The sequence below is a fragment of the Melanostigma gelatinosum genome, assembly GCF_949748355.1.
Source record: "Melanostigma gelatinosum genome assembly, chromosome: 17".
NCBI lineage: Eukaryota > Metazoa > Chordata > Actinopteri > Perciformes > Zoarcidae > Melanostigma > Melanostigma gelatinosum.
In genome coordinates this window covers 17,557,832-17,629,920 of record NC_136650.1, presented here as the reverse complement: position 1 = coordinate 17,629,920, position 72,089 = coordinate 17,557,832, and the positions used below count along the sequence as shown (strand labels likewise).

The 72,089-nt window shown below is 41.6% G+C and overlaps 4 protein-coding genes across 7 annotated transcripts in view; 3 read left to right on the top strand and 1 right to left on the bottom strand.

Annotated features, from left to right (window-relative positions):
* Nucleotides 1-901, top strand: part of hivep3a (HIVEP zinc finger 3a) — a gene marked incomplete at its 5' end in the record, with an annotated part of 11,135 nt that extends 10,234 nt beyond the window's left edge. The window contains one exon of the mRNA XM_079287701.1: nt 1-901. This exon is cut by the window's left edge and continues 202 nt beyond it. Coding sequence (XP_079143827.1) covers nt 1-341 — 341 coding nt within the window. The 3' untranslated portion in view covers nt 342-901.
* A 6,118-nt stretch (nt 902-7,019) lies between these two features.
* Nucleotides 7,020-9,090, top strand: edn2 (endothelin 2; the record flags this gene model as incomplete). Its single annotated transcript, XM_079288028.1, has 5 exons — nt 7,020-7,153; nt 7,779-7,932; nt 8,101-8,217; nt 8,793-8,876; nt 8,991-9,090. Exons 1-5 carry the CDS (start codon nt 7,084-7,086, stop codon nt 9,088-9,090), a joined length of 525 nt encoding a protein of 174 aa, XP_079144154.1. The 5' UTR covers nt 7,020-7,083.
* Nucleotides 9,091-25,004: 15,914 nt separating this feature from the next.
* phactr4a (phosphatase and actin regulator 4a) lies at nt 25,005-49,293 on the top strand. Of its 4 annotated transcripts, none has more exons than XM_079287995.1 (15): nt 25,005-25,333; nt 31,286-31,330; nt 37,972-38,142; nt 38,231-38,311; nt 38,418-39,566; nt 40,183-40,551; nt 42,197-42,328; nt 42,810-43,386; nt 44,330-44,556; nt 45,154-45,319; nt 45,593-45,648; nt 47,147-47,208; nt 47,314-47,451; nt 47,864-47,940; nt 48,118-49,293. In XM_079287995.1, exons 2-15 carry the CDS (start codon nt 31,318-31,320, stop codon nt 48,131-48,133), a joined length of 3,234 nt encoding a protein of 1,077 aa, XP_079144121.1. In that variant the 5' UTR covers nt 25,005-25,333; nt 31,286-31,317; the 3' UTR covers nt 48,134-49,293. The 4 variants fall into 4 exon arrangements, with proteins under 4 accessions (XP_079144121.1, XP_079144122.1, XP_079144120.1 ...); XM_079287996.1 differs by lacking the exon at nt 25,005-25,333 and adding an exon at nt 26,128-26,210; XM_079287994.1 differs by lacking the exons at nt 25,005-25,333; nt 31,286-31,330 and adding an exon at nt 33,653-33,910.
* Nucleotides 49,294-69,351: 20,058 nt separating this feature from the next.
* oprd1a (opioid receptor, delta 1a) overlaps nt 69,352-72,089 on the bottom strand; it is a gene marked incomplete at both ends in the record, with an annotated part of 8,473 nt that continues 5,735 nt past the window's right edge. The window contains 2 exons of the mRNA XM_079287982.1: nt 69,352-69,881; nt 71,067-71,422. Of these exons, the coding sequence (XP_079144108.1) occupies nt 69,352-69,881; nt 71,067-71,422 (886 nt within the window). The remainder of the gene's footprint in view (nt 69,882-71,066; nt 71,423-72,089) is intronic.

The following is a 72,089-nucleotide window of genomic DNA, read 5'->3' as shown; positions in this document are numbered from 1 at the left end:
CCACGGCAGGCCCCGCCGGGAGATCCTGGAAGCTAAGTGACGCTCCGAAGGGGAGGTTTCCTCCGCTGCGGCGCCAGGATACTCTCAAAGAGACGCCGCCCAGCAGCCGAGCCGGCCCGCCGGACCCCGAGGCGTTGGGGGGAACGTCCGGGAGCGGCCGACCGGACGCTTCATTGCACAGAAACAGTCGAGGATGCTGCGGCGTCCAGCAGCCGTCCAGTGCCGGGACAGAGGCGGGGCATCCGGAGGTCGTCGCAGACGCACACGTTACAGAGGTGTGCGTTTACCCCGAGTCCACCCAAGGCCAAAAAAAGGCTCCTTCCTCCCAGACACAACTCTGATAGGAGCGAGAGTCTGAAGGGACAGTGCAAAAGACCGAGAACCAGAGCCTGTTGCTAAAACACGGCACTGGCTCGGAGGCCGAGGGCAAAAAGGCAAGAGCACTTCAGCACCGCTTCTGAATGACGCTGTTATGTAATTATATGAATAACATATATAGACACTATGTTAGATATGCAGTATGTTTTGTAAATCTTTTTTTACCCTCTTGTTTGATGTCATCGGTGTTAATTTATTTATGTGCTATTATGCAAATTCTGTACTATATGCAAAAGCAGCTGGAATGAAAATAGACAAAGTTTGAATCAGTTTCCCTATTAACCCCTTTGACAGCTCTACTATACTATTGCTGTGTTAATGTACTGTATTACCAAAATGGACATGGAAAGGTACCACAAATATTTATTCACCCCGACCAGTATTTTGAAGTGCAATTTTATGTCGAGATTGTGGTTTTGAAATGTCATTCTTAAAAGGCTGTGATTATTATTTTGTCCGTTTTTAGTTGTTGTTGTTGTTGTTTTTGTTCAAAGAAGCAGGGTTACGATCACCTCCTTTTCTAATGTCTTCAGGAAAAGAAGTTTCAGATGAAGACATTTGGAGTGCACTGACAAATAATTTGATATCCAGAGGAAACCTGTTTCGCGTACATGGTAGCTACGGTACAGTTCTTTTCATAAAACAGATACGTGTATTTTTGTGTTGTTGCTTTTATAAATGATACAATCACTCTGTCATGTTCATGTTTACCATTAAACTTCTCATTTTTACAGATTTATATTAAAACTGTGTTCCACGTGTGGGTTTTTTTCAATCATTTCTTCCTCTTTTTAAAATGTCATTATTCAATGTGAGCAACACAGAGTTACAGTTGTTGTGCAAATAACACCAAAACTCTTTTTGGGTTAAACTGACCCTTTAAAGAGCTTAAAAATAAAAAAGCCTGATTTTGTTTTCCTGAAAGCTGCAGATACTGAATGTGGCGCCTCCCTGTGGCTGTGGTAGGATTGTACTTGATGTTGAAATTCCACCTCTTAGAATGGAAACACCTTTACGGAAAATCAATTTGGCAGCCTGCCTTGATTTATTCAACTATTAATTTTAATTGTGTGGCGCTTTACTGTGTCATTCTTTCCTCTCCTTGTGCTGATTTGGCCGTGAAGGCAGCTCGCCTTTGTTTCCCAGAGCTGAAGGTGTCACATGTGACCACTGGGTGGCAGTGGAAAGCAACTTTAAGTCCATCTGCGCTCACGCTGCCTGTGTGCTGGAAGGGATGACGTCACACACTGAAGGTATCGGACCAATCACCCAGCAGATAACAGACATACAGCAGCAATAATCCGATACTTTCACATTTATATTTCTAAGGAGAGACACTGTAGGAAAAAACGTTGTTTTTTCATGATCTGGTCAATTTTGAGATTCTGGATTGTTCAGCATGTATAACATGTCTTCTTTCAGACTAATGGAAAGAACATCCAACATACACATTAAGGTGTTTATTACTACTTTGTCTGTTTGCGTCGGCAGATTTCTCCTAAATTCTAAATTCACCAAAAGTGCCTCATTTGCATAATTAAACATACAATCTCAGATAACTTGTTACACAAAATATATGATGTATATATATATAATGTAAAAAAAAATCATGGTGGGAGTTTCATGGTGATGTTCATTCGTTAGTTTTTTACCCGATTCTCCTGTAGTGTCATGCAATGTGCAGAGCCGTTTTCTCTAAATAAGTTTTTGCTCAGACTGAGGCAGAAATCTACACTTCAGTGCTACATTCAATACAAACGTTCCAGTTTGATTCCTATCTATTTTCTGAAGGTTTTTACAGAGGGGTCTGTTCATGAATCCTTCACAGCCTGATTAATAGAACATTTTATTTTTAACCAAAATAGATTTGTGTGGCTGTTGACAGTATTATGTCAATAAAATGAAACAATCATTTTGAACCTGGCTTTATCCAATGTTCAGCTTTTTGTTTGCACAAATGTATGCAAATCGGCCCATATTTTAATAGATAATGCCTAATTTACATATTTAAACCACTTGTAGTACAAATAAATGAGATCCTTAACTTTAACCCTATCATGGGTGTCACCTTAAAGTCTCTCGGGAATTTTTTATTGTTCTTTTTTTATTGTTCACTTATTGTTTTATGATAATTCCTTCCTCCCACAGCACTCTACAAACAGCTGTCAAGATTCACTTTTTCCTGAGCTTTTGACCGTGGGCCATGGTCTTCGATAAATGGAGGGAACCTGCACAGTCGTCATCATCACAACACTGAAATTACATATTTAGGTCACATGGTGGTCGTATATGAAGGGGGTCATAACCCCTGACACCTGAGCAAGCTCTATTCATCGAAGAAGGCCATGGAATACAACTGAAAGCCAGTAAGTGGACCCTGAGTTTATTTTATTACAGATATTTTTTTCCCCCCGAAGTTCAAGATTATGCTCATTTACATTGTTTAATTCAATCTGTTAGCTGGATTAATATAGAACATGAATGGTGCAAGTCTTAGTCAGCTCTGTGAAGAAACATGTCGCATGACTCAGAGCTTCCATCGGCTTTGTTCATCTTTTAATTGGTCTCACTGGTATCATAACCGACAGATGACTGGCCGTTGCACACAGGTGTAGCAGACACCCTCATCACTCATGTCACTGACACTGAAACCGCCTCAAAGTTTAGTTTTGTACTTTCGGTCTTTGTAGGTGATGCTGCTATCAAAGCCTCCATCCACTCATACGTGGGGACATACTCTTCACCTCACTCATATCAGGGTTGTGTCTCTTTGTGTGTGTGAGTCACTCTTCCATGCTTCCTGTCTTTCTTTTAATGTCACATTCCTGATGGTGGTAGTGTGGTGTTTTTAAAAAAGATGTCCTTCTACTTTTACGAAAGTAGACTATACCTTTATTTACGAGTATTGAACTTTGCATTTCAAGTTGCATCCATTACAAAAATTCCTTGATAAACTGTTGTGAGAAGGGAACAAAAGAAGAAGAAGGGATTCAACAACCCCTGCGTTACCTAGCACCGTAGCTTTGACTCGCCCTATGAAGTGTGTAAAACTGTGCCGGTTCTCCCTTTTCTTTCATATTTGCGCTGATGGGCTGTACATGTTGTGGATGGATTTTGTTATACGTCACTGTTTGTCTGTCTTGGTCGTGTTTTATTCTAATGTTGGCCGCTGTATATTTTTTCCAACTCGGTTGCCTAGTTATGGCGGTCTAAGCTACATAACATGAACATGGCCAGTTTACACCGACAACGCCGTCACATTTGCTTCTTCGAAATACCAAGTAATATTTCACACAATCGGCCCCCATTTTTAGACAGAGGTGCACAACAACAGGCTTCTCATTCATGTCACCACTGGCTTTGCCGACCGATATGATGAATGTAGCTGGAAGATATTATCAGCTGTAGTTAGCAAGTCACGCACATTTTTCTGAATGTAAACTAACCCACAAATTGTAGCCATAGCTATCTTATGATATGTTAACTCTTAGCCTTTGAAGTAACGCTGGTTTAGTTTACCTCTGACGGCAGTAGGCTGGTTAGCTAGACATGCTAAGTAGCTAACATAAGAGCACATAAACACTTTGCTCTGCACTGAGACCTGATATTATGTTGTTCACACTTTTTTATTCAAACTTTTTCCCTGTATCCTGAATGAGAGGACTTCTTTGTGTGTTATTGTGTCACATCTCACACGTTTAACCTCCATACTAGAGGAATTTCGAATGATTCAGCGATCACGGTTCCGCTATTTGTTTATCATCGCGTCGCCTCACATTCCTCAGCAGCAGCCGGAAGTTGGAAATAGATAACAGCTCATTTTATTACGCCGCGACTGCCGTGGCGACATTTTCCTTTGCTGCCTTGTCTGGTGAAAGCAGCAGAGGAAGGGGACAGATTGAGCCCATTCCTCCAGTCTGCACCGCTGGACAAATATTTGCTCGAGATGAGTATTGTTCTTCTTCACTGAAACAAATAGTTGGGCAAATGCCAGTCCATCTGCGTTCTGACATCCTTTTGTCATTTCCCCCTTCCCCACCGCTTAACCCCTATAAACTATGACCGCACACACATTTCTAGGTTTCATGTGTTTTTTCCTGTTTCTGTTTCTGTCCCTTTCTATCTTCCGCATTCCTGCTGGAGCTGTGACGTATAATCCCTCAACATTTGCAAAATTTTCCATCTTTGAGAACAATTGTAGTCCTTTCTGTTTCTTATTGTTTTTTTGGCGTGGCTTCTATTTCGGGTTGGACTTAAACCCATGAACGTAAAGAGTTTGTGAAACATATTTATACTTAAATACCTGAAAAATGACCCATTGAAAACTCCCCAAAATGTCTGGACTTCCAGAGAAAATATATGAATGAATTGACTCTCCTGTTTGGAACCGATTGGTCTTTGTTCTTTGATTTCCCAAAACTTATTGTTGTCATACAATATTTATACAGGAAATACTAATACTAGGTTAATGTAAACTGACAGAGAGAATGTGTGTGAGTTTTTTGCACTATATACGTTGTGGTATGTGTGTGTGTGTGTGTGTGTGTGTGTGGGTGGGTTACAGAAAGCTGATGTGGCAGCCGGCTGCGTATCTCTTTATGACGGTCAAAGCATGTTACACGCTTAGATATGGTTTGTGTGACAGCAGAGGGGCGAGTGGGACGACTGTGCCATGACCTCACCTTCATTTCCTGGGGGGGGGGGGGGGGGGGGGGGTGCTGACAGCTCTCCTTGTCTTCGTCATCCTCATATCAGCTCGCGTGGCACAATGCGAGCCCTCCGTCTGTTTCAACTGCCGCTGCTCATCTCGTCCTCTGCCGCCTCCAGCCTCATCCGATTCCTGCATGCCAAAACGCCTCTGGAAAAAAAAAAAGGAAAGAAAAACACAGTCATGGGCTTACATAACCTCCTGTCTTAACCGTCGTCTGCTGCCTGACTTCTTAATAGAAGTTGTCTCATTATTCTGCAAGACAGACTCCAGTCTGCTGCTTCAACAAATAATACTGTTGATCAAGAGAGGCAGCTTTCAGATTTCTTGGTTTCACATTTACCAATTCACAAGCTGTCCATAGCTGTTTCTATTACAGTATCATGTAGTTGCAAGCAGAGACTTTTGTATTGTACTTTTTGCATTAAATGTTCATTCATGTATTTATTTGAACATGTGTATAAACAGTTCATTTACATGTTTACACGGTGGGGATTTGTTCATGTGTGTTTTGTTCATCGATCAAGACGTATGATTACACCTGTATGTTATAAATCATTTATTATACACAAGTTACTTCAGACGAGACGCTATAACTGTTGACCAATACATTAATAAACACTTAAAAATGTCTTATATCTGCTTACAACTCATCGGTTGTTGGAGATTCATTTAGTGTTGTCAGCCTGAGAAATTCAAACTTTTTTTTTTTTTGTTGGAGAAATCTATGCGGTGTGATTTTACTCGGCAGTCTGAGAGTCGACTTACGGTTCGAACACCTGATCACACCACAGTGCCTCAAAAAAGATGCACAACTGTTGTGAAATATGTGTTGCAGCTTTGTCATCATGTATAAGTGTTTGCAAACTACTTCCAAAGTGTCAGTTGGCGACGTCATTAGAGCTCTGTCGCTCATGCATTCTCACTAAATGAATTGATTTTGCTGCTAAATGTTGTTGTTTTAAATGCTGCTGTTGCCAGACTTCTGCTCTTTTTCCTATTCATTTATTTTCCTCTTTTTCCATATTACCTCTTTCTGTTTTCTTTCCTTCCACACGTTTGTCTCACATTCTTTTGTTTTCCTCTCTTCACCCTCACACTATATCTACTGTCAGTTTGAAACTCACACTGACACTAAACCCAACTTTGACGTCATACTACTTACGTAACTATTGTTGTTGCTGCACTCAAATTCAGCTGTTAGTTGTCTTGGATGTTTGTCTTGGTTTGTTCATCTTATCCTCTATGTACAAATCAGTGGTGCAATGCAACTAAGTACATTTACTCAAGCACTGTAAGTCCAATGTTGAGGTACTTTTATTTTTCTTTTACTATTTCCAATTTGATGTTAGTTTATACTTTTAATTCACAACACTTTGGAAGCCAATGTTGTATTTTTTCATTCAATACTTGAATGAAATCAACTAATAATTGAAGATATTCTGTATTGTAATTGATTAAACTACCAGCAGTATTCTTGAGTCGTTAAAATTAGCTCCACCTTTATTAGATGCAGTATTATAGATGCTAACACATTAATGTATTACAAACTTTAATTCAGTGTTATTGCCAGGAATGGAATACAACAGCTAAAACTCTAAACACAAGCAAAACACTCAACACTCCAATTCAACTGAAGTACACTGAACTTCTGGCTCTTTACTCCACGGTCTACTACCTGTAAATCCAACATGTTTTCACTGCACTTCTTGGCCTTTTGGGGGCGCTGACGGGACTGTTTGTTGAGGTCACTGCTGGAATGCGAGGAGGGCAGGTGGAGTGTGTTGTTGTGTAACAACACTGCTCTGAGGTAGGAGGGCCATCATGATATCACCCGCAGGGGGTGTATAAGTAGATGTCCTGGCAAGCAAGTGAACACAAAGCACCTGTTGCAGCTCCTCAGCCTCGACACAGTCAACTGTGAAGACTCGCCTACACCTCCTGGAGTGTGTCAACCGACTGCTGCTGCGTTCACACACCAGAACATCAGACACAGGATGAGGACGATGGCTTCTTTCACGTGCAAGACGCTGACTTTATTCTTCATCTGCATGGCTCTGCAAGAGAGTAAGTCACTTTTATTTGGTTTGTGGACTTCTAGATTATTTTTCTTTTAAATATTGTAGATTGTAATGTATATATTTTCTTTCGTTATCAATCATTTTTTGGGCCGCATGTAATTCATTGTCACTTCTTTCTTGGCTGGTTTGGAGAGAGGTTTTAGGGTTTGAGTATTTCCAAACGAAGCAATGTTATAAGAAATAGTAAAAACAGCGCAAATTAGTTGAGCAAATGAAGAAGATGCTGTGACACAAACTACAGCCTTTGACTCTTTGCCGGTAACCACAGAAAGTAAAATGCAAGAGCTGTGTTCAATTTTCCAGGGAATATTTACCTTCAATAAGTAGCCCCGCTTTTATCAAAAACATATCGCATTGCTGCCACAGGATTATTGACACCACCACTAGCTACAGGGATGTTTGACTTGGATTAAGTTCCTTGATTTTGAATACAGTAAATATGTTCCACCATTAATCACAACCTCATTTGTTTAGCCGCACAAGAGGGTGTTAACCCGCCGAGTGGATTTCTCTGTGTTTACATGTGATAGCCACAAACTGCATGCTGCAGTGTCACACTGCAAAGGATTAGTTGGCGCTTTTTAATCTCGGGCTTCTTTGTGTTTTTCTAGGTTGTGGACTCCCCTTATCAGAGCGGGCAGAGCTGCCAGCTCAGGCTCCACACCAACACCGCGTCAGGACCAAACGCTGCTCCTGTAACAGCTGGGATGATAAAGAATGCATCTACTTCTGCCACCTGGATATTATCTGGGTCAACACGCCGAGGTGAGGCATCAGAGCACTTCAGACACACTCATTTGTTGCTAGACTGGGATATGGAGTAAACCCTTCTAATCCTAGCCCCATCAGCACTCAGTGACAATTTTGGAGCTAATTCCAGATCCCACATGTTTTCTCCAACACTGTCCTAATATGTTTCGTTTTCCTTTCCAGTAAGCTCCTTCCTTATGGCCTCGGAAGTCCCCTGTCTCGTCGCCGGCGCCGTTCAGCTGAGCGATGCGAATGCCTCAACACAGCCGACGAAACCTGCTCCGGTTTCTGCCATGAAAGGTAACCGCCCTTCCCTACCTTCTTTTATTCTACCTGGACCGACAACAAAGCAAGACTGTCCCATCCCCGTACAGCCTTCTTTGGATACTCGATAGCATCAAAGTTGATGTAGAAGATGAGTCACAGTGGAGGCAAAAGGATTCAGTGTGTGATAATCTTACCACAGCATAGGGGTGGTAGTCATAGCGCAAAGAATGGCCCGCATTTCCTTTGAGGCCTTGAAAGAAATCACAAAGGTTTATTAGAAATGCTGCTATTTTTAGAACGTTTAGCTTTCTGCTTTTGTTTCGTCTTTGAGTTATTGCCTTCATGAAACCACCAGTATGGATTAGTCACCGTCTCTAGATGTTATGCTCGGTGGTGTTTTGGACGGGCGCGCCCTGCATTCTTGCCCATAAGGCATCTTGAGATATATTCGTTTTGGAATTCCAAGGAAATTGCTTACTGGACCTTGAACTTCTTTTGATTCAATAATAATGCCCGAAAACATCCTGAGTTTGTAGGGGTTTAATTCCCATAGGCATTGGGAGGGTTACATGTCCTTGTTTTAATGCTGTTGTTGTATCTCTCCACAGCTCAAAGAATCCAAGGACGAATGTCATGGGCCCATTGGTGGAGTCTGCAAGCACAATCAGCAACAAATTGCTGGAATCTTTCAGGTACGTGAAGAGGGATTTAAAGATGAATTTTAGATCCATAATGTGCTTTGTTGATGGTCTTTTATAGGACATATGAAGCTGACCTGTTTTTCTCTTGTTCTTTTTTTTTTGCAGATCTGTGGTCAAGTCCAACACTGCGATCGCAAAAGAGGTTCTGTCATCAAACAAGAACCCGGGTGGAGTAAACAGACTGAGCAGCAGAACAAGGAGGTAGAGGACTGAGCCAACACCAGAAGCGGTTCAACCTCCATGGATTCAACCTCCATGGGCCGGAGACTTCTCCAGCTACCTTCAATGCCAGCATCAGGGTTTTGAAACCCTGTCAAGAGTCTTACCAACTCCGGGAATGTGAAGGTGGAAGGATGGAAGGGAAAAGAGGCAGCGGATCAAGCATCCGATCAACAAAACAGAGCTTCGGAGGACTGGCAGCTCACCGAGACAGAAGCCCTACCGCAAGAACAATGCTGGGTGGAGACATCTAGAGTTATTTCTTGAACTCTCTTTGAACCTTTTTGAACATAAAAACAGATGCCAAGAAAAGGTCCATTAAAGCCAAGGACTTGGAAGCCGGCGTCTGTCCTTTTGGGGAATCACATCAAGAACGTTTACAATGACTAATCAGTTGCTGATCCAGGGTTCTTTTGTTTTTATGAGCACGCCTGTGACTCGTCTGATGGGGCAGGTTTAAATCCACAACTCACTGAGGATTGTAGGATCACGACGTATTCCAAAGTCATATCATCTCTGTATTTAGTTTGGAATTTTTTGTCAATGTTTACTCTTGTGTCCTTGCTATTAATGCTTTATATTCCTCTGTATCAGAGCTGGAATCTGCTGCTCTACCTGGTGTTGAGGGCAAATAAGCAAATAGATTTTTACTTCTCAGGCAGTACTTGAAAATGGCAGCTTGTTCAGTCTTGGCACACACGGCCTCAGTGAAATGAAGGTCATCTCTTTGGGATTTATCTCACCAACAATTAGCTTTGTGTACAAGGTCTATTGTAAGCTCCTACACACACACATATTCAGTCAACGTTCTACTAGCATAACAACAACATTAGCTCTATTGTGTTGGCCCAAGTGTTTATTGCATATAGCTCCAGTTTAATGTTTTGATTTAAGATAAGCCAGAAGGTTTCAATGGCTTGCAGCTTGCCAAAAAATGCAACGGTTGTTTTTCTCCCCAGACAAATGTTCACTTAATTCCTCTGTAATTAGCCACTGGGAAACAATGACTCTCGACTTGTGTTATGCACATCAAAAGCTATTTGTCGGTGGCCTGCATTTTTTCTGTGCCATAAATCCATTCACTCCATCCGCCGTTTTTTTGATTGTAGTCAACTCACAGACACATGGAAACATACACCTTCTTTGTACCTGAAAATATCCATCCTCAAATGTCTCAATGCTGTATGTATATGATGGACAGTTTACCACCTTAGACATTTACTGTTAAATGCTGAATTGTAAATAGAATTTATTTATTCTCTAACTTATTCAGAGATGTATTTATATTTGTATGAATGACGCACTGAATTTTATATGACAAAAATAAAGAAAACGCAAAAGAAATTCTGCAGCAGAATGGTGATTTTATTATTTGACTTTGAGAATGAATTGCTGTGTCACTCACCCGATCTTCAGCTACAAATGGCACGTTCCAGCAAATACTTTGAATTATTTGGGCTTATACTGAATTTCTTCTATGAACATAGATGCTGACACTGTACACTAAATATCAATTTATCTGTTCAATAAACATCGACCCTAATTGTGAAGAACTTCATTCTTGCTGGACTTCTCTGGGTGTAACACCATTGAACATTAGTCTAAAAGGAAACAGATTGGATTTAAAAAAGGTCCAATATTGTCTTCACCTGCAGCAGAAGATTTCAGTGTAGAAATTATATCCAAACCTTTTCCTCATCTGTCATCCAGTAAGACATTGAAAATGAAGAACATTAGCTTTTTAGATCATTGAAGACCAGTTGTTTTAAATTATCGAAATTATTTCAGCAAAGCCAGTAAATCCTATAACCTAGTGATGTATAAAAAATCTTCTCAAGAGCTGGTTAATAGATGTCTATACCTTTATTCAATGTTGGTTGAGGTTTTAATCAAGTTGTTAAGTTATTAATCATGAACAGAAGTCCTGATGGACACCTAAAAGCCCCCACACTGTAAAGATTCACATCTGATGTGTTTGGTTCAATGGAAACACACTCTGCAGCAGACTACACAACCGCACCAAGACCTCTTGAAAGCTACAGTCTCAGACTTGGTGCATTTGTGGTCTGATAATCCATATTAAATCCATGAGTGCGGGGATTGTCCCTGATCAATCAGAAAGTGAACATCAGATTGAACTGCAGTGTGATGTATCCTACTTTCACAGCTCATTAAAGAGGGTAACTGCTGTATATTTCAACCGTAAACCTATTTTAGGGAAAAATATGCTGACGGCAGCCGCCAAACGGGCTGCAATGTAATCAAGCAATTCCGCACCGTCAATTTACTTTGACTAAAAGTGGACCAGATCAAGCGAAAGCTGAAAAACGTTTTATCCTTTTCATCATGCTGTCTGTGGCAACATTATGGAAGTGGCAAAAACAAGCACTTTCCGTGGTCGTACATTGACTCAACAGAATTACACCCAACCGATTACACCGCAGCTCATTTGAGAGCTTCGGGCCAGTTTAGCAGCTGCCGACTGAAGCGCTCTTGCTCAATAATAAACCAATTTCAAATAAAGTTGTCCCCATTAGCCACCTAGACACAAACACATCCATCCATTAAAACGAGCGTGATCCCACATTACTACCCCTTCTGCAACACTGGTCTACAACACGGCTCTTTTCTCTGTTGCGGCTGAGCGGTCACACAAACACATCAGCTGCCTGCTTGCTAACAGCTAACATACAGTTGGTGCATTGGCATTTTGGGGTGAATTGACAAAAAATGGTCCAGCTGTCAAATTTTCCCAAATGACCAGAGATGAAGATGTGCTTCTGTATCTGTGTGAACGCACCTTTAAAGCCGGTCACCAAAATCCGATGGCCCCCATGTGGGTCCTGATGATGCGCTGATGATGCAGGATCCAATCAATCTGTGTGGTACAGGTGTGAAGGCACCCTACAGTGTTGCTTTGTTGACGTGGTTATGTCGTCAAATAGCATTGGGAACTGGCTAACGGCTTCTTTTTTTTTTTTTAGATGGAATGGAACAGAGTGAAACAAAAACATATGATTGGTTGACACTTCAAGGCGTTATTGGAGTTCTGAAGAAAGCTGAGAGAAGCTCAAACATCAAAGATTGTTGGCCATGGCCGCCTTGTGCATACTCAACGCTGTTCAAGCCTTCACTTCAGCCTCACTGTGCTCCAGGTGTATCAACTTTGAAGTCGTGCTCCACGTTTAACAATAGGACAGGCAGCCAGTTGACATGCTGAAGTATGTGGCTACTACACATAGGACTCTTTTTAACGTGCTGTGCTTCTCTCTCCATGGTGTTGAGTCTGTCCCCTTGTTGCTCCATGCACTGATGTTTACTTTAGATAGGCTGTTCTGCAAGAGGGACGTGAGCGCAGCGAGTGTTTGTTGTCGAGGATGTCGGAGACTTCCATTTATCTATAGGACGTTACAGGTCAAGTGTTTAAGGAATGACAGATAATAACAATAAATGGGGAATTAGCACCATTCAAAGTCGGTCACGGGTTAATATGACGGTTTCTTTGCATGTATTTTACGTGCAGTGCAACTGGCTTGTGTTGTTGTAAGACGAGGAGTGGAGGTGTTCAAGGATAAGTGATAATACGCACCTGTCTCTCTGTTGCTCAATCTATTGACGTTCTAGTTATGTACCCTGACGTCAGTACGAACTCAGACATCCCAGTGGTGTGAAAAAGCTGACTAAGAATGAAAACAGGATGCTTTTTCTGCATTCCTCCCAAATTCCTTGAGCGCAGGAGAGAACCCGGGAGGGGAAAAGAAACAAAGGGAAAAACAGGAGCATGTCTGCTGTTTGCTCAGGGAACTGATACGGGCTGGACGGGGGATTGAGATTGCAACCTTAATCACGCTGTTGTCATAACACTTGTTGCATTGTTTTGTTTTGTTTGAGTCCTTATTCCATGTTGTTGCCCCCATGGTTCTCCCTGACATGCTGGCCGGCAGTCAATCATGATTGTGCGATTATAATTGTCTCACTGGGCTGCAGCCTGTCGTTTTTTGCATACACACATTTAGGGTTAGGGAATTCTATTTAATTAAAAAAACTTGATTTAGACACTGTACGGGAATGACTGTGGTGGGGAGCTTGATTTACTTGTGATGAAGTGCAGCTAAGGCTAATGGGAATGTCATTAGCTTCGCAGATATTCGGTCTGCAAGAAACTATTATGGCCCAAAACATTCACAGCGGAGAGTCAGTTCAAGTTGGGAACAATTTGTGCTTTCTTTGAAAGACTTCAGAGAACATTGACATTCTTACGAAGGAAACTCTTCAATGTCGCGCAAGGCCACAGTTGTGTGTCTTGTTTGCACTTTTAAATCGACCAAAGGTGAGTTGACTGTGGCGGTACACGCTGTCTCCCTGCTCAGAAGGGACCAAACTCCTCTCGGAATGCAGGACAGGAACGGGATTGGCAGAGGGTGGCTTCGTATTTAATACTCCACACCAGCGACGTCATGCATTTGTGTTTGGGTATCCGAAGCAACAGGACATCGGTTGACTCGTCAGTCGGTAATGTAGTCTACACAGACGATGTCCCAAAAAGGAAGCTGTTTTGCATTTCCAGCTGCAAATGCAGACAAACACGTGGAAGTCATGTGATGAGAATTTTTACCCCACGTCACGTGTATTTATATAAGTTCCGTGATCATCACCAATGTGCAAAATAAACTAAATAAACAAAGAAAAAATATTCACACTCTCCGAATTTATGGCAAACATAGCAAAAGGTTTAAAACTTTAATTGACAATTAACTTACATTTGTTTTGCTTGTGATGCGTACAAGGAGGAGCAAATTACTTTTGGTGGAGATAACATCTAAAAACAAAATCCTGAAACTGTGACAGGATTGGTGTCCTCTGCATGTAGCAAATGACAGCTTTACAATCCATTGTGCACACCAGAACCATCATTTACTACCATTCAAATCCTTTTTTTTAATGAAATCCTGCAAGGAAATGCTGAAATATGAATTTGAAGTGTTAAAAAGTTAGGAAAGAGCTTCATCTCCTTTCTCAAAACAGACTACCTCTCCCTCAGAACTAAGGGGAGGTCAGATCACTGGCATCCTCACGAGGATTAGGTGTTAGAACTTTCTGTATTGCTAATAAAAGATTACGAAATGGTTTTTGACATTGTCTGCACACAATGAAACGTTGTGGCACATCAACTGTTTTTGTGTTTTCACTTGTACTTGTGCAGTTCCAGTCCAAACTGGTTGCGATTACAGTAAAAGCCGGCGTCGGTACATTCCTGCTCTTCCTGGTTTTGTTTGCTGGGACCCTAGTGGCTTCGGGGACAGACTGGGGACAGACTGGCCCTATCAGCACCCGCCGGTCCGAAACATGCCCGCTGATACCAAAACATGAAGTCTAGTCATAACCAAACAGCCAGGACCAGCAGGAAGGAAGCAGGCTTGGTCAGGGAGAGAAGGAGACGCTGTTTCGCTGCATCAATGGGTAACTTTCTATCGTTTCAAATGTCAAGTGTCACAACTTCAAAGAACTCGCTCACAGTCCAGAGCATAAACAGGGACAAAGATGTTTTGAATAGCTGGCATTCCTGGATGCTTCCTCACCGAGCTCAAAGGTGAGCCTCATTAAGGAACACAGAGACCATAATCACTCAAAGACAAAAGTCTTCAACAGTATATGCAGTGGTGGGAAATATCCTGTCTGTAATCTTGCAGAAATGGCCCCCGGACCGCCAGACATTCCTTCTCCTGCTTTAAACAGACATCTGTATTTTTTTAATACTCACTGGCGTGCCTGTACTGGACGACATTCTTCACATTATAGTCTCGATAGTCATCTTCATCTGTATGCGGGCACACGTACGCCAGACATACAGTATCTCTGTAAACAGCCACTGTCCTCTGTGCGACACTGCAGATCCAAATCTTAATTTGCCATTCAGACACCTGACGATGTTCATCTGCAACCAGACGTTGTAAACATGTAACAATTAACTTTCGCGTTTATCGAACAAGCATGTCGAATATTGAACATCAAAGTATTTTGTGTCCCTCTGGAGACACAAAAGGCTTCCTCTTCAATGGTAACTGTTATACATTCATAGCGGAGGCAATTTTTGAGCTGGGTGTTAAAGGACAATGTCCATACAGTGCACAATTGAGGTGACGTATAGTCAGAGTTGTAAAATAAAGTTTTGCAACTTTTTTATGATACTTTTCTTGAAAGGTTGACAGTAGAAGGTCATGGTGGATTATAAATAGGAGTATAATGACTTTCAAAGGCCTCAGCTGAACACCCATTCCATGCATGGCTGAATGTACGTGAGTTTTGGAAAGCTGTGACAGCTCACACTGAGTTTCAGCCTCCTCGGCCTGAATGATGAAGCTCATGTTGGGAACAATTATTGAAACAACAACTGCTTTCTTTGAAAGACTTCAAAGAACATTGTAATTCTCACCAAGAACACTCTCCCCAGGCAGGCAAGGCCACAGCTGTGTGGTTTTGTTTTACACTTTTATTTCTTTTTTAGACCAAAGGTGGGTTGAGTGTGGCGTTGCATTAGCATGTGCAGAGGGTGGTTTAATATTTAATACACCACACCAGCGACCTCATGCATTTGTGTTGGGTATTCAAAACAACAGGACATCGGTTGACTCATGACTTGGTCATGTCATCTACACGGACAATCTCCACAAATGGTAACTGTTTTGCTCCTCCACCTGCAGAGAAACACGCGGAAGTCATGCAATGAGAATTCCTACCCTCATTCCTCTCCACGTGGGGGTTTCCACTCAGTTGTTTATTAACTGCTTCCTCACCTATTTACCATTAGAGGGTCATTCATCTTCTGCAACCTCCCACACTTTCCAGCCAGAGGGACTGAGAGCCAGTGAGCAGTGGATCCAATGTGATGCAGTGTATCCGTCTATGAGTCATCCTGAAACGGGCAACAGGCATCCCGTCCTTGTTTGATTTTCTGGAGAAGCTCACACTCCTGCGGACCCTCCGCAGAGACTTTCGGCTCACACCTCATCCAACAAAGCAGTGCTTTTTGTTTGCCCAGTGGATGAGATGAACCTTCTCGCCATTCCCCAGAAGACAAGCTCTTTGTTATCACACACTAAAGTACAAAGTATCACCTTCTCAGAAAGTCAAATAGAAGTGAGTGTTAAAAATAGCTGCGACGGCCAGAGATGGGAATTGTTTTTTAGTTCAAGTGAACTATTTTGCCTGCTGATTCTTATCATCCTGACAGCTCCGCTTAAGGTGTAACCAAGTAAGAATGGGGTTTTCTGTGTACGTCATACCTGCTTTTAATGAAGTTATCGTCACTGTCTGTGAGGAATGCTGTTTAAAAGGCGATGAACCATGGGTGACATCATTCCTGACACATGAATGTATCATCAAAGAGATATGCTAATACTCTAATGATAATAAGAAACGGGAGAATTAGCTGATTAACTGCTGTTCTGGCTTAGGGTATGTCGGTAAAAGTGAGTCAATGCAGGTGGTGTGAAGTTTTTTTCCCCCTCATTTGATTGGCATGTAATACAAACCCAACACCTTCTCATTCCAACTCGGCAGAATGGTTCACAGATACATTTTCATTTTTAAGAAATGCTCAGTAATTTCCTAAAACAGCTGGTCACTACAGTTCAACAAGTGTAAAAGAAGTACATCTGTGAGGAAATATTTCAGCTGCAGATTAATTCAGATTAATTCAGGAAGACAATTGCATTTTGTGAAACTGCATGAGAACACTATCATCACTGTATGAAGCTAAATAGACTTTATTGTCAAAGCTGACGAGAGCCGAGACGAAACATAAAGGCATGTCATCATTTCTAGTTTCCAGTTTGACTATTTTTAGTTGCAAACTGTTCAAGGCAACTGTCAAACTGAAACAAATCTGCTGTACTGCAACTCTTTTTCAAGGACGTCTTTTTAAACCTAAATCAAAAAACAAACAAACAAACCCCAAAAAAAAGTGATTTAGGAAAAACAAAAAAAGTCACTAAAGTAGAAGAAATAGGAAGGGTAAGTGAAGCAGTATCGCTTTTAAAATAAAATGCACAGAACATGTCTGAAATGTTGAATTGTATAGTTTCATAGACTGAGACTGGAAGATCAATCTCAATGGTGGCTGTACTTTAAATATGAAGCTGGAGCCAAGATGGATACTAGAAGCAGCAAACCTGACTTTGTGTCAACTTTGTTTGGTCAGTACATTGTAATTTCAGGGAGAGATACGTGTTGGAGTTATTATTGTGCTGCAGGAATGAGTCCTGAAACCCAGAAATAAGTTCCCTCTGCCTAAAATCAATGAGTTTCTATAAATGGGTTTTTGATTAGATGTCTGAAATAAAGTCAGGCATAAGATATCTTAAAAAAAAACAATTATACAATACAAAATCTGTCAACAGTGGATTTTGTAAAAGGTGGCTATATAAGACTTCAAAACGTCATCTTGTCAAATCCGCCTTTCGCTTGGTGGTGGTGCCGTGAAGTCTAACTTTTCCTTTTTACTGCTGCCGAATGTATTTACTCCGCAAATCATGAAAATGGTGGTGATTTGTTAAGGTTATCTTGCTGAAGAAAACGTGTAAGTATCATAAAATGTGTTTGCCACAGAGTTTATGTTCTGTTCTGTTCTGTGTCCAGTATTCGTCTCCGTCCTGATTGGATTCTTCTTTTTGAATTTTAACATACACTTGATCCACACATGTGGGGGGTAAAGCCATTACAATGACCTTGTTCACAAAGGAATGTTTAATTCCAAATGGGTAAATTCCATCTCAGTCCTAGACACTACTAACATGTCATTGTTGCACATGTTTGGGAAAAGTGATCTAAAGCCCTGCTTGGGAATGTTTATCCTCCTCTAAACACCACAGACACGAGCTCAAACCTCCATCGTATCAATCTATGCTCTCACAGATTCCATAACTTCAGACCCCTTTGTTTAATTTTCTAGCCTAAATATATCTGACATTTTGCAGATCTTTGTGTAACTAATTATAGTCTGAGGAATCTCCCTTCAAAACAAAGACCCTTTCCCCGAGCAACCATTTTATCAAGTTTCCGTGATGCTCCTGCTCCTCTGGGTGTACACCCATCCTTATCTGTATATCGAGCGAAGACGCCCAAAGGGGGATGGCTTTTCATTCATGATGACAGGAGAGGGCGGGGCGGCACTGGATCCAGCTGCGGATCGCAATCACAGTTAACTTGCTAGCTGGCCAGGCTAGCACTAGTCTGTCTCCTGCAGATTATCTCTGTTCTTGTTTACTGGCACTTTGTTCACCTTTGTGCACCAATTTGTTCAATAAAAAGTTATTAGAGAGGGAAAATAAAGCTTTCGGGACAAAAAGTTCACGTTAAGATGTGCTGGACCGTCGACTTCTGTCTCATAACTGTCTGTGAACTATTTCTCTGTTGTGGAGCAGTGAATTCAACCAATTACAGCTAACAAGCCACGATGGCTTCCTCCACAGGTCAGCACTCTCAAAACTGCTTGCTGTGGGGTCAATGGCACAAATGTGCAGGTCAAAGTTCACCAAAGTTGAGCTCAAGAAGAAAATATTTGGATTTACTTTGTCCCCGCAAGAGAATCCACCAACTGCTGCAATTCAATTGAAATGAATAAATATTGCTGGTAAATGTCATCATTTGAAATGCTGGTGACTGACACAGTGTGAAGCCTAATGTGTCCTTCAGTCAGCTATAGCATCAACAGGTCTCCAGTAGTACACATGTTTCAGACGCTTTTCTAATCCAATCAGAGCACATCATTGAAAATATGGAATTTTGGGACCTTAATTAAAATGTGAAGCCGATTAGCTGACTGGGTTTTGCTTGCAGAGGTTGTCTTAAAGAGACAGTGTGGAGGATTTGGCGGCATCTAGCGGTGTGGTTGCAGATTGCAACCAACGGAATAGCCCTTTGGTCACTCCTCCCTTTGTGAGACTGTAACGTGAGCTGCCGAGTGCGAAACCACAGTTTCGCCGTTTGCGTGACTGTGGCCTTCAGGTAACGTAAAAACACAAAAGGCTCTCACTATAGAAATTGATTTGTCTATTCTGGGCCACTGTAGAAACGTGACTGTGCAAGAGGACCCGCTCCCAATGTAGATAAGAACTCATTCTAAGCAAAAACACAACGATTCTTCGTTTCAGGTGATTATACACATGATGTAGAGAACGACGCAGCCTGATGAGACAATAATTAATGTCCAAAATGACAAAATAATGTTTCTTTGAATGGGTGATGTAGTTGACAGTAACTTAACTCAGTTATTCTACCTTTTATCAATGATATAAATCTTTTTGACACTAATATTATTCATAGGGAATGTATAGTCAATTCTGTGCTGGACTGAAAACAAGTTCAGGGAGTCTCCCTGAACCCTATCCCTCCCATCTAGACAAGGAGAGGAGAGGTAATCAATCAATGAATCAATAAACATTTGGGTCATTATATCAGCCTACTGTACGTTATGTGGGGTCTGGCTCTTAAACACTTAATGCAGGTTGTTCTGCCGCTGGTGCTCCATTTTTAATTGGTGTTTTATTTTGCTTCATAATGGTAACTGTGGCTTCTCCAGATCTTTCTTCTGGCATCACAGCAATAACAGCCCTTGCATGTTATGTGTGACACAGCAATTCTCCTTGTGACTGATGCTATAATGCACACACTTATAAAAAACTGTTGTTGGCTCTTGTGTCTGAGAGCCCATGAACAGACGATGTGTCATCACTGAAAGACAGACTTTGTTGAGTCCTGGAAGAAAACTTTACCTGTGAGATGTGACCTTTTTGTTGAATTTGTTACGATACGGCTTTTGTACTTTTCACACGACTTCCAGTCTTATGAAGGCATGTTTCATCCTCCAGAAACCACCTCTGTTTTTGAGTCAAAATGACGTACTCGTTCCACACTCAAAGAAATGTGAGCAAAGATTACAAATGTCATGTTGAAACCAATCATAATACACACCAATAAATAACATTTAGCCATGCACACTTGCTATGTCTTTGATTGGAATTACAGGCCTGAAATCCTCAATATATTATCTTGGAGGAAGTAGTATTCAGACCATTTACTTTAGCAGAATGTCATATTCTAAAAACCCTAAGTCTTGCATTGAAAATCACCAACCCGACTTTTGTAGCAGATCAATTGGAGCTCATTGTAACTGCTTTACATAGAAATGCATCATGTTTTAAAGAATCATTACATGTATTTCTGCTGCAACAACCCAATTATTCAAGCATTGTCTTATCTTATTCGTTCCACTTCACTTGCCTTGACGCTTGCTCATTGTATGGCTCAGACCAAACATCCATTGACGCAGTAACATTGGGAGCATATTGGGGCCTAATTTGCAGGCGACTGATGTGGAATTTGCTATATTGGATAATTGCATTATTAGTTAATTTGGTGCAACTTGTAATGAACGTGTGTGGTGATTGATAGGCCAGCGGTGTTCCGCCGTTCATTGGAAGCTGTCACGGATTGATGTTGTCGTAACTTTCTAAAGGCCAGTGATGAGGGTTATAATCATGAGTCACCCACACTCTGTTTTTCAGGATTGCTTGGCATTGGCTTATCTAGTGTTTGAGTGAAACCATGATACGGCAGTGTATAATCAGCCTCTGTGTCCACAGTGATGAGCCTATTGTTTTCCAGTCCGTTTCCTGCAGGGTGACAGAAGGAAAGTGTAGGCGGCTCTATTATCAGGACAGCGGTTTTACCCTTGCTACCAAATATAACCCACATTTGTCTTTTTGCTGTGTCACTTTTTCCACCTTTATATCAGGGTTATGAGTTGTAAGCTGTTATTCTTGAGAACGAGTCTCTGATAACAGGAAAACAATTGAAAGGATGTATAGCCTCGGTCTAGTATTATATACAAGAATGTAAATTGCACATCACCATTATTTGGGAGTTTGTGATTAACTTCACTAAAATGTCTTATAGTGTGCACTGTACTAATGGCAAGTATGCATCTGTTACATGATGATGAATTAATGTTAAGTTGATGTGCAGCATGTGTTACCATTCTCCAGGATGGATGGAAATTCATGGAAAAACTTTTGTTCAGAATTCATCCACAGACAGTTCTAGGTTTTGCCAACAGGGGGTGCCAAAACGTTTAACAAAGTATTTTAGCATCTACTTGACTTAACATGTAAGAGTAGGCTGCTACTATAATACTGCTACGGTATACTAGATAGAACAGGTATTAAGAGACAGATGGGCATGACTAAAAATACAATAGACATGTTTAGAAGTACATTTAGCCAAGTACTGAGCTTTAGTACAACTTTGAGGTACTTTAAGCCTACTTCAGCATATTCCTTTTAAGCTACTTGTGAATGAAAGTCATGACAAGTAAATATTTAAAATTTAGGTTTGGATGTTTTTTCTTCTTCTCCACAACATGCTGCAGTCCAGTAAGTCTGAAAGTCATGAAGGTGTGATGGCCCTTCAAAATGCAAAGTAAGGAAATAAGATGTTGAGCTCTGTGGCTCCAGTTGCGATTATCAGTGTGCAGACTGCAGACCATGAAGCCTATTTAGCACAGCTATTTTATCCAGACCTGCTTGTAACTAGGGAAGAAAATGCAGACTTGACCTTTATTGCAAACATTACATTTAGGAATATCTGATTAATTATTTTTGCGGAGAGCAGCATAAAACTCATATCAGATATCTATTAATGTATCAAGTAGTTGAGTGAATTGAGCAGATATTAATCAGAACCTTTTCCGTCTTATTCATCCATTGGTCATTAAGTCAGACCACATTTTTCACACAGGAAAAGGGCAGCTAAAAAAGAGACAGGACAAAAGCTGTAATATAATTACGCTGACTAATTATAGATTTGAAGACGTGGGTGTAGCTAACACACAGCACATCTATTGTGCGGACTCTATTCAACATGGTCAGACTATCCAGCATATTTATAGTTTGGCTTTTCAGGGTTCAGAGACTCAGGTTTCCTCTGTTTGTTCACTGTTTCTAAGTTTAATATGAGTGATGAATCTGCCTTGTGGAAAAACACAAGAAAAAGGAGGAGATGTACAACATGTTCAAGAACTAGTGTTTCTGTGACTAGTACCATATCCACAGGGAATTATACTGTATGGCCAGTCAGTAGCAGGTTTGGGGCTATGATCCTAATCACTGAAATACTATAAATCTTGTTTTGTTTAAATCATGTTTTCACAGCTTCGGTCCTGATCCGTCATTTCTTAAATGTGCGTGGATGAATTCCTTGACTTTTTTGTCAATTATTAGTTTCCAAAAAAAAAAAAGTTTAGCTGAGGATTGATAAGACAACATGACTGGAGCGCACTGATTGAGTTGCAGCCTTTTAATAGTGCAAACACACCAACATTTTAACACCACTCTGTCTTCATCACAGTCAACAATGACAATCGGCAAACACAAATACAGTCAACCCAAAACAGAAGCACACTTGTCATTGGATAATGGGTTGAGCAGGATTTAATAACAATGTATAAAACCTGTTAGGAAGGTCTTTATAGAGTGTCAACAGAGAAAAGTATCAATCATAATCATCAATAATAATCAATAATCATGAAGCTTTTGGAAAATGATATGGCCATGAAAAGAAAATGAATCTAGAAAGTTTGAAAGAGGATTTGAGGGTGCACTCTGGCACATAAAGGCTTAACAGCTCAGCCCGAACATTGAATGGTGTGTAAGTGATGAGTAGCATCTTAAAAGGAGTTCAAGAACTCTTTTGATAACGTGTGATAGAATTTATGTGATTAAAAGGCAATGATGGGGTGAAATAAGTTCATTACATTTGATGTATAATTGCCACTTTTAATGGATAAACCTAACAATACAGGCATATACATGTTCAGAACTGTATCACCTCCTCTTTCACTTGAATGATATTACCCCAGCATTTGAACAATAAAAGATATGTCCCAGTGTCGTAAACCTCCAGCCTCAGCCAGTGACCCGGCAAAAACACTTTGAATCATTAAAAGAGTTACTATAATTAAATGCAGTAAGAGGGTGGGGAACCCTGTCTGGGGCAGTAAAACTATAGACTGGGTCCACCTAAAGGTCACTGGTTTGCTTTTGTGTGACTTTTCTCTCATACACAACAGTTCCCTTAATGGAGGGCTGTTAAACAGAGTGTTCAGCAGAAAAAACAACAACTCCAGACTGGGAATGGCTATGGCAGCTATTCTCACAGCAGCCAGCGCTGTGTGGTGTGTGTACTTCATAATACCAGGCAAACAAAGGGCACATACACATTTTTGCGGAATTACATGAATTGAACTGCTTCAGTATCAGTCTCAGCATCAATGCCTTGTTCTTGGATGAATGCAAACATTAGAGGAATGCCCTTTTCTTCTTTGTTTGACTTTGATTAAGGAATGTCAATCTAACAGCTAATAATGAAAAAAAAAAAACTGTGGTTGGAATTAGTCCTGGGATTAGATAAATGGCTTTGTTAAGATGATCCGTGGATTGTTTGTTTCCAGAGTTGTTCATTTACTGTATTCACTCTACACACTGTCACTCAGTGGCAGAGTCTTTGTCAGCCCAGTAGATGGCAGACAAATCTCTGCCTCTGATCTGTGCTCACACCACGTAGTTCAACAAATGGCCAGAAGATATCACAGTATTCTAACTTTTGATTGTTGTGCCTTCTGCAGAGAAAAATCTCCACCAATAACGTGTTCAGGTAAACTGGGACAGCTGGTGAGATAAAATGGGACAGTTTTGGTTTTAAGTCAAACAGTCAATAAAATGCCACATCCTACAACCATTTTTACTGTCATACCCATGTTGTTTTAGCTTTATGGTCCACGCCTTTTACCAAAAAAAGAAAATGATGCCACACAAGGACCAGAGATTTTTGCCCCTAGTTATCTCAGATCAATCACAACTATTGTTCATGTAATGGACATTCGTAGCAATAACACGTTTGGTGATTGGCTGCTACTATTTAAAGAGCTCAATGTGTAAAACCATATTTGTCACATTTTAACTGATGTCCAAATAATAATACTTGACTTCACTCAAATCTTGATATCTTTGTATTACAAATGAACTTGTTAAAGACAATGCCTCGATGCAAGACCACACATTTTTCTCAAACGAAACATTCAAATGATATAATCAAGTGAGCTTGCCCCCTCTCAGTTGATTGTGTCTCACGTTGTGGAACTGCCTGACGATAATCACCACGACTGTCTTTTCTTACCTGACCTGCAGCATCACTGCTCCTCCATCACGCATAAAGTAGGTTATTAATATACATAACAACATTCCCTATAATACAGTAATATAATAAATGTTTAATGTGATTATTTTTATACAATACAGTATAATACGGTACTTTCCGTATTTAGGATTATTCTCCAGTTAGTCTAGTATGATTCATTTTTCTAAATCGGCCTAATTTAAACTTAACTTGGGTATTATTATTATTTATTAATAATTAGGATGTTCTTGCCATGTTTACCGTTATGTGTTGCTAATTGTATCCAGTCAAATTCGGTAATCTGTTAAAATGCTCTTCATCTACTAATTTAGTGGTGGTAAATCCACTCACATGCTTTAATGCACATATTCATTTGAATCAGTTGTGCTGATAATATACAATCTCTTTCTTTAAAACGTCTTAACTTGTAAAAGTCCATCACGAACGGTTCCGCTGCAACTCTATACGCGACTAGCTTCCGGGAACTACCGTGAGGCTCCATGAGCATGAGCCGCCATTGCTGTAAATAAATAAAGGCCCATGGAGTGACTGGAGATTACGTGACTCTCATTAAACGGCTCTGGGTTTACTCTCTAGGTGGGGGAAGCGACAGCTACTCTGCTAAGAAGTGCGCATGCGCAACATTATTTATTCTCCCCACAGAGTTAACATGCAACACCGTTTGACAGCAAAGTATTAACAAACATTTAAATACAACATTTAGGCGGCTCTCTAGACATTGTTGTATTGAATTCAGTCGATGCGTGTGTGCTTTATCTTGTCGCCCGCTTACGGAAAGTTACTTTTTGTGACTTTATTTGGGTCAAAAGGTAACGTTAGTTAAGCTGGTTCCGCCTTTGCTTTCTTCTCCCTGTGATGGACAACAGCAGCGACAAGTGTCAGAAGTAATCAAGGACGAGATACAGGAAAAACAAATTACGTCTCCTGCCTTTTTTCTGGATACACTTCCACATAAATCAACAGATTACAAAGAAAAGGTGAGTAGCCTCTATGCGCCATAATACACCCGTCTGTTTTAATGAAGTATGAGCTAATTCACGTTAGCTAACAAGGCTAATGCTAGAGTACCTGTTGCTGGCTCTGACTTACTTTAGCTAGAGGATTAGCATTATGGCAGTGCTCTTTGTGATGCGTCTCTATCGTTAGCTCGCAAATCTAGTGTGGGTCGGGCAATTAGAAGGGGCATAGTATACACAGGGACACCGAAAAAAGCAGTGTAAATAACTATATTCAGACTGTGTTGCAGTGAAGTTATAGTCTTTAACTTTTCCCAATTTAGCATACCGCTACCTGTAACCTTAACGTTACCTGTCTGGTGTTAGCTGGATGTACACGTGACTTTAGATAGTCTGAATGGCTTATCATAGTGGACGTTTTTCAAGTCCCTTAACAGCTGTGTGAATGTTAAGCCCCATTTAATTTATTTGTGTTTTGTAATTCTCCTAACTTGTGTCACCGAGTCCTCCGACCTTTTTTGAATGGCGGCTGTAGCTTTTATACATTACAATGGCTTCAGGTGTGAATTATTTGGCTTGCAAAGGGAAGCAACTTGTCTCCATGTGAAAGCTTCCCCTGCATTCCATTCACAGGCCCGTCTACTTGTCCCAACAAGCACCAAAGTGCTGTTAGTACCGACCGAAACTGGTAATACGCCCTATAGGACACCACATGACTCTTTTTGACAAAGAGGAGCTGCAGCTTTAGTCAGTGTATTTGTTCTAGATAGGTGGCATTGTTATCGGGTCAGCCATGTTATTGTGCTTTGTATACGGATAGTGGAATGTTGCATCCGAGAAGGGACAACACCTCGACGAGGTGTTTTGTAAATCTTTGTCTCAATCTAGATGCTGAAAGGTGGGTAACAATTTTGCAATGCGGTTGTGAAGTTGATGGGGCATGTTGGCATTGATTTTCAGAGAAATAGTCACCTACCATGGCTCATATAGAGTGGTCCCGTGTGACGTCACAGTTTAGCTGTCGGCCATGTTGGAGTACACACAAAGCCACTGGCATCCACGGCTGAGTCGCATGGTGGTGAACTTTTGTGCTGTCTTTGGTTGTGGCAGCAGAGCTGATAGAGACAAGAAATCATTCTTTCGTTTGCCAGCGGTCATTACACATCAAGGAAATGACATGAAGGAGCTATCCAAGCGACGTCGGATGAAGTTAGGGATTAGTTTAAAGTTAATTCCTACGCACACAATGACATGCATGTACAATGTACACAAACACACGTGTCTGTTTGCACTGAGTAAACATTGAATATTGCTAAATATCGGACCAGATCTGTATATATTTACCCTTCCAATGACGAGATGAGAATTGTCGACGACCGTTGCTTTGACGTCTCGGACCCATCCACTGACAAACTGATTATAAGTGGCGAGCCCTTTGTAGCACTCCAACTCGTCTTTTGTGTAAGGACTGGGGGGTGTTCACGAGATACGCGTAGATGTTGGCGTAGTTTGCAATAACACCATGTATGTATGGCAGCTATCAAACCTGTTGGAAGCCATGTTTTACCTCGGCAGAATAGATAAGTGCTTCTATTTAATTCATCTGTTAGTGAGGCTATCTCAGAAACTTTTAATACAAAATGTTTTTTTGTAAAGGTAGGCTTTTTGCCAAGATATAAGTTTCTACCCAGGAATGATTTCTTAACATTATAGGATAGGAGTCATTCATCATTTGTGCAAAAAAAGATATACTTCTGGAACTTTTCCCACGTTAGACGATACCTAACCGCACTCTGCAGACTTGGAAGAAGTATGCCCTGATTTCTAGGACATTTTGAGATGGGGAACAAACTATAAAAGTGTCTATATTTGGTAAAAACAAGCTGCTATGGTGGGTACAGTAGGAATCAATAGAGAATGGATGTGCTCAGATGTTGTTCATTTGTTTGAGCATTTCGATCTTGTGGATCTGTGTGGGACTTATGTAATCAGACGCCATTATCAGCTGGCTGTCAATAGTGAGTCATTGACATCCAAGCAAACTCCAGCTTGGTTCTCCATGTAGTGATTGCCAAGTCAGCAGAATGAGCGAGGCCCGATGGCTGATTGTACTGCGCTCTGCAGTGCTCCATTCTCTTTTCTCCAATGAACTGGGAGATCTTAATGTGCTAATTGGGAGCTTACAGTGAACAAATATGATTGTGTAAAATGAATGAATGCAGTGCAGTGCAAACAGAGTACATCTGACTTTTAAATGCTAACTTTTCAAAAGCGTTGTGTCAGCTAGAATATGAAATACCTCTAAAGTGCATCATTGAGCAATCTCAAGTTATTATTGCTTTGCTCAGGCAACATGATTGGTTGTACTGTGGCTGTGCAGTGTGCTTTGATTTATTAGAGTGAGTTACTCCCTGCTTACCAATGTCCTCTTTTACCCACGATTTTATTCTCAAAGCATTGTCTGAAGAAATATGCTCTTATTTAAAAAAAAATAACAAAAGAAAATCTTACCCTTTTCTCACAATCATCAGATTACTTCCTTAATAAAAGATCATTCATTATTGTTGAAAGTAAAAATAAGGGTGTTTTAAGATAAATGCATTTAGAAACTGAAATTAAGCTTTGTTCTTGCATGATTACTAAATATACAAAAGTCTTTAGCAATATAATACCTCATAGTCCGCCTAGCATTATGATGCAAACATGCACAACATAATGGCCAGCATCTTGTTCAGTGTCACTTTGTAGTTTGTGTTTTGTTCTGTTATTTGACATCGTCTTGACATTTTAAAGCAAACGCTAATGCTCTTGCTCTACGGGCACATTGTAACGGAACATCCGGGTAATTTCTACTCGGAAGTCAAACCATTTTTGCTTCATGCGCCACTGAACAACTTTCACAGAAACGACAGGAGCCGGCCTCCAACACCGTATCCAGCTCTCTTTATTCATCCTTGAAAAGGACAGACACTTGACTTAAAATACTGAAATATCAGCTGTTCCTGATCCTATTGCCAAACCTGAAAATCTGGAAGCCATTTTGCCTCCTGTTCTTAAAATTGTACTCCCGTGTTGTCTACTTCTGAGAGATCCCATGTGGGCACGGTTCACAAAAGGTGGGGAAGCAATTGCTTGATATGGGACAAAAGATAACATCCCATCTCCTGCTCAACCTTTTGGATGCTGTGTGAAATAACGACGAGACTGTGTGAACCTGTGTGGGTTTGTACATGTTCACGCGGTACTCAGCTGCTCTAGTTTACTGGCTTGTATGCACACAAAGCTGTTCACATTAACCTCACCTCTGTGTTTGCGTTGCTGCATCGGCTAGTTGTTGTCTGGGTCCGGTGCTCCAGGAGGATATTCGAGAACAGAATTGGGTTGCAGTGGTGCTGAACTTTATCTAGTGAATTATTTGTGAGTTTAAGGATGTATCGGCTTCTCTCTCTTTACGAGCATGTTGCTAGCAATCAATAATAAATGGAGAAAATTAAATTTGAAATGGTAATAAACTAAATCTAGTAGGGCTACCGCTGTTGATTAGCTGATATAGTATGAGTAAGTTATGCCATAGAAATCCAGATTTGTTCATCATGCAACTGCAGTTCCAGCAGTTTTTCTCTTACATGTGACCTGTTGGCTACTTGTATGTATTTTTTTGACTTCATCATCTGCTCTATAGATGATTATTCCTGTGGACGTTTCAGGGAAAACCTGAGGCTAATATTTAGCAGTGACATACACACAGGAGTAGTGGATACTAGCCTCTTAATGGATCTTTTTGAGTGGAGTTCAGTACTGACGTGTAGTCTTGCTTGCAGCTGTGTACACTGTACACCGAGACTTGTCAAACCAGTTGGACTGAACCAATGCTGACCAGGCAGAGGGTTGTCTGCTCCTGAGAAGGCTGAAACTAGCTGCTGCCAGTCGCAGTTTCCTCTTTTAGTTTCCATGTGAGGTAATGAGGAAGGAAGTCGACAATTTGTCCTCCTGTTATAGTTCCTCCTTGTATATTTTACAGGTGTGCCGTAATGACTTTGCTGTTTTCCTGCTGGAACCAGAAATCAAAGCCAAATCTCACGGATAGCGTTTATGGGTTTTTTATCGACGATCGATGATCTTCAGTAGAAGTAAGTTGGTGTAACAAGACAGCCTTTTATAATATTGTCTTATTGCACTTGTATTTCATCACAACTACCTTTTTTTTCCAGCTGAATTCACAGAGAAGCAGCACTTTATCAATCCTTAAGAAGTTGGCCTAGTCCAGCTGATAAGAAGGTGGAATACTAGCCAGGCTACATGCTGCCTTTTCTGCTGCAGTGTACACATTGTGCAGCCTGTTCAGTCACACAGGCTTTCAAGGGACTTTTGACATTCCAAAGTGCAGCCTGATACTGCTGTTAGGACCATCCCCTGTTTGTGCGTGATCGAGCCGCACCTACTGATTTTGACCAATCACAGGCTGAATCACAGGCCATCATTTGAAAAGTTGCTGGGAGAGTCGACACAGATCGTCTTAATTTTTTGTCAATGTCTGTTTCCTATCTGTGCGTGTAATCCTGATCTTGACCCTATGATCATTCCCCTCTTTCTTAAAGCAACAGGACATTCAAATTGTGACTTTGTAACTAAATAGTGTCGTGTGTTGTTGCCATCAGTTCCTTTTTTAAAAGTCATTTAATTGCTTCCCTGCTATTAATCATCTTTATTTCCCATTTGAAGGCAGATGGTTCTGAACTGTGGGGAAATGTTTCATCCCAGACTTGAGAGTTTGGACAGTACTACTCTTCTTTGATGTGTGATTGACAGATCATTGATCAGCTAGTTAAATGATTTGCTGACCGCTGCTGAAGAAAGCAAGGACCATGACAGTAGAAACCCGGCTGAAGCTAATTAGGTTAAGTCTAGTTTTAGAAGTGCTTAACTTTGAAACTTACACCTCGCCTTAAAATGTGTTTTGGGTGATCGGATGCAATAGGATCGTGCTTGACCACATGAAAGTATTGGTGTTTGTGGAGACTTGTATTAATACCAGGTGTAAATGTGAAAAGGTTAAATCGTATCTAGATATAATCTGGGGACGAGACAAAATTGTAAAGGGGTTCATACATTAAGCACAAATATTTCTCATAGTAACTCATACAATACATTTAAACCTTCTTTATGCAACAGACTTACCTGAAAATAAGGTTTATGAAGTAAGCCTGGCTTAACAGCCGTCAGGTGAGCTTTTCAAATGAACTAACTGAGCATCGAGACGTAGCTCCACATATTTCACTGTTCTAGTGGAAGCTTTGGGCAGATGTGATGTCAAACAGCTTGTTGGCATCACTTAATTAGCAGGTCTCTCTGCCACACACCACAAACACACACACACACACACACACTGAGCTCGTTTTGCTCGTCATTGGTTTGACATGTTACGGTAATTTGCATTATTTAGTTGCAACAAGCATCGTGGTTTATGGACTTCAATAAAAAAAACAGGTTTCATTTTAGTTACGTACTCAGCACTTTGATGTATTTTCAGTCTTTTTAGATGATTCTTTTATGCGATTGTGTAATTAGTTTGCTTAATAGTCTCGCAGTTTTCACAATTGATTTCCAGTCAGAGTGAGTTAATTAGAGCACTATTTTGTCTTTGGCTAACACAACAGAGCTTTGTTCAGCTTCCCCATTAACTGCAGAGAACATCCAATCTGTTGAAGTGCCCTGAGAGCCTTTCACTGACTTACTGACTAATAATTTAAATCTTTAAAGTCTTCAATGATCGGAATAACTTCAGTTAAGTTTCTATAAAGTTTAACTTTAATATCGGCTGCTCTTGAATTCCGTCGTCCCCGAACCACTCAAACTTTATTTTTGATGAGAGTATCTTTCATTCCAGTTCTTGTGATGTACGAGCTGTGAATTAAGATTGTTTTCACTTGTTGATAATCTGTTAAAAAAAACCGTTTTGTTCATTTGTTTCAGAAGCTGCTGACTGCTGAGCTTTGGACACTGTGATGGAAAATCCTGGTAAGAAAATGTATAATTTGTAGGTTTAACACTGTAAGCATGTCATACTTTTTTGTATTTAATTGTGCTTTATAGCATACATATGTCAGCAGATTAAAAACATATACAAATAATCTGAGTAATTTTTACTTAAAGATATAAAACAGACCTCAGTATAATTTGAGTTTAAAACTGTAGTTTAAACTGGTGTTATCTCAACGATACTATCATGATGACAGAAAGTGGTGAGTCAACAAACCCAGTGCTGGGTTATGAAGTTGGCTGTTAAGGGGCGGGCCCTGTCACGCATTGTTCTGTTGACACTGCCGCTATCTGATTGGCTCCCGCCCAGAGGACACACCTGTAGGTTAGCAGAGCTGACGGGTTCTCTCGCTGTCACTCGTGGCCTTGTGTCTATTTCACCTCTGTCCTCGATCACTGACGGACCTCAACATACCATCGTATACACTCCTTTAGCGCAGAGGAGCTTCTTTCCCATTGGCTGGACAGTTGCAGTGTATTTGCTAGTGGGGATATACCTAAAGATGGCTGTTCAGTCTGAATGTATTCGTGAGTAAACCTGCTTTTTATCTGATGTTAAATGCTGAGGATTTATATTTCACGTCATGTAAACTGTGATGTTCTTTTTTTTTTTTTTTACACTGATAAATTTGTCTCTGCTGAAATATTAGTTGTAAAATGATTGACAGTATTGAAATTAAATGGTCAGTTATTCCTCTGCTCCATTGAAATGCCAACACGGGACAGGGCACAGCTCCCTTTATAGGCTGCTGGGCCAGATAAAGACAGCTTGATCTACTCATCCCTGCCTGGTCTTGTGTCCGAGTATTAAAGATGTGGACGTATTAAAGATATACGTCCTCCATGGCCTTTTTCCTTAAAGTGATACCATGGCTGTTTGGCAACAACGCTTCACATGTCCTTGTAATTTGATCTGAAAGGGCGGAGTTATCTAAGCGTGTTTGCTTGTGTTCAAGTCATATTAGTATTTGAATGTTTTGGGGTTGTTACGATGACACATTATGATAGTATTTGTGTGAATCATGCTCTCATGTTCAGAGTGGATTGTTTACAAGCCTGGAAAAAAAAACCGAAAACGTGTTTGTCTCCATCTGCTGCTGAGTGACATGATGGGTGATAATTTAGAAGATGTCGTAGTTTGTGATCCTTCTCTGTTTACTCATGGTTTCCTGGATTGTTGTCCTGATTACGGTCCTTTTACTAAAAGGCTGACTTGTTGTCCTGCATTCCTCACATATTTGTGTCAGGAGTTGTGCTCACATGCTGTACCTTGAGTGGGTGACACAGTGAGCAACGGTGATGTAACATTTCATTATGGATTTAATTTAGTTATAGCTCATATCGCTCCCTACCAAACCTCTTTAAACTAAAACATTTCAATCTATTACATCCTAATGTACTACCAGTAGTATACTTTTTAAGGAATTATATTAATCTTATACCCCCGTCATCAACATGTTATTACGCTGGCTTGTCCAGGCAATTCAGGCAGATTCTCAGAAGGCTAACATCCTTATTCCTGTTTCCATTTGTATCTCGAACATGCAGGGAGGACCTCCTCTTCCTCCCACACACTGATTACATATAACCTGATCACACGGTGCTCTAATAGAAATGTTCAGACACAGGCTGCGTGTGTGATATGTGTGTGATATTAAGGCCTCTAGTTCAGGCCTTGTGTCTGCTCAGGTTGTTAGTATTTGTTTGGCACTTTAAGATACTCTTAGATGTGTTTCAGAAAGATTGAGAGACAGTGTGTGACACTAAGGAGCAGATGTTTTAATAAAAACATTCATACCCATATCGGGAAATATATCTGTAGTTGTAAAACTGAGTTGCTACTATCGACTAGAAGTGTCATTGGTTCGCACATGCGTTTCATAGTTTGAAAGGACAAACCCTGGAGAGTCATTAGACACCACCGCCGTGTCACTTCCTCTTCTCCGGCTTCGAGCTCCGCCTCGGCTCGGCTCACCTTCCACTTCTCGAGTTACCTCACCCTGCGGAGTCCGCCCTTCGCCCTTCAGGGAGTCGTGTTTTGTTTGTCAGCCTATGAACCGGTGCTAGCAGGGGGCGCCCACCACATTGCAAATCCCTCGAGGCTCGATGGCTCGGCTGGCCAAAAGCTCAATGCTCAAAAATCTACTCTCTGGAATGAAAGGCATCTGCCGGATTACCTTATTGACGTACCTTATTCATGAAGTCAGCGCTCCAAGAAAGGGAGGGACCTAGGAACTTAGAGTGTGTTTGTGTTTTAAAGGGAAAGAAGGAGGGAGGAAGCAGAGGGGGGGAGACCAAATCAGGCTGAAGGGTGGGGGAGAGCAAGACTGTAGAGACAAGGGAGAGACTAAACGAACACAAGTGAGCAGTCGAGGCGGTCTTGAGTTACAGGAGCTCTATGTCTTGTTTGAGGAGAGCGAGGTGGCGTTAGGTTTTCCTCTCCTGCCTCTGGCCTCGGGAGAGGCAGGGCCCGGCAGGCCAGCGGGGACGGGAGCCGTAGCATGGGACACAGTGCTAGCAGTGAGACTGTGGCCCAGCAACCAGCCCAACACGACGCGGGTGAGTCGAAGGACCAGAAAGCTCGGCACTGAATGGTTTTGCCGTGAACATGTTGACTGGGTTTTTTTACATGGGTAAACAGCCGGGCGTGTTTGCGTGTGTTCACAGTGGAAACGGCAACAAGAGGATACTGCGTTCAGGTGTTTTGCAGCGTAGAGAGAAACTAGAAGGCGGCAGGCTCAGACGGGTATAGAAGAATGTGTGCAGATGGAATGTGGTGATTGTGAAACGTTCAAACCACACAAACATCTCTCTGTCTGCACCCGGCGCTCCTCCTCACTGTGGACCCTTTTTCTGAAAAAGACAAGATTTGGGGCTACAAGGCACCAGCTCTCCCCCATGAGGATCTGGCTGCTGCTGTTGTTTCTATTCAAATGACTTGTCTTCTCAAGTCATATTGTAGTCTACAGGTGTAAAGAGAACCCTGAAGTCCCTCTTTCAGAACCTGTTTTTGCTGTCAAAATGCGGATCCTCTTTCAAGCGCTATTTGCACACCTACGAATTCTCCTTAATAACACAGTTTGCAGCTGTTGGAATCGAGTAACTGAGTAACACATGCCCCCTCCTGTCCGTTGCCGCTATTCTGCATAACATCACAGCCTGTAATGTGCTGACACTGAGCTGTTGATCGCGTCCTGCTGTTAGTTAAGAGGAGCCGTTGACTTGTAATTCGTCGGAGCAATATTTGCTTTATATTTTACTGCAGGGCTTCTGTTCAAACACTTCTCGACACTCTTGCCTGACTGAAACGAGTAACATGAGAACATCCTCTTTGCTGAGTATTTGCTCTCCATGCAGAGTGTATTTTTGCCTCGGGTGAACTATAAATGTCATGTGACTGGCATGAGTCATAATGGACGGCTTGACCAGAGGACTTGAAGGTATTGAATCAGAGCTTTTTGTTCGTAGACTGGCTGAACATTCACAGAAGCCTACATGTTGTCACTAGTCTCAGGTTTTGATGAAACAAGCCTCCCCGTTTAGAATCACTTCATAGACTCATGCCTATCAGTGTTTGGTCCGAGCATTGTACGATGTTTCTCTCCGCTTGGCTTTCACCTCCTCTGTTCGGGGTCGTTGCCTTTTTTAAATTCTCCGGTGGTTCTGTGGAAAGCAGCCGTCTCAGATTGTCATGCTCCAAAGTACGGGGTCACCACATCACACTTTGCTTCTGTCACTGCCACACCACCACTCCCAGTTTAACAGCCGCTGGTGTCGGGGTCAGAAATAGCTGCGAGGGCCAGAACGCTGCACAGAGTTCACTGACCTCCCATATGCCCGCATTTCAGCATAACACATACATGAAAGGACCTGCTTCACCTCACACGGTGGTTAGATACAACTAAACTAACATTGCTGCAACAGTGGGTCATACATGGTTAAATACCAGTTAACCAGCACTTGGCTGTGTGACTGAACTGTGGGTGTATCATGGCAAAATCTGTCTGAACAGTCTCAACTCATGAAGATACATGTGTGCCAAACAAACATTTATGCATCGACACAGAAAAGCAGTGCGCACACATTGGAGGTAATGAACAGGGATGTTCTTAGAGTAAAGAATATCAAACAAGTTTGACGTACAACCTAATCCGACCTGCTTTTTCTGAAGCTTTGATGTTTTTATCGGTAGTGGGAAGACAAAGGGCCAATTAAAAAGAAGGTCAAGGCCGAAGAGTACGGATCTTTCTGTCCTGCCGTGTGATACGAGATACAGTGTAGCCGCGCAATAGTTTGGAAATGCCTCGTGTCATGTTTGCACTACAAGTTGTAGTCTGGCCTGTTGGTTACTGTGTTGTGCTCCAGCCGTGCACCCATTGCTGTGGTAGCAGAGTCGAACTGAACAGGTTTACACCGACGACGAGTACAGATGATCATGGTCAGCAGTTGATAAAAGCATCCTATGTGAATCAGTCGCAGCATTATACTTTAAATACAGGTTGTGTCACAGAGAAGTATACTTGATAATCTGTCGGGGAGGTACTGGACCACATCAGGTTCTGTTTTTGGTTTGATTTGTTTGTCCGCAAGATAATGGAAAAACTACTGGCCTGATTTTCATGAAACTGGGTGAAGCATGGGTCACAAAAGAATCCATAAAATTGTGTGCAGATCTAAATCAGGGAGCGGGCACACAAATCATGTTTCACTTCTGTTAAAATTGTGAGGGTATGGCCTTGGCAGAGGTCTGCTCTCTGAGTGTATTCATTCATTTCAAACCGCTGTCACAATAAACTAAAATGTGTAAATGTCTGGTAATCATGTAAGCAGAGCTTTTCCTCTTCGTGGGTTGTTTGGGATTCCTCCTCCTGCTCTCTATTTATATCTTCACTCTCCTCCTCCATCTCTGCCCAAATCACATTACCTGGCAATGCAGCTGAGATCCTGCGAGAAGATAATGTCATATCGCCCCAAAACCCCACTATCTGCCAATATATCTTGATTACACGGGACATGAATGAGATGAAAGTTATAGCTAAACAGAGCCTAACCCAGACGTTTATTATTGAAAGGGCTGTAGCCCACATATTACAAGCAGATCAGATTTGTCAGAGATCGAAGAAGGAATGGTAAAAGATGCCTTAGCTACAACGAGCTGGTCAGATGAAGCGCTGCAGGAAAGGAGTTTACTGCAATCTGGATGAGATCACACTCTTCTTATTCTATCCGACATGAAAACATTATTAGTTATTAGTTTATCTAAACTGTATGGAAACTGCCAGCTACAGAAAATAAAAAACCTTGGACATGTGCACTGACACTTCTTCTGTTCCCGATTGAACAAATTCTAGTAAGCGATTAATAAATCCCGTGTTACTCATTAACACCTCCTGCTGTCCCTTTAGCTCTCCTCCCTGACTCGTGATACATTTATCTCCGAAAAAACTCACCTCCAGGTTTTTATAGAGATTGTAAAAGCTAATAATTCATGTTCAATACCTCTAGTGAAACATGTGTGTGACAACCCTGTAGCATTTAATACCAGTCAGTGTGTGGTGAGACAGGTTAGCCCGTCCTCTGTTTGTTCAGCTGAAATCAGTCAGTTATGGTGTTGCTGGAAAGAAACTGGATCCCAGTTTTCACCTTGTTTTTCATCATTCCTCATATCTTGCCTCTATCAACCCAATTTGTCTCCGCTGTTGTACGTGTTGGTTGACCCCATTCATTCTATGAACCACGACTTACACGTCTGACTGTGATCACTGTTGTAATGTTAGGGTAAGGAATTGACTGACTGTTTTTGATATTTTAATTATGTTTTTTCAAGTGCCAATAGCTGATATTTAATCATTTAATTTTATAGTTTGTTTTCCAAAAGAAGTCCACCTTACAATAGCGTCACCAGACAAATGCAGAAGATGTTTCCTGGTCCTTTCTAAACCCATCGCTACTGTGTCAGAAATCCTATTAATTCACACTCTGTGGCAGCTTCGAGCTGAGCCCTGGCCTATGTCTGGACATGCATACCTGGTCAGGAATCTAAAATGTGTCTGTTACAGCCACCAGAGAGGGACTGTTTAGTTGTTATGTTGGATGATTGTCTCTGGAAGCTAAAAATTAGGGTTTCTACTACATGAGGTTTGGCCTGTACATCAGCCAGTCATCATAGCATCATATCTGACTGATGTGTTGGAAATTATGACAGTTGTTTATAAACTAGAACTGTCGTGTTCGCTATCCTCGCAGGCCACCGGCAATTACGTGTCATCCGGATGTGGGCATTTAGTGAGACTGCAGATTAAGTTCCACTGTGCCCAATTTGTAATAGACGCTTGCCAAGAATTCTGTGGTAAGCCTGACTAATATCAACATAACTGGGACGTATCAGTTATATTCACATGAACGCAATGAACTGGTCTGTTGAAAAAAACATGACTATTACATTTGTAATGAGCAGTAAATGCTGAAGTGTATTATTATTGTTATTATTATTATTATGATTATTATTGCAATGTTGTTCAGTCACAGCTCTTTGAATCTGTAGCTGATGTGTGACTGTTGGTGTGTATTGATCTCTTTATGTTTTGCATCTTTAAAATAATCCTGTCGTGTTCATGCAGACGATGAGGTCGACCTGCAACACAGCACAACAGGGGGTGAGGAAGGAAACTCTGTTGGGGGATCGCCTCCAACCAAACGTAAAGGCAAGTTCTCCAAAATGGGGAATATCTTCAAGCCCTGGAAATGGAGAAAGAAAAAGCCAAGTGAAAAGTTTTCTGAAACATCGATAGGTATGCTGGATGCAAGGGCTTCTTATTTCCCTCTGGTATGTGTGTTACATTATGCTGATTTCTTTGTCTATTTTATTTCTTTTTTCAGTCTTGGAAAGAAGAATTTCTGTTAGAAAAAGTCGCCAGGAGTTGATTGCCAGAGGGGTTTTAAAGGACATCCCAGAAAATGGTAGGTCAAGCTTTACTTGTTCTTGTTGAGGAATATTCTGCAGATGAATTGGCTCCATTTTTGATGACACTAACTGTATTTCCCTACTTGTGTTTTCATGGGACAGAGAGCAATGATGTTAACCACTCCAAAGCCCCACCAGTGAAAAATGGGCACCCTGTGCCAATGGACATGGACAGGATGTCTGAACCAGGGGTGCGAGTGTCTCGAGGGGAATCTGACATGAAGGGGAACACCCTCAGGCCGCCCCAAGGAGATGAACGTCGAAGCAGAGCGCCGTCCGACGCCTCCCGGAGTAACCGGGCACCTCTGGACGTGGACTCTCACGCGCGGCTCGCTGTGGACGTGGACAAACGAAGCCGCCTTCCATCAGATGTCGACAAGAGAGGAGCATCGTTACCCCGAGGACCTCCACAGGACGATAGGTACCGCAGAGAAGAGAGGCGAGACGGCAAGGAGGATCGGGAGGACAGAGGAAGGAAGAACAGGGAAGACGTGGAAAGAAGGGAGGGGGGAGTTGACCGCAGAGAGAGGCGAGACTGGAAAGACGAAAGAACAGAGAGAGACAATAGGGAAAGGAAGGACCGCGACGAGAGGGAAAGGAAGGACCGCGACGAGAGGGAAAGGAAGGACCGCGACGAGAGGGAAAGGAAGGATCGCGACGAGAGGGAAAGGAAGGATCGCGACGAGAGGGAAAGGAAGGATCGCGACGAGAGGGAAAGGAAGGATCGCGACGAGAGGGAAAGGAAGGATCGAGACGAGAGGGAAAGGAAGGATCGCGACGAGAGGGAGCACAGAGATCGCGACGAGAAGGAACGCAGGGAGCGCGATGATAGAGAAAGGAGGGACGACAGGGACAAAGATAAGGATCGGCGGCTTGAGAGGGAAAGGAGAGAGAACAGAGACGACAGAAAAGATGACAGAGAACTAGAAGACAGGGAGAGGAAAGACGTGCGAGGCGAAAGAGACGACAGGGAGAGGAGAGATGACCGAGACAGGCGAGAAGACAGAGATAATGACTGGGCCAAGAGGAATGAAAGAGAGCGACGAGATGAGAAGGAGCGGAGAGAAAAGCCAGAGCGGCCCATGGATGACCTGCGGTCTATCGTCAGGCCCGTCTCTGCGATGGACTTGCGGCCTTCTCTACTGAAGACGTCCTCAGAGGACAACAAGAGAACTCGTCCAGCCTCGGAGGCTGACAGGAGGACGACCCTGCCCAGATACAACCAGGCGACAGAGTTCAGAGACCGCTCGGGTAAGATCTCTCTCTTGTTTTAATTACACTAGCTAACCTTGTTCCAACCTGTGACATTCAACTCTTATGTTAAAATAGCCCAAACTCTTTATTGTACTCCACATTGTCCATGTGTCAGTTGACGAAGCAGTTCTGTCTTGTTTGTACTTGTTTTTATTGTGTCAGGTTGACGTGTAAGCGAAAATACTGACTTACTATTTCCCAGGAAGTAGTCCGTGAATGTTTTGCTATGATGAAATACCAACATGTGTGCAAACCAAAGTCTCCTGATGGTGCTGTAACTCTGGGTAAATGATTGAACTGTATCTCTGACGGGGTTTATGAAGCCAACCAGCTTAATCTGAACAGCTCAACAAACTGAAACATCAAGCTTTGATACTGCATGGATTTAGATCATCATCTTTCTCCATGTCTGCGGTTGGTGAACTTTAGATCGTCTGATTCATGTTACCTTTCATCCTCCAGTAACATCTTCTTTACAAGGTTCACCAACAACGCATGTCTTTCCTAAATATTTTACCACATGCGGTTCCCCTTTTGTGTTTAAGGTAGAGAAACGGTGGGAACTTTGTTGTCGTGATGTTTCTAATGCTGCGTTTGTGTGTGTCCTCTGTAGAGTCCGCCGGCGTCCGCTTTACCCCTGACCCTCGTCCACCAAAAGACCCTCAGCATGAACTCCCATCAACCAAACAAGCTCTGCTGCCCCCTAAATTTCTTTCCGCACCTTCCACCGAGTCTGGCAAGAGTCCATCCCCCTCCTCTTCATCTTCATCCTCCTCCTCTTCCTCCTCCTCCGCTGTTGCTGTAGCTGTGGTCAAGCCCCCAAGGACGGTCTCCCTCATAGCTGAGGACCCACCTCGTCCCCCCCTCGCTGCTCCTTCCTCAGCTGACTCTGACATGCCGCCGCCTGTCCCCCCCCACGCCAAGCAGCCTCCGGTCCCTCCACCCAAACCCAGCAACCGCAACAGCAACCCTGCACTATTTGGTGAGTTTGTTGGTGTCTGCAGCTTTTTGGCCATAAAATATTAGCCTCCATCTATAAACCGCTGGTCTTTGTGTCGCTTACTTTTTAAGCAAATAACTTCCAAAATGAGCATTATGGGATTATAATTACATGTCAAATGCTGGACCACCACACAGGGCCATGTACCACTTGGCCATTCAAGCATCATCCCAGAATACTGTTGCAGTGTTTGCCACTAGTCGAGTAATGTATTGGTGGAGAGGTTCATGCACCTGTGGGACAGTTAGCAGCCTGTTGAACCAGCAGTTCAAACATGCTGGCGTAGTTTGAACGTAGTGGAGGAGTTGAGCGTACTATAACGGGTCCCTAAAAACAGGGACGATGTACTCCTTTTACGATTGTGAGGAGTCAATGACGTAAACGTTGGGATTCACGCGGTATGTTGGTTGTGTAAGGTTTGTGCCCACACCTATTTCAGTGTTATGGCTGTTGTGATTTTAAACTTAATCATCTTTAGTTAGTGTATGAAGTGAGGAAGACACTGCAGGCGGAGCAAGAGACTCTCAAAGTTCAATATGTCAACAAGCAGATGCAGGAAATAGTTATTCCTCTTTGAGTCAGAGAAAGTTATTGACAGCTATATTTAGTTGCTGCTGTTAACAACGTCCAGGCAGTGGATGTTTAAGGCTCTTTAAGTGTTGACAGTAAATCTATCTGGAGCCTCACAGTTGCTTTGTTGGTGTTTTCCCGTGTGTTGCCAGTCTCCGGTCTCTGTGTGTACAGCCACCAGTTTCTGAAGAGAAGACGTGCAGCGGCCTGTCTTTGCATTGTTTGTATGCAGTGCCAGCAGAACTTCCCTGGACCTCAGGTTGACACTGATTGTCTTTTAGTATTTAGTCCTATTCTTTGTCCCAGAATGCCACGGCTGCTCTTGTTTACAGCCCATCCCAGCACTGTCTCTTTGAAACAGTATCTGTGGCAGTGACACATTCCACCACCATTTGTTAGGCGAGGTTTCTATACATCCTACCGCTTTCATTCACAGTCTGCACAGAGTATCTTATTGTCTCTCTGAGATTACTAGGGCTGCCGACTGACAGTTGATGAGTGGAATCATCCATCGCTGACCCCTCAGTCAAGATCTATGGTTGTGCTCGTGTAAACAATTTAATCATAAACGCATTGGTTGGATAGATATAAATGATTATGCCGGTTGACCGTCGTGCTGGGAGCAGGGGGGAAGGCTTTTCTGTTCTGTGTACTGACATGTACACTGATACGAATTTCTACAAAATGCTGACTCCAGCTGATTTATCGCTCTCTCTCTAACTGGGATGAAAATTGTGTTTCTCTGCGATTCATTCCCTTTTTTAACCATAATGAATGAGCAGAAATTTCAGAAAACCGTAATTCTGTGTCAATGGGAAATATCAGAGTTTATGGTCCTTTATGTAACCAGGGTAATGAACACAATCATTTTTATCTCGTGCTCAGAGTCCTTTTTCCACAGAGGCTGTTTCAATATCTAGGGAGGGACGTGTACTCTGCTCCTGGACCGTGTCAAAGCAAGACGAGCGTTAATCCCGAAACCGCCCTCTTGAATTTCTCTCCCGTCTCGGAATGTAAACCCAGCCCTGTCCCTGACATCTCCGCTCATTTTTGCCAGCTTCCTCATTGAACAGGGGCTCTCAGGTCAGGCAGCCCTGCTGCTGGACCAGCTGGAGACGCCAGAGTGAGCTCGGCCACTACCTCTCTCTACCCGTGTACCTGCGGCACAGAGCCGTCCAGGCCCGCTCAGGTACCCAGCGGGGCGCCACACCTCGATCCATCCTAACCGAGCCTGCCGATTGGTTGCATCAGTTCTCACCCCCCCTCATAGCATAATGGAGTACCTCACCTCAGTTCTAACATCAAGCATGTGTATTGCACTTCTAATTTAACTTGCAAGAAAACATTGCATGGAGACAGGATGGACATTTAGTCTGCTGGAGTGCATTGAATGCTTTTGTTGATCCCAATGGATGTTACTCACAGACTGTTGATTCAGGTGTGTGTTAATGTTCGCGTCACCCTCCACTGACTCAGAACCAGCTCGGCAGTAACATCTTTTCTCCACAACTAAAACGTGTTATTGACATACTTGCTTTGTTTTGTTAATAAAACATAACTTCACTGCTACGGCCTGAATGTGCATCTTCGCGTTCTGCCGGCGGGTTATGTTCGTGAGCATCATTCTGTACAACATGTCTTGATTCCTGCTGTTCTTCTTTCTTTAACAGCTGAGCTCCCACATCCTGGCAGTGGTATCATCATAGTGCCGGCGCACGCTAAGCGCTCGCCACCGACGCCACCAAAGAGGATGACCCCGGTCACCAAGCGCCATGCCAGGGACCCTTCGCCTCCCAGTCAGGACCCGGAGCCTCCCGCCACTGCCCCAGCTTCGGCCCCTGTACCGGGGCCCCCTGCTGTCCTTAAAGGAGATAACAATGAGGACAAAGCAAACGCAGCAGAGCCTCAAACCTTCGCCGAGTCTCTGCCTTCACCACCGACCCACATACCTCCATCTCCTCCCAGGGTTCAGTCGCTCCAGCCACCCAGCGCCTCGTCCTCTGGTCCCGTGCCCACTGTGACAACCGATCCCCCCAGCCCGACCACCGAGCCTCCCAGCCAGCTTCCAGCCATCCCCCTGCACATCCTCATCCAGAGAGCTCTGGCCAGCCCCTGCCCAGCTCAGCCCAACCCCGACGGCTCCCAGAGGGCCCACTCACTACTGTTTGAGTCTCCTCCAGAGTTCCTCACCGAGATGGGGGGGAGCTCACGGAACTCTCTCCCTGTCACCATTGAACCTCTCCGGCTGTAAGTGTCCCACATAGTGTCCATTACATTCTTGTATGAGAGCACAGCATTGCTTTGAAAGCTGAGGATGAGCTTACTTAAGTTTAGCCCGTCGTTTAGCTCTTAAAACGTCGTCTCAGTCCTTTTTCAAGACGTGATTTAAAAAAAAAAAAAAAAAACATTAGCTGTTTTTCTTTGCCTTCTATAATAGTTAATTAAATATTATTGGGATTTGACAAAAGAAGGCATTTGTCGAAGTCTCTTAGTTCTAGAAAATTGCCTTATTGCTTCCATTCATCACCATTTCTGAGATTTTATAGAAGTTACTAAATCAAGAAGCAAATTTACCGAGCTATTGAATATGCTTCATATTCATATTTTGTTCACGATTTACTCTTACTTTTTAGCAGTTTGAGCAAATTTGTCATGCAAAGATTATACGCCATTCAAAATCAACTCAGGCAGGGCTTATGGGTAATTCTATGAAACTCGACCCAGTGACTGCTGCATTTGGATTGCTCTTTTCAGAAATTGATTTATTTATTTGATATGTTCAATATGCTATTTAATTATAAAGTTAATTTGCAAGATACAGCAGAACTCTCTGAGCTACTCTTTGTTATTGAATGTATTATAATTGGTTTTGTCATTACTCTCCTCTCAGATTTGCTCTGCCCCATTTCAAGTACATCTTTCTAATTAACAAAAAAAAAAAGACTGAATGTTTCCTGGGCTCTTGACCTGAAGGTAGTATGTTGCTCCACAGCTACAAGCAGGAGATCAACACTCTTCAGTCAGCCAAATAAGAATCATGGAGAATTGTATCTTGTTAACCTCTTCAATACTTGTCTGCATACCAATTGAACATTGTGGTTACAAGAAGTTTATTCTCACACTTGGACATGACAGAGAAAAGACAGACTGTGAGTATCTTCAGCTCCCTCACCGCCGCCCTTGTTTACAGGCAAGAAGACGATGACTTTGACATCGAGGAGGAGCTGCGGAAGCTTCATCCCCACAGGCCTCCTCGCCAGCCGGACCTGGAGCCCCGCAGCAGGAGGGGTTTGGTCGGGGACCTCAGAGTGAGCGTCATCCATGAGGGCGGAGGCTCCGAGGACAGCGAGGAGGAGTCCGACTCCGACGGCCCCATCCTGTACAGAGACGACGATGAGGATGAGGAAGGCCCTCCAAGTAAGATGGTGTTTCTCATACTGCTGCATTTAAATCGTGTGAGAGACTGTAGATACACATGCCCGTAATGCAAGTAGTGAGTCTCATCTCTTGCTTTCCCTGAATACCTTTTTTTTTTTTTTTTTTTTTTTTTTTTTTTGTACATGCATGTTGACAGTTTTAACCTTAAACAAAGTGTGATTGCAACTGTTTTGGTAATCGGTTATTCATTGTATCCTCAATGCTTTTCTTCGTCATTTAGACAGCTAATGAAGTATATTTGGGGTTCGGACCGCTGGTCAGACACAGCGAGCTATTTGAGGATTAGACTCTGACTTTAGAAGACTATTTCCCTCAAGTATCTGAAGGCGAAGAGGATCATAAAATCCATCTTCCCAACCGTCGTAAACTTTAAAGGAGTTTCCCAAAAGGCAGCTGAAGACACTCGTGGAAATGACGGTAGAATAACGAGGGCTCTCAAAACCTTGTAGGTGGCAAAGGGCTTCCTAAGAAGGAGTTTTTGTTTCTCATTTTTCCTCAAGTCAACACTGACGTTCTATGTTGAAGTGATGCGTGAGTTGTGTTTACATTTTTTTAAATATGGATACATGTGTGTAGCAGGTGGGCTGGCGAGTCGTGTGAAGAGGAAGGACACGTTGGCCTTGAGGCTGGAGAGACAAGAGCGAGAGGAACGGGAGTCTCAGGAGGAGCAGGACAGCATGAGTTGGCAGAACAAGGAGCAGTGGACGGCAGTGAGGCGCAAGATCAGTACGACGCTGACCAGGTAAAGGACCCACATCAGCTCACTGACGCACGTATGGATGATTTATATCCTCGTCGTAAAATTGGATTTTTGCCAAGTCTCTGTCATCCGTCTGATATAATGGCTGATGCAGTTTGACAGATTTCATACATTATTTAAAGTGTAGGTAATATTGTTTGAGGCTCGCCCATCTCATGCCGTGGAACTCCCTTCTCGAGACGACATATGTTCCTTTGACACATAACACATACCTACCTTTAAAAATGAGTAGTCAACAGTGTTTTGTGTCTTCAGGCGGCTGAGTCAGAGACCATCAGCAGATGAGTTGGAGCAGAGGAACATCCTTCAAGGTGAGGCTCTCCCTTCATCCTGGTGCTTTATTTGCATTCTCTGCACCACGAGGTCTGAAAGCAGCCTCTTCATTTTTCTTTCATCCTTCCTGTCTCCGGCATATTGATAGTCACTAAACACACAGCACGTTGCACAGTATTGGTAGTGTTTCATGTCAGCTTTCAGACTAGTAGACCGAAAACCAAAATACATATTTGGTTATTTATTTACTTTGTCTATTTGCATCTGTCGATTTCTCCGGAATTCACCAAAGGTTAGCATTAGATAATGGCTCATTTAAATATGTAAATGAACCATTTCAGAAAACTTGTAACACAAACAATAATATCGTTAATGTAAGTCATGAACTGGAAGTTTCGTGGTGATATCCAGTAGTTTTTTTTTACCCTATTCCCCCTGCAGTGTCTTGCAAAACGTATGGCATTATACAATATATCAATTTCTTAGACTCTGAGCCTGAAATCTTTACTTCAGTAGCACTTTTACACACCAAACCTTCCGGTTTCATATCTATATTCTGAAGGTTTTTACACAGGGGTTGTTGTGTTTTTCATACTGTACCCTGATGTATGCAAATTAGCACATATTTAATAAAATAATGCCACATTTACGTATTTATGAAACATACAATTTCAGACAATTTAATATTTTTTAGCCCATTCTCCTGGGGTGTCTCCTCTCAATGTGAGATGGTGATTGTGAAAAATGTATTTGAGAGACTGACTCAAATATGCATCAAATATTCTTCATGCAGCCTACACACAGATTGTGACGACGTGTGTGTGTGTGTGTGTGTGTGTGTGTGTATGCGTTGTCCTCATTATGTTGATCTTTTCATTTGAAGTTCTTGGTAACATCTGTTTTGATATTAATGCTATAAACTAAATCGTTACTGTAATGATGATGATGATTGAGATACAGTAGGATGGCCGTACATTAGAGGTGTTCCTGAACCGCTTCATCAGCACATTTACTGATCCAATGAGGCGGTTTGGGTAACGGCCGTGTGACAGATTCACATTTAGGGCGGTTTTATTACTTTCGTCTCCGTTCATCTCTGTGGTGAGCTAACGATGTGCAAAGCTACCGTCTGTCACATTCACAGTTGGGTTTGGTCTACAGTAGGTTTAGGGTTAGACGGCATTAGACTGGCATTCCTTCTCCTGCTGTATTGAACATTATGAGTGTTGTGAGTTCCAGTCTACACTGAAACATCATTGCAGCATCACCGCGATCCCAAGTTGGATCCCAGAATCGAGTATTAACATCGTACTTCTCAGAATCTGTCAACAAGTTTTGATCCGGGACTCCTGTCCTCAAACGACTCGGCCAAGACGCCGCTTCGCACCCGCGCTGAAACAAAGCAGCGCCTTGTGCGGAGCACGGCGACGATTAAAGGTTTTGTTACTGCGGCGTTCCGGCGGCAGCTCGGGTGAGATCTACCTGACTGGCTGCAGTGTCTCCCCCACGCTCATGGAATGTCTTTTCTTCCTGCAGCCAAGAATGAAGACGATCGACGGATGGAGAGGTCCGAGATCAAACGGAGGCTAACGAGAAAGGTCAGGATGCAACGAAGTAACTTCGTTCTACATTTGTTCGGTTGTTATTATTATGAACCATGGCACCTAAAGCAGATCTAACTGTTCCTGCTCCTTTTCCCTCAGCTGTCCCAGAGACCCACCGTGGCTGAACTCGAGGAGAGGAAGATCCTGCGTTTCCACGAGTGCGTCGAGAGCACCCACGCCCACGAGTACGACCGGCGAGCCGATAAACCGTGGACCAAGCTCACTCCTGCTGACAAGGTGAAACTCGACCCTTCTCGTCATGCTAACAGCGCTCCTGTGGCTTACAGCTTCTTAGCAAGAGCGGGCCTGAGCCCTGTGCGCGTTATAACGGCAGAGGATTTGCATTCCAAGCAGATTCAATATCGAGGAGGAATCCCGGGAATGCAATACAGATGCTGCTTAATACCTGGTCCAGTGAAGCTCAGGGAATATGTAGGAACAGGAATTATATGTATGTTAGAAGGGACGTTATTTTACATGCACGTTTTATTTGTACTAAAAGTAAAAAAATCTTTCTTTTTAAGTTTGTCTGGCCCGTTAACAGACAGAAATAATCTAAGTTCACGTGGCTTTGATCACGGCTTTGTGCCTCGCTATGAATGGATAAAAGCTTTTCCCCCGCTGAAGTGTCTTTCATGTCTCTTCTCAGGCTGCCATCCGCAAGGAGCTCAATGAATTCAAGAGCTCAGAGATGGAGGTTCACGAAGAAAGCAGGATCTATACCAGGTCAGGCTTGTATAGCGCGCCCATCAATAATTCACTTCAACTGGTTTCCCACGTTTGTTCAGCGGAGTCATCAATACTTTATTAGTTCTGTTCTCTCTTTTGAAGATTCCCTGAAGAGTTTTGAAGCTAAGAATTGTCTAGAATAACCTCTCTACCGGTTCTCTCTTTTTCTACCAGATTCCATCGGCCTTAGCTTGTCCATGCTGACCAGTAAAGCACTTAGACTGGGACTAGTGAGGAGTCACAAGTCTCTCTCTCTCCTCACTAGGAACCGAGCATGTGGTCTGTTTTACTGACTGCCTGCTAATCTGCTTCAGCCAAAAACACTGCTGTCGCTGGAACCAAAGCGAAAGAAGCCACAAAAACCGTTCAACCCGCGGTCGGTTCTCAGAGAGACTCCAGTTCTGAGACTGTGGAGGAGTTAGTTGGTGCGTCCATGATGGAGGTACCGTGTGCCAACACTAAAAGAGTGAGAACCTCGCGTCCTCTGCTGGGGCCTCCGACGGAGTTAGATTGAACTGAAAGGAAAACTGTCACGAGGGTTATCACACCGCGTCCCTCATGGAAACCGATCTCCCCGTGCCTTTACCTGCCTTCATCTTCTACTTCCTCTCTTTCCTGCAAAACAGGAAGACTATGCCCATAACAGAGATCACTGTAGTTCACTGTTAACGCTGTCGATGGTACCACCTATATGTTCATATGTACGCTAATGTCCACCCCGCAACCAGCCTTACATAATCTCACACACGTGATTTAAAGGTTCATACTAAATGTGAGACTTCCGTAGAGCAGTATACTTTCGCTTTAAAACTCAGTTTTAACTCTATTTGAATCGAAAGTTTGAGCCTTGTGTTTAAACCCCCATAGCGCTGATTCTGACCTAATATCTGAAAGTGTGCATTTTACTGTATGTTGATCATTTAAATGCTTCTCATGGAGCACGTATCACTGGAATATTTTTGAAGTAAGGCACTTTATGGTCCTTAATTGGGTGCGTAGAGATTTAAAAAGTTCCGAGCCTGTAATTCTGTTTATAATTGAATTATTCAAGCAGGAAAATGTACATATTTTTATTTTCCTGGCTGTTTTATGGTACTTTATATATACGAGTTGGCTGCAATTGTAGATCACTTACGTAGATGTGATTGACTTTATATTGTACATCCACAGTAATGCTGACATGTTTTAATTGTAAAGTATTTCGCGAATGTATATCCAAGTAGTAATGGTACAAAATGTTTCTTTTGGTTTTTTTTGATACAGAGATCTTTAAGAGGTTTTTTGCAAAGCACACTGGATAAATGAACAATCCACTACGGAAATTAAAATAACCTGTGATTTTCATTTCAATGTGGTGTGATTCTTCCATTCTGCCCACTCGTCACCATCTTAGATCTGCCGGGGAAAGATTTAGTTTAATGCCCAATCGCATTCTCCACACTCGAGGACTTTGAGGGTTCAGGGCTGTCCCTCTGTCAAGTCCTCAAGTGTTTGAAAATGTTTTGTACGTTTGTGAACACTTTACGTAAAGCCGCATTTCTGCAGATTTTGCCCATGGGAATTACCCAAAATTCATACGACGTTCAACACGGGGTTACAAGTGGAAGCATGGCGACGTATAAAAGGTAAACAAAGACGACAGCACATGGGTGTTTCCGTCTGGCACATTATATTTACTCAGAAACATTAAGGGTTAAAGATGAAACATATAAACACATGAAATCAGAAGGATGGAAGCAGCGATTAAGTTATTTGTTCATCAAACATTTCATTTTAAAACGAGTAAATGTTTGAAATTCCCTTTCATCTCGTGAGGCAAAAGCCTAGAAGACGTTTGAATCAGGAAGTAAAAAGTATGAAATAAATACCCACGATTGTACATAATATTTGTTGACGTCATGGTAATGTGATATGTTGCAGCAAAGTGTTGTCCTATTTACACTATTTCAAGCCCTTGCAGCCTCTCACGCTCAACCATTAACAGGTGACGTCAGTTAAGTCCCTGAGGGTTCAGGGTTTAAGGCTTTAGGGGGGACATCAGGCCTAAATGAATGAGAAGTACGTGGCCTCTTAAAATGACCAGATGAGGGCAGTGTTTTATACAATGTGCAGATGAAGTCACTGACCAATCGCCACTGTCTCAATAATATGCTCCAAGACAAAGAAACCCTTTATAACACTCTGTTCTTCCTGCATGGTGGACCTGTGTGATAAGTGCAACTGGCATACAGTCGTTTGTCCCTTTTAGCTCCCCTGGGATGCTAATTTGCACCAAATAGACATGAAGTCAGTCAACAGGAACAAAGCTATCCTCCACTTAGTCTTCAGACACTTAACTGAATGTCAAATGATTTTCAAACCGATTTGAAGCGTTCACCTTTAATCTGAACTGTTCTAGTATCCTCTGTTTTAGAACAAGAAGACCAGTGAATCCTGCTGAGCAACAGCAAGTTTCAGGTACAAAAAGTACATTAATCCCGTTTTAATAAGCGATATTAAATAAGTATCTTCTCAAGGTATCCAACAGTATGTAAACTAATATATAAAATATCTACAAATTAATTAAAATGAGTTCCAGCAACATCAAATACATTAATTAAACTCATTTGTTAAGCAAACAAGAGGTTTTCTTTTTTTGTATTAAAATCTGACGAATGCTCCAAAAGGCTTAATTTGCTTATTAACATCACTTAAATTATGTTCTGTGGAATATGCTCCTGGACCACCTACTAAGTTATGTATCTCTCACACATACACAGCTGTACACTAATTACAAATTGACATATTAATCTGCACAGTCACCAAAAAAAACCCATTCATGGTCTTGTGGTCATTGCAACAAGGCTGTGCACAGTGGTCAGTGTCATACTCCTGCTGCTTCTAACTGATCCGATTGAGCACAAATATCTAATGTTTGAGATTGACAAATGTAGTTTAACACTTTAAAGACCTCTGGCTAAAAGCTTATTTTTAGAGTCAACTGTTGATGAAACCGTTTCACCTCAGTGTCATTAATTGTGGCGCTTTTGGTCATATGACGTGATCTTCATCAGCTTTATTCATCATTTCAATCTTTAATGTCATGTAACGGCAGTATTTTAATGTAGTATTAAAACTAAAATGTCCATATAGATCATACTCTACTACTCCTTGACTCAAAAAAGTTATAGTAATAATGTCAAACCGGCAGCGATTGAATGCAGATCCATGAGGCCCCATCTGAGTCATTTTCTTCCTTCTCTCCTGCTGCTGTCTTCACATTCACGACACGTCCTCAACATGAATCATCCCGCTTCATTTTGAAGGATACATCTTGAATGATGGACGTAATCTCAGACAAGACGGATTCATCAGTGCTTTAAAATGAGTGGTGTCTCTGAAAGTTGCTTCACATGTGCAAAAGTTAAAGTTTGTGACTTTTCCCTGCTGCAAATACACAGAAATTCGTATTAATAATTATAATTATAAATAAATCCCATTTGACACTGACGATGATATATATCCTTAATTTTACATGAGGAAGGCAAGGTAACCTCACTACTATCTAAATATTATTTGGGAAATATCAAGACACAATGTGACACAAAATAAAAGCTGAATAATTAGATTTCTATCTGCATCAGTAAACCTCCTCAGTAAGAAAATCACAATGAGAAAGTAGTCTGCCTGTGTTCTCAGAAAGCTAAACAATAAGCTGTAAATTCCAAATGTTGACGGTGGCTGTGTTAATGGTGAGTTATTTTGCTCTTGCAGAAAAGAGAACAACCCGTGAGCTGAACTCGATTTTGTCTCTGATATGAGCATTGAATATTTGTGACTGCATTGGGGGCAATTTATCTTCCTGGGACTAATCGATGCATTGAGTTCTGTTGGCAGGCGGCTACATTTAGGCGGCAACAAATCTCCATTTGGGGCAATTTATAACCGAAAAGCACATCCCAATCAAGTAGCTGTGATGCAAGGAAAGATTTTGCAAAAGATTTTGCTGATGCAAGACCGTAATTCCATTTTGTGAATATAACAAAGCAGGCTGTCATTCCCCGTCGCCATCGCGGCGGGCCGGGGGGGATGCCTGGCTGCCCTGTGATGCTCATGGATGCAGCGCAGCCTTAGATGAGGAGAATGTGATCTGCAGGATGATGAGGTGCTTTTGTTGTGAAGGTAGATGGAGGAAGGCACAGAATGGAAAATTGAGAGCAAACATTAAACCACAGCAATGTAAAACGTGTCCCTCCCCGCAGGGGCCCAGTGCTTGCCAGGCAGGCGGCGCGGTTCTCTTGTGATTTGCGAGTTGTGCTCGGGGCTGCATTGGATCCTTCATGGCACCAGTACAACTTCCTCTGTGATCGAACTCCACAGGAGGTGGAGTGCTTTCCATTTGTACTGGTAACATTTGACCCAAAAACGGGTATAGTTCAATTAGCTGCTGAGATGTTTGCTGTAAAGCGAGGAGACAAGAGCGGGAACAGTAATGCGACAGCTGATGTTGTTATTTTCTGTTCTTGAAAGGTCAAATGGCTTAATTACCCAGAAATCAGGAAACACAATACCAGCAAAGTGCGCACTTCTTTGACCTAATTGTCCTCTGAATGACGGGTAGGGGTGGCAGTTAATGCTGAAGAGACCAGCTTTCTCAGCACTTAAAGCACTCAGCACTCTCACTTACCTGTCGTGTTATTTATCAATCAAGATTGCTTTGGTGTGAGCGACCTAGTTTTAAAGCTGTCTGCCTAAAACAACATCTGCCATCTCTTAAATATAATGGACTCTGGCTTGTGGTGCCAAAAAAATACATTTGAAAAATTCAACAGCTTCATGACAACTGCTCACAACAAGGTCTGTTGATTATTAAACAGGTTATCATTTCTGGAAAAAGACATTGCTGTTGAGTTGAGCTCATTTTATAAACTCATTTTATAAAGTTATGAACTAAAATCTTAATTTGAAAAGCTACTACTTGTAAAATAGAAGTGCCACTGCTAGTATGGCTAAGACCTAAGGTCTTCTGGATCCTACAACTACATAGCAAGCGTTGGTAACTTTATGTAAAATGAGTTATAACCTTGGAGTCGGTTAACAGAAATGTCCCCCTTGTAACAAACTTCAATCTCAGTCATTGACTCTGGGTCATGCCGTTTGTAATCCTGCTCACAGTTGCATGCCACATTAAACTCAAATAAATGCGGAGATGAAACCAATCACGAACAATATTACCTTTAATATTTAATAAAATCACCCAAGGCTCAAAATCAGACCTGTCAACGGAAGCTTTTTTATTTCCTATGCATGAACCCATATCTTCTATCCTGCGTGGCGTCTCCATTGTGAGGCTTTCATTTGCCTCAGCTTGTATCTGGCTGCTGGAAACGTGTCTACCTCAGGCATCAGGATCAGACACTTTGCACTGATAGCCCTTGTGGAAAAAACGACCATTACAAAAGGAATGAGAGCTGCACAGAGAAAGAGAAAAGCAATGGCGGTCAGAGAGAGTGTAGCATGCGGGAAGCCAGAGATGAAGGAGTGAAAGTGGGCTGAAAGCTTGAGTGTTAATACAGACCTTCTCTCCATAAGGGCTGTGCTGCTTCCAAATAAAATGAATCTCCAATGACAACCTATCAGCTCTCTTATTAGACGAGGAACTCGTTGCTGCCCAGCAGCACAGATTGAACACATTTCACAGAAGTGCAAAAAAAAACAACCAATGCCTTCAATCTGCTTCATTCCAGCCAAGCTTTTCACAACGCAGCCTCCAATCTTATGCTCATATTTAGTTGATTACCTTTCTTAACGAAAACCTTTACCCACGAGCCCCGGTGTGTGCTAACTGCCTGCAATTGTAGTGCTGTTGACGGGGCCCTCCTGTCCCCTCTTGAAACTGCCCGGGGAGCTGCAGGAAGGAGCTGAGCTCTGCTCCAACAAGCGTGATGCTATCTGTGGTGCAATGAGAGGAATGCCACCACATGCCTGGAAACCTAGACTAATTAGCAAAGATCTGCTGAGTGTTTCGATCCGCAAGGAGCCCACATGAAGCAAACAAAAATATGCTAAACTCACTGGGGAATAAACACGTGCAGAAATATTCGCTATCTGTGACTTGGCTTTCCTCTGGAGGGGGGGGGGGGGGGGGGTAGTACCACAGCAGTGCAATGCAACAAGGTAATGTGATATGGTGGTTTAGGAAAAGAGCGTGGTTGATGATGACGGACTGATGATTCAGGGGACCAGCGAGTGACTAACAACTTGCATGACGAGTGAGCGACTAATGACTCTCGTGACCAGAGAGTGACACACGAGTCACATAACTAGCGACGCGAGTGAGTCACGTGACTAACGACACAAGCTCAGACTCACGGGACAAAATCTCAACGGTTACCTTTTGCTGAGCACGGGACATGAACAGCGGTCTCCTGGACTACGATCATCCACCTTCCCTCCCGTCCGCCCCAAGCAATTTATATTACACCGCCGGAGATCCAGGCCAGTTGCTCTGAGGGAGTAGTTGACGGAGTTATTAGGAGCTGGAACAGGTTGAGCATTGGTGTGATATGAGAGTTGTCACAATTACCAGTTTCCAAGCTGTAGATAGCAGCTGTGGCTCAGAAGTAGACCGGGTCGTGTGTGGTCCTCCTCCAGTCCATGTTGATGTAACCTTGGCACGGTCTTTGACACTTAATCCCAAATTGCTCCTGAAGGCTGTTCCGTATGAATGGGGTGAATGACATGTAGTGTAAAAGTCCATTTACCATGTACTGTGTGATTTTATATACATTTGAAATGAGTTTCAACATTTTCACTGATTCAGTAAAACATCTCAACATCTATGAGCAAAATAGCTTGTACAGACATTGACGGTTACCCGAGGATGCATCCTGATCACTGTGGTGATCCTCAGACGTTTCATCTCGTGCCACCATGAGGTCAGAAGTATCCACAAAGCTGATGACATCATCAGCTCAAAGCGTGTAGCTCAAGAACAGCCCCTTCGTCTTGTTTTCAGCTTATAAATGCTGAAACCACATCTGCATTTCTCCATTTGGTATTTTTCAATAAGGTCAAAGCAAAGTGTTGAGGAAAAAAGAAAGGTTGTGACCCACTCTCTGTTCAATCGATCAAACGGGGTCGAAGCTTAAAGCGGAAGGTTGCCTCCCTCTCCGATCCAGTCCATGCACATAAAATGCCTGTGGCGCGTTTTTCACATAATATCTCATATTGTAAAAAAAGCATGAGCTTTTATATAACTTTTACCCTGCAAGTCACCCACATCTTTAATACAGCGTCAACTTGTCAATGAAGTAATCTACAAAGTGCAAATAAACATTCAGCAGCCTCGTACGATTCAGCTGGAAGCGTTGTGAGCTTAAAGGGTTTTAGCCGTATTGCACAGAGCAAAGTGAAAGTGGAATTTCAGTTATTACACCAAATGTACAAGTGAGAGATTTTATCTAAAAATTACAGTATTGGTTTGTGGAAAAATATAAATGACTATCTTTTCAATTGCATGCTGTATTTCATGGTGTAAGTCAGCGATTCTCAACTGGTGGGTCGCAGACCCGTTTTCAGTGGGTCACGGGCATTTGTTCAGTGGTGCAGGAAAAACACAGACCAAATGCGTTGTGAATCACATCACGTGATGAAGCTCAGCCAATCAAATATGAGTATTCTGACAAGTTTCCTGACTTGAGTGAGATGTACACACACCGTGACACACAGCGGAGAGACGAGGATACAGACAGCAGAGCAGGACTGTTGAGGTGTGGGTTGTAAAAGTCAAATCATAGGACGATCTCCAAAAGAGAGAAATGTCCAGAGAGACCAGAGCCATTAGACTCTGACTGGACAGACTCATAGAGGTGAATTATTCAAAAACTAATTTCTCTTTTTGGAAGATGAGAAAAATATAATATTGTGGATTTTTCACTTCACCCTGAATGGACTGAGTTTAAAGCTGCAGCGTAATTCAGTGAAAATATTTTTTCTAAATTTAATTTCATTACGTAATTTATTTTTTAATCCAGCTGTTATTTTACCTGAAATGAGAAGAACATGTATTCATGTATTTCGAATCCATCCAGTTAAATTTGAAAAATGAGAATAATATTTGCTAAAATATTATTGATGTGTGCTTTCTTTATTTGATTTGACAGTTGTTTACTACACAGAGACGTTACTACTACTAGACGTCTTGAACATAGATATACCCAAATTATATGTATATATATATGTATATATATATATATATATATATATGGAATAGGAAATGCCACTCACACTCTTTATTTTTTTTATAGATAGGAAGTAGCTCACAGATCTCCACATAATAAACTGCTGCATGTAAAAGAATAAAGGCTGGAAATTCAACATGAATTACCGAATAGTTATTTGCCGGCATTCTCAATTTAATGTCTTTGACTGAAGGTCCCAGGAAACGAATCACAGAAATAAATACACAGTCAAAATGCTGATGTATTAAATCTGAATTATGAAATAAAGCAGATTATGTATTTTGCTTATTTTTGCATAACTTTGATGTAGTGCGTTATCATTTATTTGCAACACATTCTCACCTCAATGCATGAGCAGCTCGGTCATAAACATAACATACTCAATCAAGTACTAAAGATGAACCTGTAATATTTGTTACACTACATTTAACTGTAATTGAACTCACAGCGCTCTTGTCCTCATCAGTGTGTGCTCTGCTCTCTCTTTCCCAGCTGAAATGTGAGCACTGAGTGTTTTTGTAAAATTGTGGCAAGTAAGAAAAAACAAATCACCATTTAGAAGCACTCAGGCATTAAGATAAAGAGGCTTGCAGATTTACCAATTACCTTTTAGAAAATTAGCTTCCAAGAAAAATGTCCTCGCCTTGCTACAAAGTGATTAATGTAATTCTGCTCAACTCCTAAATATAAACGCCCTCAAAGCACCACATTTATGGCATTTTGTGCAACTCTGTGCAGAAGATTAGAAGCTGTTTCTTTAATGCTTTTAGTTCTGGTCTATTTTCTTTTATTTTACAGAATGGGAATTTAGATAAATTCACTGTCAGAGTTTCTAAGTATGTGTGCTCAAATAAGTGACGACTACCGGTACTGTATTCGGTTGATTGATTATTACCGACAGTTTACTGCACTGTATTTTAAATCTACTTATTGTAGAAAATGGCTTCACGTTAAGTAAAATACACAATGCCTAGAATACGAATTGAGGTTGAAAAGCATTGGTATTTACCAGAGGCATTATGGGAAATGTAGGGTGCAGCATTTTTTAGAGCTTGACACATAAAAGGGCCTACAAATCAGGCTTTTGCGTCTTAGATTTTGAACATTTACTTTTCTAATCTGCCTCCCACAAGTCCCCCAACTGTTTGGTAGCTACATTAAGCTACATTTTGACTGTGGGAGAAAACAGAAGCACTCAAAACACAAAGAGAATGCAGCTGACTGGTGGGCAGCATTGTGTCTCAATGGTTAGCACAGTCACCTCATAGAAGAAGAAAGCAGACCAGGGACTTCAACCTGAATGACTAAATCTAAAGTGAGCCTATAAAAGCTGTTCATGTCAGGCTGCCCTCTCCGAAAGATATTAGATCTAGTCACTATCATCTTCTTCTTATTTGCTCTTAAAGCAATACAATTTAAGAAAACAGGTGCCAGGAAAATACGCTCCATCCCAAATGCGATCCTGAGAAGCAAATACCTCCTCTTCAATTACTCATTAATGAAGCATTAATTTCCACTGGGCATTCGTCATCGCCTGCCTGTGTCTGAAGTGTGCTGCCGGTGCAGCTGGAGAATCCAGAGAGAAGCGGACTGCTGTGAAGGAGCGGGGCATTAGTGGGAATGGAGAGGCAGGAGACCATAGAGACAAGATTGGTGTTACTTGTTGTCCCCTCTCAGCTGAGTGCCATCAAGGCTGATGATCAATCACTGCAACGCCGTGCACACCTCTTCTCTCACAGTCTCACAGAAGAGCTGAAGTCGCCCTGGTGCTCTGTTATCAGCTTGCTTGATGCTGTCATGAATGCTACTCCCCAAAATTGGACTTTGAAGCTGTGTGATAATATAGATTATTGCAACATTGATCAGCTACACTGCAAAGTTTTGCGGGCTCGCATTCTTTGAGTCCCTGGAGCCAGTCGAAGTGAAACCAAACTGCAGGCACCGTTCATCATGTTTTGGTTTCGTTCTTGTATTTTCAGGGTGTGATGCTTGTGGTGACAACAATCGCTTCATTTGAGGAACCTAAATTGCCTCCATGAGCTCTATGAAGCAAGTACTGCAGCTGTTGATTATTTTTGGCCGGCAGGCAGGCCAAGAAAAAGATCTGTGAATTTGAACTCTTATTAGATGAGCCAAACACTACACAGTATTACACATATTAATCGGCACATTACAACTTGTCAACCAACACTTGGTCAGTGCGCGTAAGCTTCAAACCACGATGTTCTAGATTCCCCTCTCGCATCAGTCTTGGACTTGTCAGGGACAGCGTGTCAGTTTCTGAAAAAGAGATATATGACATCCCCTTTGTAAAAACCTTTGACTCTAATATTGAATTTTGAACCTGGCTTCATCCAATGTTCAGATTTCTGTTGGAAATGTCATTGGAAATGTATGCAAGTTATCGCATATTTAATAATACAACGACTCATTTCCATTTTGACACAACATTTCAGAAAAATTGTCATGCAAAAAGTAGATGCTTTAATACACTGGGGTAACGCATTCAGGTATCGGAATATGTATTGGGAAGAAAAAAAAGATATTGGAAACTTTTATTATGTTATTTATTCAAACAAGGGGAGGTCTGATGACTAAATTATTACAACTAATTAAAATTAGACCGTTGGCCATCATAGTTTTATAAAATTCCTCCCATCAAGTTCTATTCTCCTCACTGTCAGCACTGCTCTGTGTGGATGTTTGGTCATGAATAAGTCAAGAAGCCGGTCAGCCGTTTTTCTCTTGACAATTCCGTCAACGGGCAAATCCTCGAGCTGTCACAATGATAATTCACTCAGAGTCATGGGAACAGTGACAGGCTGTGTTATTATTATGTGTTATTGTCTTTATTGGCATATCAATTAAGGAAATACTTGGACATCTTGGGAAATATGTTTATTTGCTTTCTTGTTGAGTTAGATGAAACGATTTAAATCATTGGATTGCTAAAACTGAAAAACAGGGAGAGGAAAGAGCTTGTTCGAGGTGATGGTGGCAGTTCTCTACTCTACTTCCTATGAAGTTCAAACTATTGCTTTAAACTTCTTTTTTTTGTATTCTTCTTTTTCATACTATTCTGACTGTTCCCTTATGACTGTTTTCATTACAATGGATTTAAAAAGCTTATTGAATGATTTGCTTCGGTCTTCTGTTGCTATATTGAAAGTCTATCTTTCTCAGGAATGAAATGCACTTGATGTCGCAATAGAGCCGTATTGATCGCTGAGGGAAAAGAAGTAGCTGAAGAAGGAACAATTACAAAAGAGGAACATAATAATGCAAATTGGAACATGCATTTCATTAACCTGGCCTCTTTTTTTGTGATTCCCGAGTCTCTTTGAAGTGATCCATTGAGACGTATTTTCAGGAATATAACAGAATAATCAGGGTAGCTGACCCAGAGGAGTAATTGAAGCGCTTTCAGGTAGAAATAAACTCGCATCTAGTCTTTAGTTGAGTGTATGTATTATACCACGTGTTAATTGAACACAAATAAGGAGGACCACAACAGAGAAAAGAGTCAGTGGATTGATTCTCTTTGTTTATCAGCTTTATTTATGCACACAGTTCAGCTTCTCATTAGCGGTCCTTTCAAAGAGATGCAATCACAGTCTAGCAGGCACACAATGTTCCAGCACCTTTTATCTTAACAAGCTCCTTAGTTCTTGTACAATACATTACAGATTCAGTAGTTCTATTTTTTTTTCCTCTTATGTTGTCTTTAAAAACTCCATTCAAAGGAAAGTATTGAGAGATAGAACAACACATAGTTCTGTCTTTTAATGGATTTATTGACAATAAAAGAACATGGAACGATGGAAACCTTTAAAAATAGATTTCAAGATAAAGACCCTCTTCAAGACAGACCCTCAAGATCAGGTAATATCATGTTGGTGGATATTGTGCTTTAGTAGTGCATGAACCCATATTCCCAAGTTACAATTCATGAAACTACCACAAACCAAGTGCTCCACAGTTTGGGGGACCCTTGGTCCAGTTGACAGCTTGCCAGGTTGGCAATCCAGCCAAGGTGATGATGCAAAATGTGCCAGAATATCTTATTTTACTGTTCTCTAAATAGTAAACAGTTGAATGTTTGATATGTGAAGAACAGGGAGTTATAGTGTTATTACCTGTACAAGCCACTGCAGACACAAAAAAAACAATGAAACTCAGAATACGTTGATTCAAATCCTCATCGTGGCTGCAACATTTTGTGTTAATGAATATAGTTTCCAAAACCCTGCAAAGCTCTTGCAAAACACAATAGGCAAAAATATGATTATAAGCGAGTGTATCATCAGTTTTATATAACATAAAATACAAATGTACAGGAGCCGTCTGCATGTGCCAAAACAAAAACAAGAAGAGAAAAACGATTTTTGTCATTTGGCTACTTTCTATGTTTGTAAGTTGTCCATGGGAAGTCAAAATGATTTAATGTGATATGAGGACCATAACTATTGAGTGAAAATCAACCCAAGGCTGGATTACCAATTCCCAAATACATCCGGTGAGTTTCATTGTTCTTTGTACATTTGCATTTTGAAAGGATAACCTAACCTATCCTGGTGTTTGCTTCGTTTTACAAAGTTCACTCGCCTTGAGTTCCCTCTGTAGTCCATGTAGTTCCACATGCCTCTCCGTTGGGGATCCCACTAAACTGTGAGCTGTTTTCCTCCTTTTCTTGACCTTTTCAGCAGAGATGTCACATTATATAAACAGTACAAGCTGCTGGCTGCTGTCAAAGGTTTATTTTGGTACAACAACATGCAGAAATTGGTGTTCTTGCTGGATTTGTAGGGTTGTCTACCGTCAGAACTAAAGTGGTCATTGACCAGCAGTTTTGTGTCTTGTCTGTATTTACTAGTCCGGAGGCTTGTGCTCCTTCCTGAACGAAATTGGTGGAAACAATGTCTGTGTGTGTTTGTCCAGTCTTTGTACCTTTCAGCTGGTCTTTGTTGTTCTTTCTGTGACTCATGGGTCTCTTGCTACCTTCTTTTCCAAGCTTTTGACCATATCCCATTTTTGTATTCAGCACTGTGATTGAGGGGTTCAGGTAAAATTGGATGATATAAAGTATGAAATTGGAAAACCCAGAAAGATACCAAAATAAGGGATATCTTGAACACTGCACACAGAAAAGCCTCAGTCAGGTCCACTATCGGGCTGTCTTACTGTGAGACGACAGAGACAAACATTGAGCCAATATCTCTTTGTCATCCTTTTTTATGACACCAATTTAGAGATCGATTACTTCGAGTACTTGAGGATCTAAAGCTGTAAAGGTTAGAACTGTCAAAGTTAAGTATAATTGATGAAATCTCCCCGCGTTCAGAGAGATTTCCTTCATGCTCTCTGAGTGAAGCCGCAGACACGCTGTATGGAGTTATCTTTAAACACTCCTTTAATGGTTGTCAGTTAAGTGTATAAATAACAACTCGTTTCATCTGATAGTGCGGCGCTATGTTCACTGTGGATGGCTGTCCAGAGATTAAAGGCACCAAAGGGTGTGTGGAATACAAGAGGTACTATATTTATTTCCATTTTCTTTTTACGATAACTCCAGACTACAGTACCTACAGAGAGTAGAGTATCATGCAAAGACAATTTCTTCCCTCACTTTGTACCTTTTTGTGAAATGTGACAGAATAGAAATAGTGATAAAACCATAAATGGTCTGATTAACTCTTTAAAAATGTCTGTTGGGGACCCCTTTTACCCTGAATTTAAGTGTACGTAGCACCATCCGTATTTCCCCAGAATTAATATTCGTCCTATGTTGGAATAATACTGTGGGTGCATCCCAAGTCTCTTAAATTGCATTCGCATGTCCCTCACTTGTGTCGTGTCCTTGCGTCTTAGTCCCTCCCACCGGGGATGTGTGGAGAGGAAACCTTGCAAGGAGAGAAGACACCGTGTGCACTGTGCTAATACTGATGAAAGCTGCCATAGCAGCAGCATTTTCCCTCTGTCGCAATTTCACCTTCACAAAAATAACAATCTGCATTCTGTCCTGTGTGTCCTGCTTAGTGGCACAGGAACCATGGCTACTTGCAGAATTATTCACAATAATTATTAACTATTTGCGTCTGTCATAATTTATGTTCTGATTCTGAATTAATTATTAAATAAACCAAAATATGATAATGGTGTCTAATGGTGAACACTGGACATTGCTGCTTATTATGTATCCTGTGTGTCAAAGTACTTGGATAAAACTTTATTTTGAAATATGCACCATACATGCAGACAGTCCTCAGGGAAAAAAAGAAAGAAAAAAACGGTACTGACTGTTTCTGAGGTCAAATGATAATTGTGTCAATATTTGTATTTACAGTTACAATATTCTCCTACAAATAATTGTCATCAGTTAAAAAAGAGAGGAATTAAGCACAGGGCTCTTTGTCGTAAAGGTGTAATAAGAACATTCTATTTTAGAACGTGTTAGGGGTGGGCCTTCATATAGAAAACCACTCAAAGCGCTTTTACACTGCGTGTCATTCACCCATTCATACATCACAGGCACAGCCAACGGGAGCATGAATAATACCTCAAGTCCTTACCCCGCTGAATGCACTATAATGCCGCCTCAGGTGTCGACAGAAAAAGCTGCAATCGAAGTGTTGAGGTTTTGTCTCTGACAATGGAGAGGTGGACAGGCCATGGCTGGCCGACTGGCAGGCAGGCAGGCCACTCGAGGGCTTCTCGATTGTCTCTTGCATCCAGGGCCATGATGCAGTCTGTGCAAGCCGCCATTATCAGCATCGACAGTCACACGCAGCCTAGAGTAAAACCCATATGAGTCTGATAAGGTGGGCAGCTAAATGTAAGCTGCGGGGTAAGCCCCGTCATTATATCCTTGTGCAGTCTGCTGTAAACGACGAGGCCTGTCTGCTTTTTCGATTGGAATCCCTCACAGATGTTAGCTGCATGGATTAAAGCTGTCTTCAGTGCAGCTGTCACGGGGACATTAGGATAATAATGTTAAATCATTTCAAAGTTCAGATATTCAATTCAATTTATTTTTGGATAGCCCAAAATTACAAATTTGCCTCAGAGGGCTTTACAATATGTACACATTTGACATCCTCTTGTCCCGGGACCCTCACATCAGAACAGGAAAAACTCCCCAAAAACCCCTTTAACGGGGAGGAAAGAGGAAGAAACCTGTGGGAGAGCAATAGAGGAGGGATCCCTCTCCCAGGATGGGCAGAAGTGCAATGATGTCATGTGTAGAACAGGATAGTGAATTCCATCACATTCAATGTAATTACAGCACATTCAATGATATGGTATGTAGCAGCACTTAACAGCATTTTCCTGAACCTGCAGGAATCCAGTTAACTGCAGATTTACATACATAGAGGTTTTGGGGCATCTTTGCATAATCAAAATGAGTGTGGTCTAGAAGCTAAAGGAGCATTTCTGATGTGTATCTAAAGTCTCTGGAAACCGAGCCACACAACACTATTCCAGCCAATCAGCAACAGAGGGTGTTTGTGCCCGTGCACAGGACAGGGGAAAGGCTATCGATGTACAGAGTTAAAGTCCCGACACTTCCGGTAGACCATCGTGGGACCTAATATCTGAAGAAATATGTACGGTAGTCAACGTAGGTTTTAATTCCAAATATCAACAATCTTACTCCAGAATCGCTGACTCCACCTTTTTTACAAATCAATTAAAGCAATCAAAGAAAAAGTCTTTGGACAGAAACACTGGCTTAATGTTTGCCGGGCAGGCAGAGGATAACAGCAGAATCAACCTTCAGTGTATATCCACCAACTCCAGCATCTCTTATACTTTTATTCCCAGATTTCCTATAATATCTGTATTATTTGTTATGTTGTATTTGCTGCTATGTCCATCTGAATCATATTAATATTTCTATGTAGAAGGTTGTAATATATGTAGCTGAGAGAAGAGAACTGGACTGTATTTCTGTGCTCCACACATACATTATTCATTACCTTTTGCCATGTTCTGATCCTCTAACACTATATTCTCCTTTTTTTTCCCATTACTGCTCTCTTTCGTCTCCCTGTCGCCATTTACAATCTCTACACAGTGAAAAGAGCACAATGTCGTCCATACTGCATGTTATTGACCGCTTGTTTACGAGTCCCGGTCTACAGTATTGTCACTAAAGAGCACAGGCGCATACCTGTAGCTCATGAGTGTCTCTGAAAGACATTTAGACTCAAGCACCCTCTCTCCATCCATTTTTCCATTTGCCTGCTGGTCTATTTGTGCTGTCAGTTGTTGGGCTCAGCTCGAGCTACTTTTACGAGAGAAAAAACATTCAATCATTACTTTGAAAATTGGGGATTTTTGTCAACATTCAACGAAACAGAATGAAAGACGGATTTGTGCATTTTGGCCTTTAGTAGAGTCTGACAGGAGAGTGGCACAATTAACCCGAGAGTGAAAGAAAGTGAACAAAATCAAGATGGTACATATTTAAAGACAAATGCTATATCGCCACAAACACTCTAATGGAAATAACACTTCCTACTTGTTTAGCCAAATACGTGTTTAAGGAAAACTCCTGCTTGAATGGAACATTTTCCCAAGTTGAATAAGTGCTGTGTTTTTGTATCATCATATAAGGAGGCGGTTAGGATGGCAGGGGTACAAAGCACAGGACTTTGACACTATCCAGTACATGATTAGGTTTAAGTGCTTTAGTTAAGATGAGGGAAAGACAGAGGTTTTAATTACATGTCAATGAAGCAATTTTCAGAAATCATTACCCCTTTAATCCACAGACCTTGTTGAGGTCTGTGGATTAAAGAGGCTGGTTATCTTGCACCACCAGCAAGTCAAAGTTTTAATTCAACCAGTAGAATATCTCTGTATCTTCGAGATATTTGCAGTTTCCAGACAACAGACCCTACTAATTTTGGTGACTTCCTAACATTTTCAATCAGGTTTTTACAACCGGAAATTGTTGGAAAAACAAACGAAATACATTCTCATTGAAATGTTTTCAGATGTATTCTGAATGAACATTTTCTGACTTGGCAGATGCATTTGTTAAAAAGGTTTCCTAGTTGACAATAAAAGTGTAATTCAAGTAGCATTTCTTTCTCAAATGAATGTGTATACTGTACAATATACACACGAATATATACTTTGATATCATATTTGCTGTTGAAAATGTGTAAGTGGGTACTCTTGTGTTACTTACTTACTGACTTACAAATTGCCATACTTTCTAGAAGACCAGATTGCATCTTGGGAGTTGAAACCCTTCAAGCTCTTGCACATGGAGCACACCGTGCAGTGGTGATGCTGGTCTCCATGGTGACTGCAGGATGCTGGTCTGAATTTGCAGAGGAGACGTTGGATGTTTTAATTTTCTGATAGTGGTGAACAGCACACTCTGGGACTCTGAGCAGCCTTGGGCCATCTTCTTGTGTGTGTATCTGAGCACCAGTGGAAATGCACTTTGCAGCCCAATGTCATGAAGGACTATTTTGAAGCACTCTCTGCTATTTCAATTGAATCACGGTCATGCAAGAATGGATTATTCCATTAGGAGCCCAACAATTTTCAAGCAAATATTATGCTATCCCTCTTGTTTCCAGGGAATAGATGCTTTTTCAGAAAAGGAGCTCAAGCTGTTTTCTCTGGGCTTCATTTAATTACGTTTATTTTTTGCCAACAATTAAAGTTAGGCTTGAAGCACAGATGCTGCATTCGAATTTTATATTTTATACAACAGATTGAACAGAAGAAGCTTAAAAAGTATGATCAGCACAATTGCCTTACACACTGTACTGCAGCCACGGGTTAAACAACATAATAGCATCTTACACACATTATTTACATTCACAAAGGCTTTTCAGTATTCCGTTTACAGTGTAAAGCTGTTTCATATCAAACATAAAAATGACAAAATAGATAATGACAGCAAGGCAAATTACAAATTACAAAGGCTGAACGGAGGACGAAGATTGAAGAAGCAATCAGTTATATGAACATCGATTGACAATCAATAGGAACTCTGTTCAGCACAAGTGACAGCAGACTCAGCTCTGCTGCCTCACCTCCTAGAGTCCCAGATTCATAAACTGTTTCACACATTTAACCAAATAAGCTACAGTTCATTAATATAACACACAACAAACCTGCCATACGCAGTGATGTTTAACGACCATTCAGACCCTCTTAGTGACTTTTATTTCTAAAGAAGCAACAAAATAAGCGACTATCAGGCAAAAAGTGAGGAATACTAAATGTATTATTCTCTTTTTTACTTTAAATGAGATCTCCTTGTCGTGAGTTTGTGATTATTTGTCGAAATTTCTCTAACTTCCTTTTTTATATGATTGTAAATGAACGTATGAGTCATCTGGCGACTTTTGAAGCTGTAGTTACTTTCATTGCAAAGGAGTAAGAACGGTAGTGTACTGCAGACAGAAATCACCAGAAGGTGGTGCAGTGAAACGTATCCGCGAATCTGCAAATGATTTGGTTCTTGATGACGCAGTGATCATAGAAACGGGGACAGTGGGTGAACTGACACTAACATTCTAGCTCATTCAGTCGCATTAGCCCCCGTAGCTTCTCTTTATTTTCTCAGTACTGTTCTGTTTACTCCCCCTGGACTTGTAGGCTGTTCAGGTTGACTATGTGTAAATGTAATATTAGTTTTTAAGATTAGTTTCAGTTTTTTTCTCCAATTTTCTCTAATTCTTTTGTTTATATTGCTTTGCCAATTAAAGGACCAGTAATATCCGACAACTAAAAAAGCTCTGAAGGTTTCTGTGACTGAGGCGATTTTGCTGTATGAGTGCAAAAAACAAAAATGAAGCTCATTACATCAGTGAAGAGCATCGAGGAACAACATTCGGGGATGATTTGGGAGGCAGAGTATTGACATTGATCAGTAACATTTGAATATATGTTTCTTTGTTATTGTCACTTTGTAATACGAGGTGGTAAAATATTACTGATTTGTGCCTTGTGGACACGGCCACGCAGAGAAAATTACAATGATATTGAATTTAACAAACTGTATCCAACAACTGAATCAATTCACATCTAAAAGAATGAAAAAGAAGAAGAATTCTGCAGTCAGAGGAAAAATGACTCAAGGAAACATTTTTTTAATGAGCCATCCTAATGTGATAATCAAGTGAAAATCATGCACACTTTAACTTTGATCATACCCTGAATTCACAATACAGATATTTTGAAGATACCCATTTCTTGGTAGTAACTCGCTTGTTTATTTTATCAAAATATAATAATTTGACCACCCTTTCATCCTTTTTTTGGGGGAAATGATTCTATACATTTGTGTCATTGTGCCCTTAATTTGAGTTTGCAAAAATAACGTTGGCTGAGAGATATCCTGCAGATCCTTTGTCAAAGCTAAGCATGTATATACAGTACACTTTAAATCCCCACTGTCATTGTAAGAAAATATGCAGGAATGTATCACAATAGTCAATATGTATAGTCTCTCTCTTTGTCTCTACATTGCTACATCTGTAAACAGAGCAGCCATTTCCAAGTATCAGCTTGTTGTTTTCCCCTTTTGTTCTTTTATTTTTCTTTTTTTTATTGAAGCCTCATGAGCGAAAAGCATTGTGTGGAAATAGTATGATCGGAAAAAAGTGTACAGAAAGCACACAGAATCGCAGGTACTCCTCAGAGTCATTTTAACTGTGGCTGAAGCCACATTTGTTCAATGCAAAAGCTTTATGTTATCTACAAATTCACATTTATTGACATGTTTCCTTTCATTTGTCAAGTCAATTCTAAATAGAGCCCATCACAAATAGCTAAAGGGGGCTTTACTCTCATCTTCTTTGATTTACATTCAGTTTGGATAGGTTTTTATCTCTTCCACATTTACCACGTTAAATTAGCTTTTCAACTTTATTCAAAACTATGGCGCATTTTGACATGTTTGCCTGTCAACACATATTTTGCCTTCAAAATATTTCCACATGAGACCAAATTTAGTTAAGCTTTGCATAATCACCTCTGACATACATCATCTGCTATGATCATTAATTGAACGGCATCCATCGATGAATGTCTCCAATTTTATTGATGTCATCATCTCTTGGAGAAAGTAAATTACCCGGAGTAAATTACCAGTCAATATGTCCTACAATGGCCCACATATATTCCAGTTGGCAGGCTTTAAGATCATTTAAATGCAGATCAGTAATCGCCTTGAAACAGTTTGTTGACTTCAAGGACCAGCATCTCCGTGATGAAGATGCTCCCAGACCGAGTTTTGGGGTGTTAATTGACAACACATTTCTTTCAAACAATAAACCAACGAAGTAAGTGAAGTGCCAATATTATTCTTCAGTAGCATGTTTGCCATTCTGCTCACTTTGCTCAGAAGCTGTCTGCAGGCTTGACACCACTCACGAAAGTCAAGTAGGCGTGCAGAAACGAGACATCCATAGAAATCCAAGCGTCATATGGTTCAATGCCATTCTGGATTTTTCCATCTGAGCAAAAAACCTTACGAACTGGGCTTGAATGGGATTCCATGTCCTGTGTGACAGACCTTTTCAGAACCATGGAACATTGAGCCCAGATTTTTTCTTTAAACACAGTTGATGGTGACGGAGTCTAAAGGAAAAAACAAACAACAAGTGTCCCTTTTTTTGGTTGAAGATTCCCCTATTTCTCAGTCTGTCTTATCACAATGCTCTCTGGTTAACGATGTTTGAACAATACCTTCTTTCCTTCACAAGATAGAAATCTGCAGATGATTCTTTGTCCTTTTTGTATCATCAAAAAGGTCTGTACACTGGTCTTCTGTTCCACTTGGGCAGACTAATTGTGAGCTGGGGATGCTCTGCTTCGTAATCTTGCTTACATTTGAATATATTCTTTGGGCTATCACCCCAATCTAATGTCACAGCCTTTGTAAGGCGTCACATTTGATTCCATTTTGTTATCAGAACTTCAACAGAAAAGTAAGATCAGAGTGAAACTTATTTTCCGTTCTCTTTAGCTCTTCCTTTTGAATGCTCAGTCAGCCAAATTGGAGAGAATAATCGTCACGACTCTGTTCTTTGAGACTAGCTTTCTCTCTTTATGGTCTTTAAAACTCTGTTGTGGAGATCTGGGTGATCTCTGATTGCAGTTCTTGCTGGATCCTCCTCGAGCGAGAGCTGTGTGGGACCCTTTCCATGCCTAGTCATGCCGGCTTCTTTTTCGCTTCTGTTGCAGCGCAGACGGACAGTGGCCCGCTTGTGGTGTTACGGCCTCTTGTCAGACTGTGCTGCTCCGCGTGGGTTTGACAGGGAAGGCAAAAATCCCTGAAGCACCGCTTAAAATTTTCATCTAAAAATGCGTAGAGGACAGGGTTAAGGCTGCTGTTGGTGTAGCCCAGGGCGATGCACAGGTGCCAGCTGGCTACCACAAAGGGGTTCCTTGTGTCGATCTCAACCATGGTCTTCACGATGATGAAGATGTGAATGGGGGTCCAGCAGATGATGAAGGCTGCCACTATTACCAGGACCATGCGGGTGATCCGGCGCATGTTGCGGTCTTTCTCCTTGGAGCCTGAGAGCAGACGAACGCTCTTCAGGCGCAGGATCATCAGGCCGTAACATATGGTGATGACCATCACAGGAACCACGAAAGCAAAGATGAAGACACAGATCTTTGTCACAGTGTCCCAGTACCAGTCAGGGTCAGGGAACTTCAGCATGCACATGGTTTTACCTGGAAATAGGGCAGGAAGAATTCAAAAGATTTTGTTCGTTTTGTTCGGTTATGGTAACAAGCAGGTTTAGACAGACGCTGGCTAAAGCTACAGAGAAACATCCCGGGTCTTTCACCCGCATGTGCTACTGGCCCTTCCACCACCCTGGCTTCCTCACCTTCATTCCCTGTTATACTTATATTAGGAGTTTGTCTTCATAAACAGACTCTCTATTGTCTGGCACAAGCCTGAAGTTTGCGAGCATGGTAAGCATTGACCATTTACTCTTAGCGGACAGTTATTTGCTCTTGTTGCCATCATATGGGTGCACAACAAAGCAGGTGCTATGGGTCGATGTCCAGGTTGTCATCCTTCACGTCTGGTGTCTATTTCAACTTCTCGAGGTTGTGCCGATAGTCGACCACTGAGTCTTCAGCCACAGTGGGCAGCACCGGGATAATAGGAATGTGCCTCTACTATTTTAGTCCATATGTGTGAAATACGTGTGTTACTTAATGCTTTGCACACTAGTTTCTTCATTGGCACCTGAGACTGTATATACGAAGTGGACGGAGTCACGTGATGTCACTCATTGACTTGTGGACTACTGTTTTGAGCCCTAGTGTTCGGCATTTTGTCTGTTTTTCTTGAGTCTTTCATCTGTTATGCACATTGGTTTTCTCCTTTTCAAGATTCATTACAAAGATATTTTCATTCTTCAAGGTCTACTTGGAAAGGAGATGTGACGGTATCTCAAAGACATTGATGAATTGAGCTAGTCTAGGCTCATCTTTCAGCCTTAAAACCTAATGCAGACACACAACATAGATGTTGTGGCCCTGGGTGAGTAGTAAAAGTAGTACGGTTCAGGGACTATTCAGGGCTACTCATGGAAATCAAATAGTGTCCTCTGTTTTGGTTTAGATGGGGAGATGTTTGGTCTAAATGTTTCAGAGGTTTTTTCCTTTGTGTGACAAGCTCTGATGAAGTTCTATGGAACAGCAGCTTGGCATAAAAACTGCTAATTACGGAGATCAGAGCACGTCTTTTGTTGAGCACTTTTGCAAAGATTTAGTTGGGGGAGCCATACAAATTCAACTCTTCATGGCTTACCCAATTCTGGAAGACGATTCATACTTTATTTTACTTCTAAAGACTTTACTTAAAAATGAAAGACAACACAGTGGAAGAGAACACTATCTCACCATTATCCTTCACTTTGGTCACAGCCATGACCATAATGGGCACCCCAATCGCAGAGGACAGGACCCAGATGAGCACGTTGATCATTTTCGCCTTGACCGGCGTCCGAAACTCCAGCGCTCTGACTGGGTGGCACACAGCGATGTAGCGGTCCACGCTCATCATGGTCAGGGTGAAGATGCTCGTGAACATGTTGTAGTAGTCAATGGCAATAATGAGCTTGCACAGGACTTCCCCAAAGGGCCAGGTGTTCATGAGGTATTTGGCACTCTGGAAGGGTAGCGTGCTGGTGGCGAGGGCGTCGGCAAGAGCCAAGTTGAAGATGTAGATGTTTGTGGCCGTCTTCATCTTGGTGTATCTGATTGTGATCACAGTGCAGAGAAAATGGGTTTGCAATAAGCAGCAGCCGTAATAAGAGCAGCTGTGTGTGGAATGCTCTTTTATGGGATATGTTTTTTTTTATGCCTTAGAGTAAAAGTGAATTCCCTCATGCTATGGATGTGCAGTGTAACGCTTTGATCAACAACATATCTTTTTCTAAATGAGAGCTTGGAGATAATCGTTACAATTGGCTTATGGGCCTCTGATCAAGCAGCCTACTTGCAAGAAAAGCAGCAGGGAAATGTGAAAAGAAAACACTGCTGCTGTCTAATTGAGGTTCATGTATATTGTATGTGTTGGATCCTGCTTTTAGCATGGGACTGTGCATTTTTCTTTGAGTGGGTGAGATGAAAATATGTATTAGAAGAAAAAATAACGGTCATCGGCACTCATTTTATTTGGTGCAGTATCGGCTTATTGAGGTCAGAAATTTTCCTCAGGAGTATAAAGGCTTATTTTCACAAAGGCTTCTCTCATAAAAAACCTTACAAGATACTGAATATAAAGCTCAGCTGATTTAGTTTTCGAAGAGATTGCAGTTTTTTTTTTAATTGTTGCTTCCAAATACAATCCAATTAGCATGCAAAGCAGACTGCCCAAAGGCACAACAGACAAGCATTAGCGACCCGAAAATAACAAAATCT

Excerpts from the sequence above, each read along its gene's own strand:
- phactr4a (XM_079287994.1), top strand. The coding sequence starts at position 33,853 with ATGGGACACAGTGCTAGCAGTGAGACTGTGGCCCAGCAACCAGCCCAA. Across the intron at positions 39,567-40,182 it reads AGAGTTCAGAGACCGCTCGG|AGTCCGCCGGCGTCCGCTTT; the intron begins GTAAGATCTCTC and ends TGTCCTCTGTAG. Across the intron at positions 44,557-45,153 it reads GGATGAGGAAGGCCCTCCAA|CAGGTGGGCTGGCGAGTCGT; the intron begins GTAAGATGGTGT and ends ACATGTGTGTAG.